We start from the raw sequence: 69516 nt of genomic DNA on the forward strand, positions 1-69516 counted from the left end.
AATGCAAATTAAAACCACAATGAGATACTACTACAAACACGCCCACGTGGCAAAAACGAAAAAGCCCCGCAAATTAAATGTTCACCAGGATGTGGAGCAGTGGGGACTCTCATACATTGTTGGTACAAGTATGAAATGACACGTTTTGGAGAAAGATCTAGCAGTTTCTTGTAAAATTAAACATATACCTATTCTTTGACCACTCCTAAATATTTACCTAAAAGAAATGTAAGCATATGCCTACAAATAAACTTGTATAGCAGCCTAGCTCATAAGAACTAAAAAGTTGAAAGAGCTCAGGTGTACATGGACAGGAGAGCAGATAAACTATGGTATATTCAGACAATGTATGAATACTACACAGAAATGAAAAGACACACACTGCTGATACATGCAAGAACATGAATGATTCTCCAAAACATTCTTCCCATGAAAGAAGCCTTTTACAAAAAAAGTACACATACTATATGATGATTTCATTTATACGAAGCTCTAGAACAGATTAATCCATTTTCTGGAGAAAAATCAGAACAGTGGTTGCATCTGGAAGGCAGGGGTCACAGACATTGACTGGCAAGGGGCATTAGCCAACTTTCAGGGATTTTCCAAACATATCTTGACAAGAGTTACACAGGTGTATCCATTTGTTGAACTCAATGAATGTGCACTTCAGAGTTGAGCATTTCATTGTTTGTAAATTTTACACCAAAAGAAAAATGTAAACAACTATGGAACTCTAGTTAATGGTATGCATGCTGAACTATTTAAGGGGAAGTGTCCTTATGTCTGAAATTTCTTTGAAATGCATCAAAACATAAGATGAATTGGGGGAGATAGAGGCTGATATGTGATAAAACAAGTGCAGTAACATGTTGATAGTGGAATCTAGGTGATGGGGATACAGATGTTCATTGTAACAGGTATTCATCCTTTCAACTTTGTTGTATGTTTGAAATTTTTCGTAATAAAAGGGTGAGTTATTTGAGGGTTTTGCAGTAAAGTTCTTGGCTAGGCTTAGGACAGGGCCAATAGAGACACGAAGCTCAGGGAGACAGGAGCCCGGCAGTGTGACCTTGCAAAAGTAATAACATTTTTCAGTCTGTTTCTTCAACTATCACGGAGGCACAATGGCGGTCGGTATTATTAAGAACTTTGTCGTGCGGAAGGGGGTCCTCAATCCAGGTCCCAGCCACGCCACGTACCCACTGCCCTTTGTGCCCTATCAGCGCCCCTTTACACCCAGCAGCCCTTCAAAGGCCTATCCTGGCAGTCGCTGTGGTAGCCGCACCCCGGCTTCCGGGACGGCACCGGAAGTCGCTTCTCAGACGCTCTTCCTATTGGAGGCCGGCCTTTAGCGGGGGCGGGGCCATTGGGAGGCGGAAACAGCGGCAGCTATGGCGGCGGCAGCGCCGCTTTCTCTGCTGGTGCTGCTGCTTCTCGGGCCGGGCGTCTGGGGCCAGACGGAGCCACCACGCGACAGCCTGCGGGAGGAGCTCGTCATCACCCCGCTGCCTTCTGGGGACGTAGCCGCCACATTCCAGTTCCGCACGCGCTGGGATTCGGAGCTGCAGCGGGAAGAAGGTGAGAAGAGGACACTGACTGGAGAAAGATATCTGTGGCACCTGCTGGGAGTGGGGTGGAGGCTAGCCTTGGGGGCGAGGACTGATCCCTGGGTGAGGTTCTGGTCCCTGGGCTTGGGGCCTGACAAAGATGGTCCTTGCAGAAGGATTGGATAGTTTTTGAAGAATCCCGTTATACCAGTGAAGAAACTGAGCCCCGGAGAGGGGCAGTGACTCTTCCTGACTTCTAGTCCAGTGCTCTCTCCGCAGCTCCAGGCTGCCACTCTAAACATTTAGTTAAAACCCTCTGTTGACAGCACTGATGTTGATGCTATTGACGGTTACGGTTTATCGTGGGTGCTGGGCACGGTGATAAGTTTTGTGAATGGTTACAAGGAAGAAATTGGAGGTATAGAGAGGTAAGGCACCTGTCCAAGATCACATCGCTTGTAAGTGACTGAGTCTGGTCAGGAATCTGGATTCCTCTGACCCCAGAACTGGGGTGTATTGTCTCTGGGGTGGCTGAGAACCCTCGCTCCAGGATCATCACTCACCTGCACCTCCTTCTCCAGTATCTCATTATAGGCTCTTCCCCAAAGCACTGGGGCAGTTGATCTCCAAGTATTCTCTACGGGAGCTGCACCTGTCCTTAACCCAAGGCTTCTGGAGGACTCGATACTGGGGGACACCCTTCTTGCAGGCCCCATCAGGTGCAGAGCTGTGGGCCTGGTTCCAAGACACCGTCACTGAGTGAGTGCCCACCTTGAGGCCTGTGGCAGGCTGTGGTGGGAACATGGCAGGGCAGGTGTTGTCCTCCTGCTACTGCCCTTGGGGGCAGCAGTTCCATGGGGGTAAATATGGCGTTGGAAGTAAGAAATATTATGACGTAGTGGCATTCTTTACTTGGCCGAATATACTTCCTTCCCCTAATACTTCCAGACCTGAGGTAGTGTATGTGTATATCTACAGAGGCAGATAACAAATATGTGAAGCTTACTTAGATGTAAGGCAGTAGGAAGCTGTGGCAAACTGGATAGCCTTTTAAAAGACATTCATTCACATAATAATAACAAAATGCCACAAGGGCCAAACAAAATATATGTGGGCTAGAATTGGCCTACAAGACACCAGATCTCTGTAATAGAAAAATTGCTTTTATTTGCGGGGCGGAGGGAGGTGGTTAGGTACTGCGGTTGGACCACAGCATCCTCTTAATCCGACTATGGGAAATCAGTAGCACGTGTATGATTAAAAAAAAAACTGGAGTCAGAATAGGGAGTGATGAGAGCTGTGGCAGAGCTCGGGAGGACAGCTGCCACTCAGCTTCTATGGATTGTTGCCACGTGGGAATAGGGGCCTAGGGTCGTCAGATACTCTCATTTTTAAAGAGTTACCAGCAATCTGGATTTTAATGTGAAAATTGGCAAGTCTAAGTATCAGCAAGTAATTAAAAAAATTTAAGAAATGCCACATGGGTTAATGTTGTGCACGTCAAATGAAACATGGCTATGGTTTGGGTAGAGCTCTCAGGCTTCCAGTTTGCAATCTTTATTTGAGGCCTAAGGATTGGAGCAATTGGAAAGCTCTGAACAGAGGACTATTGAAAACCCCCAGGACGGCTCTAAGGTGATGTCAAATGAGGAGCAAACCCCACAGTAGCCAAGGCTTCCTCTCTTGTCTGAACCCTGGCTTCTTTGCCTTTTGTCCCAACTGCTCTGCTGTCACTGTCTCCCCTCATAATTACCTATAATATGGAGGTGATGTTCAGAATTCTAGTTTTATTCTGTTATTAGTATAAAGAGCAAATCTGTTTTGGTATTTCTCTAAGAAAAAAGTCTAATTTAATTTGATGTTTCTGTGGGGTCCTAGAATGCTTGTTTTCCCTTGCTCAGTGAGCCTCTGTAGATGGAAGACTTCCCACCCCTGAGCGTAGAACCAGGACTCACCCAGGGTATTCACAGGGAAGTATGTCGTTTTGCCCAGCTGAGCACACCTCAGGTTGGATCAGTGAGCTGATCTCAGCCTCTGGCGTGTGGGGCGTTTTGCATAGCATTGTGGGAGGTACGTGGGTGACCCAGACTTGCTCCCTGTCCTCAGGTTGCTCACAGCCTAGTTGAGGAGAAAAGATGCTTAGGACGAGATACTGTTGCCACCCAGCCATTTCCCAGGAGGACCCTGGTGAGAGGCTCGGATGGTCAGAACTGCAGCAGCCCAGGAGGAGGCTGTGGTTGAGGAGGGCGGCAAGGCTTCCTGGAGGAGGGAACCTCTTCGAAGGGAAGCAGGGAGGAGTTAGGAGGGCATTACTAGGTGGGAGGAGGAACCACCCAAGCAGAGGCCTCTGGGGATGCAGGGGTGTCCAGAGGGGAGTGAGGAAGAAGGGGCTGATTGGGGAGACCCAGGAAGCAGGCTGAACGGGGCAGTTCCGGCTCCAGCAGCTGGCTGGCCTCATGGCTTGGCAGCCAGCTGCAGGCTTTGAGGGAGGAAGCAGACGCAGCCCCGGGACAGTGAGTGGGTTTGTGTCTCCGTTTAGTGTGGATAAGTCCTGGAAGGAGCTCAGTAACGTCCTCTCGGGGATCTTCTGCGCCTCTCTCAACTTCATTGACTCCACCAACACAGTCACGCCCAGCGCCTCCTTCAAACCCCTGGGGCTGGCCAATGGTGAGACAGCCTCCGCGGCCCCTTCCTTCTTCCTGTTCCTCCTACCCAAGCCTTTGCCTCCTTTCCCCTCTGCTTCCTTCTTCCTCAGCGGGGCCAGGTCATAAATCCCCTGGGTGTGCAGGCCCCAGAGGAAGGTTTCCCGAGACTCTGCTGTCTCCGCATTGCCTTCTCCCAAAGGGAGGAGGGTGTCCTCCCTGCTTCCCCCTGAGCTGACACTGTTAGGGCGGTGGTGCTAGAGAGTATGTGTGGGTCCTGAGGAGGGGCGCCCCGAGAACCTCCCCAGACAGGCTTCCATCTCTCAGGCACAGATCACTCCTTCCTGCGCTATGCGGTGCTGCCTCGGGAGGTCGTCTGCACTGAGAACCTCACCCCGTGGAAGAAGCTCTTGCCCTGCAGTTCCAAGGTGAGGCCAGAGGGGCCTCAATGTAGGTGGGAGCCCCAGAGAGTGGATGCAGTCGGCAGATGCCCCCTCACTGCCTGACAGATAACCTCGGCCCCATGCCCGGGTGCCCTGCCGTGTGGGGCACTGACGTTTTCTCTCTTGCCACCTCCTCCAGGCAGGCCTCTCTGTGCTGCTGAAGGCCGATCGCCTGTTTCACACGAGCTACCACTCCCAGGCAGTGCATATCCGCCCTGTTTGCAGAGTAAGTCACGGGGAACAGGCGATGGGGGCCATCCAGGGGCTCTGAGAGAAGGTGCAGGTAAAGCACATGGCCCAGTGTCTACCGAGGGCTGAGCCAGTAGTCAGTGGGAGATGTGATGACGATGAGTCAGGGCACTGGCCATGCACCACGGAAACCGAGTGGTTGCCTGGCAAGCATTCACTCAGTCTTCGTCGTGGTTAAGAGTGATAGCCGTGTGGGTGCAGCTGCTAGCCCAGCCACTCACCAGCTGACTTGACCTTGAGTGAGTCATTTTATTTCCCTGGTTTTCTCATCTGTCAAATGAGAATAATAGTAGTATCAGTTCCTCTGGTTGTCGGCGATGGTTCATCCCAGTGATGCGCGTAAAGCTGCCGGCACGAGGGCAAGTGCTCGGTAGTGGATGGTAGCAAATTGATGGATGGGGAGGTACAGAATGGACAAGGGACTGAGTCCGGGTAGTAGTCCCTGGGGCTGTGCGGCTCGGGGAGTGGCAGGTCCTCACTGCTGCCTTCTGGCCCTCGTGGTAGGATGCACGCTGTGCCAGCATCTCCTGGGAGCTGAGGCAGACCCTTTCCGTTGTATTTGATGCCTTCGTCACGGGGCAGGGGAAGCAAGGTAAGCTACCTTGGCAGCGCATCTCTACCCACCCACTGCCAGCCCCACCCCATCTACGTGGAGCAGGCCTAGTCCCGCCCCTGCTCAACCCCTCTTTCTGCTCCTCAGACTGGTCCCTTTTTCGGATGTTCTCCCGAACCCTCACAGAACCCTGCCCCCTGGCTTCGGAGAGCCGAGTCTATGTGGACGTCACCAACTATAGCCAGGTACTAAGACTAAGGCCTCCAGCCACACACATCGCCCCCCCCCCCCGCAGCCCCCAAGGCCAGCCTGCCCCTCCGCTCGCTTCTCAGCCCTGCCGTTGTGTCCCCAGGACAATGAGACATTGGAGGTGTACCCGCCCCCGCTCACCACGTACCAGGACGTCGTCCTGGGCACCCGGAAGACCTATGCCGTCTACGACCTGCTGGACACGGCCGTGATCAACAACTCGCGCAGCCTCAACCTCCAGCTCAAGTGGAAGAGACCCCCAGGGAATGGTGGGTGGGAGGTGGGCGGCCGCAGCCCCCATAGGCTACAGAGGGTTCAGCTCGTGGGGGAGACTCACAGTCCTGCCTCTTCACCGCGAGGTAACAGGCTTGTGTTTAGACCCAGAACTCTTGAGTCAGACGTCCTGATTCTAACTCCACCTCTTCTAAGCTCTGTGCCCTTGGCAAGTTCCTAACCTTACTGCCTCGTCTTGAAAGCGGGGACAGTAATACCTAGCGGATCAGGTGAGGTAATTAATGGAAAACATGGAGGTCAATCATGCATTCATTCATTCAGTCAACAAAATTTTCTTTGAAGACAGAAGTGCCCTGCTTTCGAGCAACGTTAACATCTGATAGTTGAAGCAGGCGTCAAACAATTGTGATCATGTTCAGTGTTACCAAGGAAAAGTGTGAAATATCGTGAGGAGCACTTGGTTTGGGTTGGAAGGGGCACAGAGCTCGGCCTGTATAAGTACTTAGTAAATATTAGTAATTCTGTGATCCTTGCTGTGGGTTGGTGAAGCCAGGGATGGTTCCAGAATGCAGGTTTCCCAGTTCTGATGGCAAAGCATTACCCCCTCCCCTCCCTGGCTTTGAGACCCTGAACCTGGCCCAGGGAGTGAAGGTGGGGAGTGATGCTTTTTATTTTTTTGATTTTTTTATTTTTTTAAAGGAGTGGTTAACTGTTGACTTTTCTCTGATCAGAGGCCCCACCCACGCCCTTCCTGTACGCCCAGCGGTACGTGAGCGGCTACGGGCTGCACAACGGGGAGCTGAGCACGCTGCTGTATAACACCCACCCGTACCGGGCCTTCCCTGTGCTGTTGCTGGACACTGTGCCCTGGTACCTGCGGCTGTACGTGCACACCCTCACCATCACCTCCAAGGGCAAGGAGAACAAACCAAGTAAGTGCCAAGTCCCGACCCAGCCCCCCACCTCCCCTCCAGGTCCCCCAAAGCCTCAGTTCTCAGCGTCATTCCGGAAGTGCCTCGGCAGTCTACACAGGCATCACGAGTTAGGAATAGTTTGAGAAATGGAAAGGGTAACCTCACCAATGCCAGATCTGGAAGTATTTATAAAGCCAAAAGAGTTAAACCACATAGTTCTGGTGACTCTTAATAGGACTTGTTAAGGGCAGGAGTTTCCATGTCTTTTTCGCTTGCTTCCTGGTGCTCTGGGCACATGTTTTTGTTTTCTGATGATTCATAGGCTCTTTCAGGTGGAGAATGGATTAGCAAGAAAAACAGAGTACTGGAAACAAAGAAGATAACAGCTGGAATAGATGGTTTTGCTTCCTCGGGTGGGGTAAAGAGGTGTGATTTTTAAAATTTGTTTTTATTTTCTATTATTTTTCTAAGGAGGAGTTAATATTTACTGAGTGCTTTCTAAGAGATGCCAGGCATAGCACAAAAGCACTTGTTTTCATTTGGAGTGGAGGGAGACTAGTAATACAGAAGACGACTTCCTAGGAAGAGGTTACAGCACATCCCAAACAGCTAGACTTACAATCTTCTCTGAACCCCTCTGTTGTTTCCCATATTTTCAAGCCTGTGGTTAATAGTTTTACTTATTTTCAGCCCCACTATCTGTACCACCTTCAAAATCTCTACTTCGAATATCCTACCAATGTATTTTGTAGGGTTTTCGATTTTTTTGTTTGTTTCTTTTGTTTTTCTAACCGTTCGCTCTGGAAAATTTCAAACGCATACCCAAATGGAATAGTGTAATGAACCCCCCATGTACCCATTATCCAGCCTCAGCAGTCTCCAGCTTCATATACTGTTTTTTGTTTGTTGTTGTTGTTGATGTCTTTCTTCCAGTTTTATTGAGATATAATTGACATATAGCACATTATAAGTTCAAGGTATTCAGCATACTCATTTAACTTACATCTCTCATGAAATGATGACCACAGTAAGTTTAGTGAACACCCACCATCTTGTACAGATACAGAATTAAAGAAATAGAAAAAAAATTGTTTTTTCCTTGTGATGAGGACTCTTAGGATTTACTCATAACAGCTTTCATACATAATGTACAACAGTGCCTGTTATATTTACCACGTGGTACATGACATCCCTAATTCTTATCTTAGAACTCGAAGATTGTGCCTTTTGACTGCCTTCATCCAATTCCCCTTCCCCCTACCCCTCACCTCTAGTAACCACAAATCTGATCTCTTTTTCTATGAGTTCGTTTATTTCTTTATTTTTAAAATTTATTTATTTATTTATTTGGCTGCAGTGGGTCTTAGTTGCGGCACGCGGGATCTTTGTTGCCGTGTGCGGGATCTTCATTGCGGCATGCAGGACCTTTAGTTGCGGCATGTGGGGTCTAGTTCCCTGACCAGGGATGGAACCCGGGCCCCCTGCATTGGGAGCGTGGAGCCTTAGCCACTGGACCACCAGGGAAGTCCCCTTTTTTGTTTATTTTTGAAGTATAATTGACCTATAACACTATGTTAGTTCCTGGTGCATAACATAGTGATTCAGTGTTTCTGTACATTTCAAAATGGCCGTCATGATAAGTCTAGTTACCATCTGTCACCATACAAATATTATACGTAGTTATTGACTATATTCCCCACACTGTGCATTTCATACCTGTGATTCATTTATTTTGCAACTGAAAATTTGTACCTCTTACTCTCCCTCACTTATTTCTCTCCTCGCCCCCCACCCACCCCCCCCCGCCTCTGGCAACCACCTGTTTGTTCTCTGTATCTCTGACTGTTTCTGTTTGGTTATGTTCGTTCATTTGTTTTTATTTTTTAGAGTCCACATATAAGTGATATCATACAGTATTTGTCTTTGTCTGATTTATCTCACTTAGCATAAGATCCTCTAGGTCCTTCCATGTTGTTGCAAATGTCGAGATTTCCTTCTTTTTTATGGCTAATATTCCATTGTTTATATGTACCACATCTTCTTTATCCATTTGTCTATCGATGGGCACGTATGTTGTTTCCATATCTTGGCTATTGTGAATAATGTTTCAGTAAACGTTGGGGTGCATATATCTTTTTGAATTAATGTTTTCATTTTCTTCAGATAAATACCCATGAGTGGAATTGCTGGATTGTATGGTAGTTCTATTTTTAATTTTTTGAGGACTCTTCCTGCTGCTTTCCATAGTGGCTACACCAATTTACGTTCCCAACGCAGTGCACCGGGGTTCCCTTTTCTCCACATACTCACCAACACTTGTCATTTGTTGTCGTTTTTTTTTTTGTCTGCGTTGGGTCTTTGTGGCTGCACACGGGCTTTTCTCTAGTTGTGGTAAGTGGGGGCTACTCTTCGTTGCAGTGCGCGGGCTTCTCATTGCGGTGGCTTCTCTTGTTGAGCATGGGCTCTAGGCACATGGGCTTCAGTAGCTGTGGCTCACGGGCTCAGTAGTTGTGGCTTGCGGTCTCAGTTGTTGTGGGTCACAGGCTTCAGTAGTTGTGGCACCTGGGCTCAGTAGTTGTGGCTCGTGGGCTCTAGAGCACAGGCTCAGTAGTTGTGGTGCACGGGCTTAGTCGTTCCACAGCACGTGGGATCTTCCCAGACCAGGGCTCGAACCCATGTCTCCTGCATTGGCAGGTGGATTCTTAACGACTGTGCCACCAGGGAAGTCCCTGTTTGCTGTCTTTTTGATGACAGCCATTCTGACAGGTGTGAGGTGATAATCTCATTGTGGTTTTGATTTGCATTTCCCTGATGATCAGTGATGTTGAACATTTTTTTGTGTGCCTGTTGGCCATCTGTATGTCTTCTTTGGAAAAGTGTCTGTTCAGGTCCTCTGCCCAGTTTGTAATTTTTGGGTTTTTTTTTACGTTGAGTTGTATGTGTTCTTTGTATAGTTTGCATATTAACCCTGTATCGGATATATCGTTTGCAAATACCTTTCCCATTCAGTAGGCTGTCTTTTCATTTTGTTGATAGTTTCCTTTGCTGTGCAAAAGCTTTTTAATTTAATGTAACCTCATTTGTTTATTTTTGCTTTTGTTTTCCTTGCCCGAGGAGACATACCCCCCAAAATATTGCCAGGTTAAAGAGCATACTGCCTATGTTTTCTTCTAGAAGTTTTATCATTTCAGGTTTTACATTTAAGTCTTTAATCCATTTTGAGGTTTTTTTTGTATATGGTGTGAGGAAGTAGTCCAGTTTGATTCTTTTGCATGTAGCTATCTAGTTTTACCAATACCATTTATTGAAGGGGCTGTCTTTTCCTCATTGTATATCCTTGCCTCCTTTGTCATAGATTAATTGCCCATGTAAGTGTGGGTTCATTTCTGAGCTCTCTATTCTGTTCCACAGCTTCCCATCTTTTTTGTTTCATCTCTCCCTTTATTTATTTATTTTTTGGTTTGGTTATGTTTCTGCTGGAGTATCTTAAATTCTAGACATTGTATCAATTCACCTTTAAATACTAAAGTACACAAATATATAATCTATCATTGTCACTCCTGTTTCCCCAGTGTTCTTGAAAATAATTTTATAGTTGGTTTGTTTGAATTGGACCAAAGTAACCTCGTCACATTACATTTGCTTGATATGCTCTTAAGTTTCTCTCCCTCTCTTTTTTAAGGTAATAGACTTTTAGGTTTTAGGTTTATAGAGAAGTTGAGCAGAAAGTACAGGGCTCCCGTATACACTCCCCCTCACCCCCATTTCCCTTGTTATTCACGTCTTGATTAGTGTGGTACTCTTAAATCTCCTTTCACCTATAAAACAGTTCCCAGGCTTTTTTTTTTTTTTTTTAATTTATTTGTTGGCAAAACTGGGTCATTTGTTGTATAGGATGTTCTACATTCTGGATTTGCCCGTGTTTAACATGTTCCTGTCCCTTGTGTATTCTTGAGTATCAGTGGTTAGATTTAGAAATTTGATTAGATTCAGGTCTTATATTTTTGGCAAGAAAACTTCCCAGGTGGCTCTGTGGACTGCCTTTCGCATCACGTGAGGCACCTGATGTCTGGTGGCCCAGTTTTCATGATGTGAAGATGGATTAGGTTGAACACGTCCTGGGATGGCGGCTGCCCTGGAAACACCTTTTCCCTTTTCTGCGATCCTCCTCCCTCCTGTGAGCCTGCCTGGCTTCTGTGATCCAAAGCCCTCCTTCTGGGCACCCCGATCCAGGCCCCAAGGCCTTGATAGGTAGGGATGAGAGGTGCAGGTAGTCTGAGCCCAGGAAAGAGCCATGGGTGGGATTTCCCTGGTGGCGCAGTGGTTAAGAATCCACCTGCCAATGCAGGGGACACGGGTTCGAGCCCTGGTCCGGGAAGATCCCACATGCCGCGGAGCAGCTAAGCCCGTGCGCCACAACTACTGAGCCTGCGCTGTAGAGCCCACGAGCCACAACTACTGAAGCCCACGCGCCTAGAGCCCGTGCTCCGCAATAAGAGAAGCCACCTCAATGAGAAGGCCACGCACCACAATGAAGAGTAGCCCCCGCTCGCTACAACTAGAGAAAGCCTGTGCACAGCAACACAGACCCAATGCAGCCATAACTAACTAACTAACTAACTAACTAACAAAAAAAGAGCTATGGGTGGCCCCTACCTCTCCCCCAGGTTACATCCACTACCAGCCTGCCCAGGACCGGATGCAGCCCCACCTCCTGGAGATGCTGATTCAGCTACCGGCCAGCTCGGTCACGAAGGTCTCCATCCAGTTTGAGCGGGCGCTGCTTAAGTGGACTGAGTACACCCCGGACCCCAACCACGGCTTCTACGTCAGGTGGGCTCCCCCGACCTGCTGCCCCCACCCTCCTGACCCACCCTCTCTGCCACTTACCCTTGATGGAGGAGCCGTGAGGAACACGGCTCACAGAATACCTGTCTGCTTCTCTGCAGCCCATCTGTCCTCAGTGCCCTCGTGCCCAGCGAGGTGGCCGCCCAACCCGTGGACTGGGAAGAGAGTCCCCTCTTCAACACCCTGTAAGTGTGACCTCAGCCGTGACACCAGCACAGAGGATCAGGTTCCTGCGGGCTGGGCTGGGGCTAGATGCTGCCTCTTCCAAAGTAATGAGTAGGTTCCCTCAGTCCTAATTAAAGCCCTAGTGGTCTCTAATATTTGTACAGCCTTTATGGAATGATCCTAAAGAGCTTCTAGGAGAATCAATAGGTGAGAAGCGCAGTACGTATAGCCCAAGTTTACTCATTAGTTCCCTTAACAAATATTTAATTGAGCGCTTATCAGATGCCAGGTACTTCAGAGAGCACCATGTGTACCACAGTAAACAAAACAGACTTGCCCCTGCCCTTCTTGTGCTCAGTCTAGAGGGGAGCTGCTAGGGTCACTGGGGAGTAGTCTGGTGGGTCATTCAGGAAGGCTGCTTTGAGGAGATGGCCTTTAGGCTGAGACCAGAAGGCTAAGGAAAAGGCAGCCAAGTGAAGGCAGGGCCCCTTCCCTCTCCCTCAGCACCGGAGCTGCTCTCCTGTGATCAGATTTCTGTGTTGAGCTTTAAAAGGCTTTGAGGCTAAGAAGGCTTTGAAAACCCTTACTGCCAAGACTGGCCCAGTGCGGTCCGAGGAGGGGGTGGCAAGACGGCGCGGGGTAGCAGCCGGTCCAGCCTCACCTCTCCCTCCCAACCCCCAGCTTCCCAGCCTCCGACAGCTCCAGCTACTTCGTGCGGCTCTACACGGAGCCACTGCTGGTGAGCCTGCCCACGCCGGACTTCAGCATGCCCTACAACGTCATCTGCCTCACGTGCACAGTGGTGGCCGTGTGCTACGGCTCCTTCTACAACCTCCTCACCCGAACCTTCCAGATTGAGGAACCCAGCAAGGGCGGCCTGGCCAGGCGGCTGGCCAACCTCATCCGGCGCGCCCGAGGCGTCCCCCCGCTCTGAGGCGTGCCCTCCTCACAGCTGGGCTGCTGCTTCTCTCCGAGGCGGGTGGTGACTGACCCCCAGGGCTGCTTCTGCCGCGTGCCCTCCCACGAGGCAGTTTTTGAACCAAGCTGACCCCTGGATTGGGCCAGGGCCTCAAGTGGCGCTATCAGGACAGTAGCCACTAGCCAGATGTGTGTTTGAATTGAAATTAATTGAGATTGAAAGTGTACTTCCTCAGCCGTACTAGCCCCGTTTCAAGTGCTCAGTAACCAAAAGTGATCAGCAGCTGCAGTACCGGGCAGCGAGGACAGATGTTCCCCCCACTGCAGGAAGTTCTGTTATACGGTGGCCTGGATGATAGGATGTGCTGAGGAGTTCGTGTTGTGCGGTAGGTGGAGTTCACTGGGTGTGGAATAAAAAGTGCCTATTTCCTTGGTTCTTTGCCTCCTGTCCCTGAGGCCTGGGAAGAGCTGGGGACTAGGGCGTGTTTGCTGGGTGCCTGAACAGGACCTCCTACCCCATCCCCTCCTCCCCACCAAAGAAACAACCAACCAAATAAAATTCCCCTACCTCCTCCCACCCCTGCCAGAAATTCCTTCTCGTCTCCTGCTTCCCTCCCCGCCCACCATGTCTGACTGTAATTCCCAGAACTCCCTGGGTTTGGCTGGGAGTGTTTTGCATCACCATTTCCATGACGGTGAAAATGAATCATCCTGCGCCTTTTAGGAGCCCTGAGAACCAGTCCCCTGTCACCAAGGGTAGGGCCGGAGTGACGGAAGAACTCTGTGTGGTGGCTTTCCAACCAGACTGTGTATTAGAATCATCTGGGGCTCCTGTGAAATAGTGCAGATTCCTGGGTCCAGACCCTGTGAATTCAGTCGTTCTGGGTGTAGCCTAGACTTCGAGTTTTTATGTTTTTATCAGGCTCCTCTGGAGCTTCTGTTGCAGGTGGTCCTTAGACTACCCACAGGCTTTGAAGCCCACCCCTGCTTACCTCTCCTGGTCATATAACCCTGGATTCCTGTAAAACAAGTCCTTAGGCAGATGTCTGCCCTGCCCCCATCGTCTGTCTCTTCTTCTGACACACTTGGCATCAACTGTATAAGCTACTTGTGGTCTGCCCCTCCCTCCCCCAGCTCTCCCATCATAGTGGTTTGGTGGATTGCCCATCAAACAGAACGCCCTGCTCCACCAACCACATGCCCCCCTCAACTGCTAGGTTCACTCTGACATACAAAACCAGGTGAGATGTTGCTTCCTCCAGGAAGTCTTCCCTGATACACCGAGCTGCTGTGTGCCCCTCCCCTCCTTGGACTTAGCTTTCATGTTCCTTATCACCCTGGCTGTTACTGTCCTTTAACTTCCATTAGACTAGGAGCTTCCTGGAGGCACAGGGGCTGTCCTCCATCTGGACCTGACTGCACTCAGGACAAGTTGTAAGTGCTCAGTCAACAGACATAAATGTATGAATGGGTGTGGGCTATTCTGGCTTGGGGTCTGGGGTCTAGAGGTAGGGATGGGTAGGGTGAGGGGCTTTCTAGAAACCCCACAAGTATGAGTGCAGTCTTTAACACAGTAGGATTGGTCATGTCTGTACAGCTAACATAGATGGGGCTGTTCAGGTTACCTCTAAAGGTTTTCCAAGAGCCTCTAGAACATACAAACGACGTGTGTGTGTGTGTGTGTGTGTGTGTGTGTCTAGGAAGGGAGGTGATGTGAGTGAGCTAGTCCATACCATGGGCAAAAGCAACTGGGTCAAGATGCTTTTACTCAAGTTTACTTCCAAGCAGTAAATACGCAGGGTGTAAGTGAGATAAGAATGCAGGCGGGCAGATAAGGGAAGTGGTCTTGGCTACCTGCATGGAGCAGGGTATCTGCCAGTCAGAAGAGCACAGAGTTGTGGCCTAGCTGTCTTTTATACCCCAGCCAAGTCAGCACCTAGAAATGCCCTCCACTACCATGTCTTATGTAATCTGCGTACAGACAGCACCCCATATCTGTAGTCTAGACCGCCTCCCTGAATTCCGGATTCATTTACCCAGCTGCCTACTTGCCATCTCCACTTGGATGTCTAAAGGCATCTCAAATTCAATATCCCCAAAACCAAACTTCTGATAATCTCCACCCCCACCCGAAACATGCTCACCCATCGTCAGCTCATCTTTGCTAATGGCAGCTCTCATCATTCCAGTTGTCCAGGCCAGAAACCTTGACTCATCCTTGATCCTTCTTTTCATTCCCCATTGTGCTCTGTCAACAAATCTGTTTGCTCTCCCTTCAAAACAAATGCAGAATCCAACTCCTCTCCACCACCTCCACCATCAAGTTATTCATGAGGCCTTCCTGGCCAACCCGATTTTAAATTGCTGCTCCAGCTACCAGCTCACCACTTGCCTATCTTGTTTTCCTCTGTAGCCCTCACCACCATCTAACGTGCTGTGTGTCTTACTTATCTTGCTTATTAACGATTACTCTCTATAAGGGCCAGGATTTGTCTTTCGTACTGCAGTGTCTGGAACAATGCCTGGCATGTCGTTAAGGCTACCCTCACTCTTATCTTCCAGAGCTCAGTCTCTGGTAACAGTTCAGAACACGAAAGAGAGTGGGGAAATAAAGAGAAAAACATGCCCTTTGTCTCAAATATATATGTACTTATGTCTATTTAATTTAAGTATTTCAGGCCTTTGATAAAGCCCAAGGGTCCATTCAACTTTTTTTTTTTAAGATTTTTTTTTTTGATGTGGACCTTTTTTTTTTTTTTTTAGTCTTTTTGAATTTGTTACAGTACTGCTTCTGTTTTATGTTTTGGTTTTTTGGCCGTGAGACATGTGGGATATCAGCTCCCAGACCAGGGATCAAACCCTCACCCCCTGCATTGGAAGGCGAAGTCTTAACCACTGGACCACCAGGGAAGTCCCGGTCCATTCAACTTTGGGTTCCCACTTTGAGCCTGGGGCAAGGCTGGCTACTCAGCATGTCCTTCCTGATGTGATTTCACATGATCTAGATTGGCTCCTGGGCAATAGGATATCTGAAGGGGATGGAGGTGGGAAGGGCACACCAAGGGTACCAGTGACATCACCAGGACAGGGATCTAGCCTAGGGATTCCAGGTTCTGGCTCCTAGTATTGCTCTTTGACTTTGGGCAACAGTTTCCCTTTCAACAAGAGGAAGTGGTTAGATTAGATGCAGGACAGGAGGAGACAGTTACAGGGGGTGGTGGGCATGGTGGTCAGGCAGACCTGTCTGGTTTTCAAAAATGTATATAAGAGTGGAAGATTATTTAGTCTTTAAAAGGAAGGAACTTTTGGGAATTCCCTGGCGGTCCAGTGGTTAGGGCTCCGTGCTTCCACTGCAGGGGGCACAGGTTCATTCCCTGGTTGGGGACTAAGATCCCTCATGCTGTGCGGAGCAGCGAAAACAAAACAAAAACAAACAAAAAGAACAAAAACCAAAAAAGGAAGGAAATTTTGATACAGGCTACAACATGGATGATGCTAGGTGAAACGAGCCAGTCACGAAAGGACAAGTACTGTGTGATTCCACTTCGATGAGGTTCCTAGAGCAAACTCACAGAGACGGAAATTAGAGCGGTGGTGTCCAAGGATTGCAGGGAGGGGGAAAGAGGAGTTAATTTTTAATGGGTACAAGTTTCAGTTTGGGAAGATGAAAAAGTTCTGGAGGTGGGTGGTGGTCATGTTAGCCCAAGAGCGTGAGTATACATAATGTCACTAAGTTGTACACTTAGAAATGGTTAAAATGGTAAATTTCATGTTGTATGTATTTTACCACAATTTTAAAAATATGTATAAATTTCATTTTTCCAGTATCCCTCTGGGTGGAGAGCGGAGTGCCACCCTAGCTGGCCAAGATTCCCTGAATTTCCACCCCTCTCCACACTCCTCCAGGCCATGGTTCCTGCTGGACAGGAAGAACCTTCTGGCTCACCCTGCAGCCCCGGGCAGGAAAGAGCAGTAGGCCAGGATCTAGGGACAGACACTCACGGTCCCCAAATTTCCATTCAGTCTGGCTTGCATGAGGACCCCTGGCGACAGGGGAACTTGTGTCCTCTGTCCTCATCTTCATTCTGGGGACACAGGGTAATGCGGGTCTGAAGGAGGTTAGGGGTGGGGGTGATGCAGGTTTGATTGCCCCTGTGGCTGTGAGCAGTTTTGGAGGACAGGCCCAGGGCCCTTGTAGGAAGGCTTCAGGTCACATCAACTTTGAACACTTTATTGACTCAGTCCCGGAGGGTTACAGGATGGGCTCAGAGCAGGGCCTCTGCGCAGGAATGGCAGCCGAGCCAGCTTTCGGTCAAGGCCTGGGAACGTGCAGGTATCACCTTCAGCTGCTCTTGACCTTGGTCTCTGTAATGGAGATGACAGCCAGCTCCCTATTTGACTGGCCTGTTGGCGGCCTAGAGCCAGAGCCATCAAGCTGGACTCCTTACCCAACCCCTTCAACACCCACCAACCTGGGGGCCTCCTCATTTCTGTCACCTCCCACTGTGATCAGTGCTACAATCACGTTCATCACCTCTGTCAACAGGATGCCCCCTGTGAAAGTTACATTGCCGTCTTCACCTTTACCAGCCCCACCATGTATTTTAAAAGGGCTTACTGCAATAACCAAGCTTCCTTTCATCTTTACTATCCATGCCACCATCCACCGCAGCCTTACTGTCTACACCTCATTACCACCATCACCAGCCCACGGTGACCCGTCTCTTATTCCCATTATTCTCATCACCACCAACTTCCATATTTACATGATCATCTGAATCACTGCCAGCACCCTCGCCAACACCACCTCCCTTCACATGCCCAGCATGCTGTCACCTCCGTTACTCCTCCTGTTTCCATCAGAGGACTCGCCAGGGGGTTTGCAGACCCTCACACAGACCTCTGTGGTCTCAAAATTGTTGGCATTGCCCTGACGACCACCATAGGTAAAGGGCTCCCAGTCAATGGACGTAGAGTTGTAGAAGTATCGGTGCAAAGAGGCTTTGCAAGGGCCCCTCACTGCGGGGAGCTGGCAGAGGGCAGGGGGAGTTTGGAGCAACTCCTGGGAAGCCTCTTGCTGAAGATTGGCTGCCAGGTAAAGGAAGAACAGGATTGTCACTCATGTGTCCTCTTAAAGCACTGATGAGTATTTTCCCCCAGCGTTTATTCTACACCAAGTGCCCTCCTAGGTGTTTGCTATACTTGCCATTATTTAACCTAATGGAGAGGATATTACTGTCCCCACTTCACAAATGAAGAAACTGAGGCTCGGAGAGGTTTGGTAATTTCCCCAAAATCATAAGACCTGTAAATTGAGAGAGGCTTGGGATTTAAACCCAGATCCAATTTCAAATCCCAAGTGCTGTGTCCTATAGCCTCTCATAACTTGACATCAAGATGTTTGTTGTAGCTTTGTTTATAATTGCAAAGAATTATACTTTGGAAAGTATGTAAATGTTCACCAACAGGGGATCCATGGGCCATTATGCAGTCACTAAAAAGCATAGTGTTGGGACTTCCTTGGCGGTCCAGTGGTTAAGACTCTGACTTCCACTGCAGGGGCGCTGGGGAAGTTAAATCCCGCATGCTGCACGGTGTGGCCAGAAAACAAAAGCACAGTGTTGGTCTATACGCATCAGCATGGGGAGAGGTCCATAACTTTGGTTGAATAAAAAAACCAAATTACAAAATAGGAGATCTGGTATGATCTGCGGATGTAAAATATATGTATAAACCGGTAGAATGATGACATGAAAGTTGTTCACCAATATATTTAGAGTAGTTATCTCTGGGTGGTAGAATTTGAAGGGATTTTTATCTTCTAAAAAAAATTTTTTTTTTGGCTGCGCCATGTGGCTTGTGGATCTTACTTCCCTGATCAGGGACGGAACCCGGGCCCATGGCAGTGAAAGTGCCAAGTCCTAACCACTGGACTACCAGGGAATTCCCTAAAAATTCTTTTTAGTATCATTTGAATGCCAGTGAACAAGTATCATTTTTTATAACTAGGAAAAAGATATTTACATTAAATAATCTTAAATATCCATGAGTAATCAGCAAATAAGGAAACTGGCCTCTTTTACTGAATCACTTGTTATTTTAACTCCTAACTACATCTAGGTCCTGTTATCACACAAAGGAATTTATCACACACACCCTCCCTCAACCGTTAGCCTTGGACACTCAGGACTTTTTATGGGATGCAACAAACTCCACTTTGATAATTACACTTTCCCTAATAAGGACAGCATCCCTCAAACAAATAAGCACATGGGTCAACTCACCTCTACCGAAATATTTTGTGAATCTTCACTGTGTATGACACTGACCATGCTGAATATACTGGGAGAAACTCAACCCAGAATAGGGAAGAGGCCATTCTAGGAAGGGAATTCGAGACCTTCTGTTAGGCAGCAGTTCTCAATCTTGGTTAGAATATTAGGATCTCCTGGGGAACTTTAAAAAAATGTCCCAATGCCCAGGCTTCATCCCAGACCAATCAAATCAGAATTTCTGAGTGTGGGACCCAGAGACTCCTCAGGGGACTTCAGTGTGCAGCCAAGTCTGAGAATCTGGCCTCATTTTCAAAGCAGTATGAACATTTATTTTCTTGCTTAAGAATTCTAGGGAGTAGGATTCTGGAGAGCAAGACTGTTGGCGCTATGTAAAACAGGGGACCCACTTTTTAAACTTCATACATTTACATATGGTTTGTCTTTAACACAAACATGTGTATTGCTTTTTAAGAAAAATTAGAATTTGGTGAAGATGTCACATAGACACCGGGGAGGTCTGGTCCCACATTTTCCTGAGACCAGATGGTGACCCCATGGGAGCCCCTTCCCATACCTAGGCCCTGGTTTCCTCCTGAGGGGGAAGTGACCAGGTGGCCTCTTGGATCCAGCATCCTCACACCCCATAGGCTATGATCTCAGGGATCCTTTTCCCAACCCCTCAGCTCACCTGAGGTCTTTCCTGAGCTGGCCAAGCCCACCAGGCAGAGGGTGAGGCAAAGGGCAAGGAGGCGGCTGAGCTTCATGGTGTGAGTAGCTCCTTGTTCTGGGCTGAGGCTAGGAGGCGGGAACTTATATCAGCAGGAGAAGGGGTCCTCTTCCCCAGGGCTGAGGGAAGTGCTCGCTTTTCATTACTTGGAATAGGAAGCACCCTGGGCAAGGGGTGTGGGCTGGAAGAACTGGACTTCTTACCTGGAGGCCGTGCCACTGGCCTTGGATGGGCTCTTCATGGCTATTGAGCAAGTCCCCTAAGACGGTGCTTCTGTAGCATCCGGAACGCAGTCCCCGGCCTCATGTACTGCAGACTCGAGTCTCTGTGACCTTGGACTGAAAAGGGACCTTTGGGGGCCTCGGTTTCCCTATCTGTAAAACAGGTGGGCTAGACCACATGGTCCCTAAGGGCTCAGCACATCTATTCTCCATTCTGTTATTATTGGTTCCTATCCAGAGCCTCCCAGCTAGTGTCTCAACATCCCAGGAGAGAGAACATAGCTCTTTGTTCATTGGCTTATTTATTTAATTTTGGGATAATGAGTGTATTGTTTCATAGAAATCATCATATTTATTTTTTAAAGATCAAGCTATACTGAATAGCATAAACAAAAGGCAAAATCACTCCCCACAGATTCTACCATAGTGCTGTGCAGCAGAAATATAATGCAGGCCACAAAGAGAATTTTAAATTTTCTAGTAGCAGCATTTTTTTCCCCACACTGCATAGCCTGTGGGATCTTTGTTGTTGTTGTTATAAGTTTCACTTATTCATTTATTTTTGGCTGCGATGTGTCTTCGTTGCTGCGCGCAGGCTTTCTCTAGTTGTGGTGAGCGGGGGCTGCTCTTCGTTACAGTGCGCGGGCTTCTCATTGCGATAACTTCTCTTGTTGCGGAGCACGGGCTCTAGGCACACAGGCTTCAGTAGTTGTCACACACGGGCTCAGTAGTTGTGGCTCGCGGGCTCTAGAGCACAGGCTCAGTAGTTGTGGCGTACGAGCATAGTTGCTCCACAGCATGTGGGATCCTCCTGGACCAGGGCTCAAACCCATGTCCCCTGCATTGGCAGGCGGATCCTTAACCACTGCGCCACCAGGGAAGTCCCAGCTTGTGGGTTCTTAATTCCCCAACCAGGGATTGAACCCGGGCCCACGGCAGTGAAAGCACTGAGTCTTAACCACTGGACCGCCAAGGAATTAGCAGCTTTTTTTTTTTTAGCAGCAGCATTTTAAAGATTAAAAAGAAAGAAGTAAAACTAGTTTTAATAATAGTTTATTTAACTCAATAGATCCAAAATAGTATAATTTCAACATATAATCAACATGTAATAAAGACTAATATGATATTTTACTTTTCTTCGTACTAAGTCTTTGGAATCTGAGTATATTTTGCACTTGAGGCGCATCCTGATTCATACTATTCATATTTCCTGTGCTCAGTAGCCACGTGTGGCTAGTGGCTACCATAGTGGACAGTGAAATTCCACCACGTGAAATAAGTATCTTTACTTCAAGTTATCCTCATAAACATTTTGTTAGGTAGATAAAAAAATAGTAATTCTAAAAAACAAAGGGTTTACAGGTATTTTTTTCTCTGAATTTTTGCATTTTGCCTTTATATTTCAAGGACAATTTGATGGGATAAAAAATCCTGGATGAGACTTTCTTTTCCCAGAACCATTGTGGACATGGTTCCACTGAATTCTGCCATGGAGTGTCGCTATGAAGTGGCCTGAATGTTTTTCTCCCTTAGGGGTGACTTTTTTCCTACCTGAAAGCTTGAAGACCTCTTTGCTTATCCTTGAGATAACATATTTTGGTATCATTCTGCATCATTTTTTTTTGTACTGGAACACGGAATGCTTTTTCCAATCCACAGATTTTTGTAAGGGAAATTGCCTTGTATTACATCTTGAAATAAAGTGTCTTTTCCAATTATTGAGTTTTCTATATGAGACATCAGTTATGTTAGATTATCTTCACTTGTGCTTCAGTAGTTATTAAAAACCTCACCATTGGAGACAGAGGAATTCAAATTCCAACTTTGCTATTCACTATCTGTGTGACCTCAGGCAAGTTATTTACCTTCTATGGATATAGTTTCTACTTGGAGATAACAACGGAAACTGCTGCGGAAAACCCAGGCTCTCTTCACCAGTACAGAATAGAAGCCCGGAGACAGAGCTTTGGAGGAGTAGAAAGGAGTAGCTTCATTACTTTGCCAGGCAAAGGGGGCCACAGCAGGCTAACACACTCAAGGCTGTGCCCCGCTTCCTGGGAAGTAGAAAAGGGTCTTACAGTTTCAGGGTGGAAAATAGGACTGTAGATAAGGATCAGGGCTGATGTAGTTTGCATCCTTCTTTCCTCCTGGAGACATTGAGATCATTAGGGCTGGCGTCACGTGGTTCCAGAATAGGTTCTGGTGGTCCTCGAGATTATCGTTCCGTGACCTTTTTGGAATGAAGAATGCTCACAAGGGAGAGGAGTGTTCGGGAGTGTTGTCACGGAGAAGTAAACATCAGGCGCACAGTGCAACCTTAGCTAGAGGGCAATCGTTTTCAGAGTGCAATTAAGCAAGAAAGAGAGGGGGAGAAAACATCTGTAGGAGACAGGTGGAATGGGTGGAAAGAATAAGGGCTGAATAAGGTCTAACATAATGGGGCGCCTCAAGTATTTTCTGCTACAGCAAGACTACCTGTGTTTGGAGTTCACAAGACCACACTCAGGTTTAATTCATAAAAGGACTCACAGGACACAAAGGTGTTATACTTGAGTTTATATCAAATGGATGCAGAGTAGAATCACCAAAGGGGGAAAGTGCGTGGGGTGAAGCTAGAGGAACATAGGCACAAGCTTCTGCTTGATTCCCTCAGCCCAACACATCCGAGGTGTTGCCAACCAGGGGACCTCACTCCTGTCTGGGAGTCTTGGGTTTTTACTGTGGTCAGGCATGCAGGTATATACTGCCTGCACAGCTGACCTCAGGGAAGCCCCAGACCCCAAAGGGAAAGCAGGCATTTCCCTTGTCTAAAATGATTAAAGAAGACAGTTCAGGTGACACAAACTTAACACTTCATGAAGTGAGCAGTCTCCATCCCCAAGGGTCCAAAGAACTGTAGATCATTTACAAGAACACAGAATTAAGTTTCAACGTGCTGACATGGCACCCCAGACATCTTGGGTCTAGATATTTATTTCAACACAGGCCTGAGATCAGATCCAGATGTTCCTACTGGGAGTTGGGTGTCATGTTGATGATCACAAGAGGAGCCCTGAATCTTTGAGCATTTACCGCCCAGGGGCACAGAGCTGAGCATTCTCTATTCATTAGTCTCAAATGCGTTCACAGCATCCCAAAGAAATGGGGTCGATTTTATAAACAATCCCGTTTTACAGATGAGGGCACCAAGGCCCAGGAACACTAAGTAATTTGCCAAACCCAGGTCCTCCTACTGTTGGGGAGGAAACCTTTCCCTGTTTCCCTTCTAGGTTCCTTGGCTGGTTTGGTAAGACAAACTAGACATAAGACAGATGAACAGGAGAAAACCAAATTTCATAGGTAGAGCATCCCCAGAGACACGGGACCCAAAGACAGGCAGTTGAGGCTTATATGCCATCCTGAGTGAAGGAGAAGGGGATGGGGATCTAATCAATCATCTCATCCTCGGGGAATGGAAGGAGACTCACGTTTGTCTTTACAAAAGAAGTCCAGTGACTTGTACTTGTCACAGGCCACCAGTGTGTGATCATTGCAATGAATTAAGGTGAAGGCAGAGAATTAGGAAGAGGTGCAGGTTAGTGGGAGAGAATGTGGGGCTTCCTGAGATTCAGCTCTTCCCAACCTTGGCTTCTCTGCTCTACTTCCTAAGGTGTGTGGGAAAGGCAGCTTTTCTCTGCACCTGCTACCCTTCTCCTCCACCCCGGTGAGTCTCCTCCAGGCCTGCTATCAAATTGTGGTCCTGTGGACCATCTTATAGGAGGGGAAACTGGGGCTGGGGACACACCTGTGACGGTGAGCCTGTTAGGAATGAAGCTTCTCAGGCGTCACCCAGACCTGGGGAATCAGAATGTGTATTTACTTCCACAAGACCTACAGGCAGAGTCAAGTCTGAGAAGCGCTGTTACTGGGCATTTGGCCTCAGCAGGCAGAGGCAGGAAGCCTGATTACGTGGGAGGTGAAGCATGAACAGCACTTACCCCAGCTCCACCCCTTCCTCACTCCCCTCCTCATTACCTGATCCCCCCCCCCCCCAGCTGGGATATGAAAAGCTCTGTCAGCCCCCTGCAAGGCCACGAACATGAGCCGGCTCTGCCTCTCTGACCCGCTTCTCGTCCTCCTGGTTACCCTGGTGGCTGGCACCCCGGGCGGTAAACACAAGAGCCGTGCCAGAGGTAAGTCCCGGCTCACCTCTCCTCCACAGGCTGGGGGAGAAATGAGGCTAGTCCATTGTCGACTGAAAAAAAGTGTGCAACCTAAAAGTTGAGAGTTGTTTTACTCGGAGGAAATTTTTAGAACTTCAAGCCCGGGAGGCAGTATCTCAAGTAACCGTGAGAGAACTGCTCTGAGGAGGTGAGCGGGGAGCCAGGATATATAGAGGAAGTTTTCCAACAAAGGGCAGGTAGTCTGAATGTCAAAAGATTATTGTATATGAAAGAAAACCAGATATCCCAAGTTAAGGAATTTAGCACTTTTCTTTTTAAATTAAAACAATTTTTAAAACAATTTTTGTTTTTTTACGTTTTTTCCCCTGTAATTTATTTCTAATGTCATAGCGTTGCAGTTGGAAAAGATGCTTGATATGATTTCAATTTTCTTAAATTCACCGAGGCTTCACTTGTGACCCAAGGTGTGATGTATCCTGGAGAATGTTCTGTGTCCACTTGAGAAGAAAGTGTCATCTGCTGTTTTCGGATGGAATGTCCTATAAATATCAATTAAATCTATCTGGTCTATTGTGTCATTTAAAGCTTCTGTTTCATTATTTATTTTCATTTTGGATGATCTGTCCATTGGTGTAAGTGAGGTGTTAAAGTCCCCTACTATTGTGTTACTGTCGATTTCCTCTTTTATAGCTGTTAGCATTTGCCGTATGTATTGAGGTGCTCGTATGTTGGGTGCATATATATTTATAACTGGTATATCTTCTTGGATTGATCCCTTGATCATTATGTAGTGTACTTCCTTGTCTCTTGTAACATTCTTTATTTTAAAGTCTATTTTATGTTCTGAAGAACCTAGGGTCAGGACAGGAATAAAGACGCAGGCATAGAGAATGGACTTGAGGACACGGGGAGGGGGAAGGGTAAGCTGGGACGAAGTGAGAGAGTGGCATGGACATATATACACTACCAAATGTAAAATAGATAGCTAGTGGGAAGCAGGCACATAGCACAGGGAGATCGGCTCAGTGCTTTGTGACCACCTAGAGGAGTGGGATAGGGAGGGTGGGAGGGAGATGCAAGAGGGAGGAGATATGGGGATATATATATATGTATAGCGGATTCACTTTGTTATACAGCAGAAACTAACACAACATTGTAAAGCAATTATAGTCCAATAAAGATGTTAAAAAAAAAAAGCTAGAACAATATTATCCAAAAAATAAATAAATAAATAAAGTCTATTTTACCTGATATGAGTATTGCTACTCCAGCTTTCTCTTGATTTCCATTTGCATGGAATATCTTTTTCCATCCCCTCACTTTCAGTCTGTATGTGTCCCTAGGCCTGAAGTGGGTCTCTTGTAGACAGCATATATATGGGTCTTGTTTTTGTATCCACTCAGCGAGCCTGTGTCTTTTGGTTGGAGCATTTAATCCATTCACATTTAAGGTAATTATCGATATGTATGTTCCTATGACCATTTTCTTAATCATTTTGGGTTTGTTTTTGTAGGTCCTTTTCTTCTTTTGTGTTTCCCACTTAGAAAAGTTCCTTTAGCATTTGTTGTAGAGCTGGTTTGGTGGTGCTGAATTCTCTTAGCTTTTTTTTTTTTTTTTTGAATTCTCTTAGCTTTTGCTTGTCTGTAAAGCTTTTGAGTTCTCCATCGAATCTGAATGAGATCCTTGCCAGGTAGAGTAATCTTGGTTGTAGGTTCTTCCCTTTCATCACTTTAAATATGTCATGCCACTCCCTTCTGGCTTGTAGAATTTCTGCTGAGAAATCAGCTGTTAACCTTATGGGAGTTCCCCTGTATGTTGTCATTTTTCCCTTGTTGCTTTTAATAATTTTTCTTTGTCTTTAATTTTTGTCAGTTTGATTACTGTGTGCCTTGGCATGTTTCTCCTTGGGTTTATCCTGCCTGGGACTCTCTGTGCTTCCTGGACTTGGGTGGCTATTTCCTTTCCCATGTTAGGGAAGTTTTCAACTATAATCTCTTCAAATATTTTCTCAGGTCCTTTCTCTCTCTCTTCTCCTCCTGGCACCCCTGTAACGTTAATGTTGGTGTGTTTAATGTTGTCCCAGAGGTCTCTTAGGCTGTCTTCATTTTTTTTCATTCTTTTTTCTTTATTCTATTCCATGGCAGTGAATTCCACCATTCTGTCTTCCAGGTCACTTATCCGTTCTTCTGCCTCAGTTATTCTGCTATTGATTCCTTCTAGTGTAGTTTTCATTTCAGTTATTGTATTGTTCATTTTGTTTGAACTTCTAGGTCTTTGTTAAACATTTCTTGCATCTTCTTGATCTTTGCCTCCATTCTTTTTCCAAGATCCTGGGTCATCTTCACTATCATTATTCTGAATTCTTTTTCTGGAAGGTTGCCTATGTCCACTTCCTTTAGTTGTTTTTCTGGGATTTTACCTTGTTCCTTCATCTGGTACATAGTCCTCTGCCTTTTCATTTTGTCTATCTTTCTGTGAATGTGGTTTTTGTTCCACAGGCTGTAGAACTGTTCATCTTGCTTCTGCTGTCTGCCCTCTCTATTTTTTATTTTTTAATTAATTAATTTATTTTTGGCTGCATTGCTGCATGTGGGCTTTCTCTAGTTGCGGCGAGTGGGGGTTATTCTTTGTTACGGTGCGCAGGCTTCTCATTGCGGTGGCTTCTTGTTGCAGAGCACAGGTTCGAGGCATGCGGGCTTCAGTAGTTGTGGCATGTGGGCTCAGTAGTTGTGGCTCGTGGGCTCTAGAGCAGAGGCTCAGTAGTTGTGGCGCACGGGCTTAGTTGCTCCGCGGCATGTGGGATCTTCCCAGACCAGGACTCAAACCTATGTTGCCTGCATTGGCAGGCAGATTCTTTTTTTTTTTCGTTTAAACATAATTTAAAAATAGAACAGCATAGAGATAGAAACTATTTATGTATTTTCCAATGCCTATTGTACCTCAGCAAGGTTCATGCAAGGGCTGTCCTCCCAACAGTTTCCTGAATTCTGTATTTTCACCATTAAATTCCACAATAAAGTTGGAAATCCATTCACTGTTTTTAAATACATACTGATGTATTTAATAGAACGGCACGGACTATATCTTTTTCATTCCTGAATCCCAGCGTTAAGTACAGTGCCTACCATGGGCCAGGTTCTCACTACTTGAATGACACATAAATAGCCGAGACCAGCAAGTGTTTTCTGGGTGGGCTTGACAGAATTTCCGTACTTGCTGGGGTCACCATGAACTCCATGGTCATCAGCTTTGCATTTTCAGCAATGTAGTTTTATCAAGTTATCCTCAGGTGAGTAGTGAGACCCTTGGGAGCTGATTCATGGCAGGGTGGCTTTGTAACGTGTCACCTTGACTAGGCTACGTTTCCCAGTACTCCCTTCCTCGTACGCTTCCGGTTAGGATGGGCCACAAGAGACATTTTGCGTGATAACTGGAGGGCAGAAGTGAAGAAGCAGTGTACTCGGAAGGTTGGTGCAGGGGCACCGGGCACTGTTGCAGTTCATACATGTCATTTATCTGCTGGCTCACCTCGTTGGTGTGGGGCAGCAGTCAGGCCTGCAGCTGCTCCACCTTCCCCAGGATCTTCCTTCGGCTTCTCTAATTCCTGGCCCAGATGCGTATTTAACTCTGTGATGAAGGGCACCAGCTTCTTCTGCAGGAAACCCACATCATCGAAGTTAGGGGTGGTGAGAGGCTGACATGGGTTCTGGGCCATCCGCGTGGTTTCCAGCTTGTACTCATGGGTGCCAGTGTGTCCTCGGTCTCCCACTCTTTACATCCGTCTTCCCTTTCCAATTGCCTGTCCTTGGCAACCATACTGCTGTGTCCCGGAGGCGGGTTCCACCCAGGCTGAAAATCTCCATGATCACGGGCGTGCCAGCCCCTCCTACCTCCTCGTCTGGGGCCAAGTCAGAGGTGCAGTCATCCTTGTCTTCCTCCGGGTCAGGTGGCTCTTGTTTCACAGGTGGCAGGCCAAGGGTGGCTTCAGGGTGTGACCCAGACAGGGCCTTCGGGTAGAGCCAGGCCTGTTTCGGTGCGGGTAAGGTGTGGGTGGCCCTGTGCCATCCTTGGACCCTGGCAGGCAGATTCATAACCACTGTGCCACCAGTGAACTCCCTAGACTAAGACATCATGCTGGAAATGGATAGCATCGGCCGTGGAATATGAAAAAACTCTTTATGTGACGATGGGTAATCCCTTCCTAGAACCTGCGTGGCAGGTGTCACCTGTCTACATGGGGAAACTGCAGATACGTGAGTGGCCTCTTGTCACTTCGTGGTGAGTGGTAAGTTCAAGTCAAAATACTATTCTGTCAAAATCCAGTCAGTGAAGCACCTGACATCTGCAGGGAATTGTTCAAATGCAGATAATGGGTAATAGTTTCTGGATGCACTGCCCCACACTCATTACTCCCCTGTCCCGAAGCCGCATCTCAGCCACCAAAGCCCAGCGACGAGTGGGTCTGGGTTTTTTTCCCCCAGACACCAAATCCATGGTATCCCTACCAACACCAACCAACTCTCCGACACCCACTGGGCATCCCCCAAGTCGATTCCCTTCTGACATTAAATCCCCAGAGTTAGACTAGAGCTCACAGGCGGAAGACTCTGTGCCACAAAACTGCCCCACTTCAAGGGCCAGCCACAAACCCGTCCCGCCCTCTGCAGCTCATTACCCAGCTGTGTGCCCGTTTGACACTTGGCTGGGCTTGCTTCTGGGGCTTCTGGGCATTGAGCCCAGCTCCCTTCTCCTTGACTCTGGAAGTGGAGCACAGGGGGTGTGTGTGTGTGTGTGTGCGCGCGTGTGCGTGTGTGTGTGTGTGTGTGTGTGTGTGCGTGTGTGTGTGTGTGTGTGATTGCTGGGCTGTGGTCTTGTTTTTACTGCTGATCAGCAGTTTGGTGATGGGTGATGCCTTCACCTCTCTGTGCTGCATTTTTTCTCCTCTGTGATAGGTGGTAAGGTAGAAATATACCCTAGAGAGGAGAGATTGATGTGATCATTAAAGGAGATAAAAGATTTACACAGAGGGGATTGTAATCAGCACATCTCGGCAGTGTTAGCTGTTAGTGTGTGTGTGTGTGTGTCAGTGGGAGGATGCTTGTCTGTGTGTGGATGAGTGAGTGTGTACGGGGGGGCCTTGCTGTACATGGCTGTAATTGGGAGTGAATAGATGGGACAAGTGAAGAGGGGAGGGTATGTAAGCCTTCACACGTGCCTGCACTTTATACCTTACAAAGCAGCCGAGTGCATGGTCCGCGGACTCTGAAGCTGGTTTCCTGGGTTCAGGTCCTGTTCCTACCCAGCATGACCTTGGGCAAATTACAGATTTCCTGTTGCCTCAATTTTCTCCTCTGTATTGTTAGGAAATATTAAGATTTCCTCACCCTCTTTTAGGATTATCGTGAGGATTAGATGAGTTAAATGCTTAGGGTAATGCCTGGCACATGGAAGGAGCTAAGTGTTTACTGCTGTCATTACTCATTTTTTTTTTTTTAAATAATTAATTAATTTTCAGCTGTGTTGGGTCTTCGTTGCTGCACGCAGGCTTCTCATTGCGGTGGCTTCTCTTGTTACAGAGCATGGGCTCTAGGCGTGCAGGCTTCAGTAGTTGCAGCACGCAGGCTCAATAGTTGTGGTGTACGAGCTTAGTTGCTCCGTGGCATGTTCAAGTCCAGACCAGGGCTCGTATCCGTGTCCTCTGCATTGGCAGGCGGATTCTTAACCACTGCGCCCAGGGAAATCCCTATTATTCTTATTACAAGGACTGACTTTGCAGGGAGAAGGAATATATGTCTGTTGACTCCACTGCTTCCATAGCAACCCCACGACGTGGGCAGCATGGTTCTCAGATGACACCTGACGACACAGGGCTGTGGGAGATTTCTGGCCACAGGTCACAAAGTTAGGGAAAGGGAGAGCTGGGATGCAAATTGACATCCTCTGACCCCAAAACCACAGGTGGAGAGACCCGAGAACGGGAGATGTTGCAGGCGATCTTTCCAGCCTCCCGCAGATCACTCCAGCCCCTGAGGTCTGCTCAAGCAGGCAGCTCTCCTGTTGGTGTAACCAGGTGAGGGGTGGTAAGTGGTCATGCTGTGGAGACGTGTTCAGTTCCCTTCTTCCCCTCTGCCCACGCCCCTTACTCTTTTTTCTACCCAGAAAATCAGGGTTTGTCTCCCAGGAGAACATTGCCTCCCCGCCCCCGACCCCCCCACCCCCCCATCCCCCGCTCAGCTTCTGCTTGGACCAGTGCCAGGTAGAGAGCAAGTTCCATCCCGCTGAGAAGCTGTGGCAATGGTTGCAGGAAGGTGTTCTGTACCACACCTGTCTTCTGAGGTTAGTGAATTTGGGGTGGGGGGTGAAAGGCATTGATGCCCAGATGCGATGACATCAGCAGGAGGCTGAAAAGGAGGACCTGAGCTAACACACTCCCATTCACTTATCTGTCCTTTGATTTGCTCTCATCCACCCACTGACCGGCCATCACCTGCCATGCACTGCTCTAGGTGCTGGGACGCTCCCTGAGTCAACATATTGGACAAAATTCCATGTGTGGAATCACAGTCTGTGTTTCCATGAGACCCACAGGCAGAGTCAAGTCTGAGAAGCGCTGTTACTGGGCATTTGGCCCCAGCAGGCAGAAGCAGGTTAGGTGGGGAGATTACGCAATAAACAGGACCCAGCCCAGCTCCACCCCTTCCTCACTGCCTGTCCCACCCCTCAGCTGGGATATGAAAAGCTCTGTCAGCCCCCAGCTTTCCTCAGAAGCCGTCCTGCAAGGCCACAAGCATGAGCCGGCTCTGCCTCTCCATCTCCCTTCTCGTCCTCCTGGTGGTCTGCACCCCAGGGTGTGAACAGAAGAGCCATGCCAGAGGTAAGTCCCGGCTTACCTCTCCTCCACAGGCTGGGCTGGGGGGTGGGGTGGAGTGGGAATGAGGCGAGTCCATGGGAGGGGCTGGGGAGCAGGGGTGGGGTGGGTGCTGACAGCCTCTCTGGATTTCTCCTGGGAAGTTGGGCAGTTTTAACTCCAGGGACATTTCATGACTCTCAATAGGAATCATTATGTTTCAGCTTTTTAAAAAAGGAACCCACCAAACCGTACCAGACCAGGGACTCTATCTCTGAGACTCTCTGTTCCTGGTCACTGCCTGTCCCTGAACCTCACTGTAGTGTAATGAAAAGATCCATATTTGATCCTTGTCCTGGTTCCTGGCCCAGATGTCCTGCAACCCTTGGAATTTACTGTCTTCTGTATGGTAATGCGATGAGTCAAGGAAGGGGACCCAGGATAACTTAAGGATGGGGCCGGTCTCCAAGAAGTCTCATCACGTGATTAGAGAATTAGAACTTTCAACCTGTAGTACTTCTGGGGAGAGGAGAGGGTAAGTACTGAGGCTGAGTTCAATCATGAGTGACCAATGATCAATCAATTTGCTGACCTATTGAAACCTCAATAAAAACCCCTAAACTTTGGGGTTTTGGAGAACGTCCAGAGTGGTGAACATTCAAGGTGATGTGAGGGGAGAGTGTCCTGAGAGGGCATGGAGGCTTTGCACCCCTCAACCCCCCTTTGCCCTATGCGTCTCCTCCATTCAACCTGAGCTTCAACCTTTGTAATAAACTGGGAGCAGTAAGTAAGGGGCTTCCCTGAGTCCTGTGGGTGGTTCTAATGAATTACTGAAAATGGGAAGTGGGGTCATGGAACCTCCGAATTTATAGCAAGTTTGTCACACGTATGGGTGACCCCGGGACTTGTGACTAGCATTTGAAATGTGGGACTGAGCCCTCATATTGTTGAATCTGCACTGGCTCTGAGGTTTTAGTGTCAGAAGTGAACTGACTCGTGGGACGCCCAGTTGGCGTTGCAGAATTGGTTGGTGTCAGTAGGGACACCACATATTTGCTCTCAGGGACAAAACCCGGAGTCACTCTCCCCTTTAATTTGGTGACTGTGGCTCGGGGGCAGGGTTGTGTTTAGTATGCGTCAGTGCTCCCAGAAACTCTTACCAGTTATCTGTATTTTCAGAATTCCTGGCAGAATCAGGTAGTTTATCAAATGGGTTGTGACATGATAGTATCGTGGTGACCTAAATACTTACGTGCTGTGTGTGCTGGGGCAAGTCGTCTGTGGTTTCCTCACCTGACTGGGGACACCTGTTGCACAGGTTCTCTGAAGGGATAACCAACCAATCATGAATTTCATAACCAATGATGTCCATTTTCCCCCAAGATGTATTTATCTGGAAGACTTAGTCTACTTTTCTTTCCCGTCCCAGCCCAAAATATTTAGGTGTCAAATAATGATTATTTCTCTATTATTAAAATTCATCAGAAAAGTGTGGGGCAGCTGAGCTTCTGCTCTGCCTGAGGCAACTACAGGGAGGGCAAGAAATCTAGCACTGCTGTGAGTTTGTTCGTGGGCCCAAGGCTGTTTTTTTTTCCAGGCTGGAACAATATTACTCAAAACTCAACGCCCTTCCCCTTGCCCCCCTGTCTATCACTTTACTATCCTCTCAAAATATAGAATGTTAGAGCTCGATTCATAGTTATATAGACTTGCCTCATCATTAAACAGACTTTTCACTAACAGCAATTCAGTGATATCCATTCTATTCAATGAACATACACTTAGCATGAGCATGAAATGGGAGGTCAATTCCATTAACAATATTTCTCAAGTCCTTACAAGCATAGTTCTTGATGTGGGGAAACAGCTGTACACAAAATAGCAAACTAACTTGCCTCCTAAGAGGGAGACAGATCACAGAGAAAGGGGAACCTAATATGCCAGGTCGTGATGAATATTTTGAAGAAAGAGAGTGATGGGGATAAAGGAGGCTGTGCTCTTTCCACAGACTGGTCGGCAAACCTTCTATGATAAGCAGGTGCTGGAGCAGAGGCTTCAGTAAAACGTGCCTGGTGTGTTTGAGCAGCAGCCGGGACCAGGGTGGCTGGAGCTGAGTGGGGGGCAGGTGGGGAGCGGAAGGGGATGAGGCAGAGGGGCCATGGGGCAGGTCGTGTAAGATAAGAGTCAGAATTTGACTGAGAGAGATGAGGGCTTGGTCATGGGAGCAATGGGATAGGATTCAAGTTGTAACAGGGTCCCTGCGGCTGCAGTGTGGAGAGTGGCCTCTAGGGGGCAAAGGGCAGAGACAGAAGCCCATGGGCAGGCTGCTGCAGGGGTGCAGGTGAGCCACGATGGAGTGTGTACCTATGTTGTTCCCTGGGTCGATGCCAATTCTTCTGAATAACATGAATGCCTTGGTCTGTTGAGGGTTTTATGCAGGTTTTACTACCTAGTCATGATTCATTAAATCATTGGCCTCTGGTGATTGTTCAACCTCCAGCCCCTTTCCCCTCCCTGAGCGGGGCTGGGGGAGGCCATAGCGGAGGGTGGGAATGTAAGTTCCAACCCTCTGGTCAGGCAGTTAGCTCCTGTGGCAACCAGCGCCCATCCTCGGGTTACTAGGGGCTTCCCAATAGTCAGTCACCTCCGTCCCACAACAAAAGACAACTTATAGCTCTCTTCACTTTGGCAATTCCAGGGGTTTTAGGAGTCTGTTACCAGAAATGGGATGAAGGACAAATATATATTTATTATAAGTCACAATATCAATATTCCCTCAATATGCCATTATTCCAGTCCCTATGAGGTAACCAAAGCCAACACACCGTTGTGTTTTCTTTCATGCCTTTCTCTGTTACATCGTGATTCCTTCACACTTTTTTTTTTTTTTTTTTTGGCTGCACCACTCAGCTTGTGGGATCTTAGTTCCCTGACCGGGGATTGAACCTGGGCCCCCTGCAGTGGAAAAACGGAGTCCTAACCACTGGACCACCAGGGGATTCTCTTCACACTTATTTTTTTTTTAATAGTGGAAACTTTCAACCATTCCATTAAGTACAGAGAATAGTATTATAAACCCCATTTACCCATCATCCAGCTTCAACAATTATCAACATGTGGAGAATATTATTGATGTGGGTCCTCTTTTCTTTGTAGACTCTTTCAAAACTAATCTAAGGTATTATGGCAATTAATCCATAAATACTTCATGAGGAAGATAAAATTTTTTATTTTTTTTTTGCTGTACGCGGGCCTCTCACTGCCGTGGCCTCTCCCATTGCGGAGCACAGGCTCCGGACGCTCAGGCTCAGCGGCCATGTGGGATCTTCCCGGACTGGGGCACGAACCCGTGTCCCCTGCATCGGCAGGCGGACTCTCAACAACTGCGCCACCAGGGAAGCCCAGAAGATATAATTTTTTAAGATGATTACCATATCGTGGTCACACCACCACATTAATAGTAACGTGTTGGAGCACAGGCCCTCGACTGGCCTTTTCACATTTCACACCCCTGCACCCCAACATTCGCTATTGCAAACAAGCTGGGTGTTGCTGTTGTTGACCTTATAGACCAAGCTTTGATGACCATCCTCATAACTGACCTAGAGTCCCTCCCATCCTTGCAGACCCACCGCCTGCCTTCTGCCTGGAGCCTCCCTACAAGGGTCTCTGCGAGGCCATCTTTATCAGGTACTTCTACAACGCCAGCTCCAGGCTCTGCAAGACCTTCATATATGGCGGCTGTGGTGCCATGCAAAACAACTTCTTGACATCAGAGGACTGCATGAGGACCTGTGGTGGTGCTGGAAGGCCCTAGAGTAAGACAGGGGCAGGCAGGGTGGGAGGGGAAGGGCTGGGGAAAGAGGAGGGGCTCAGGGGGCCACCCACCATTCACAGCTGCACAGTGTCTTTCCTCCTCGCTGCCTCCCAGGACAAGTGGCTCAGTGTCCTGTGAAACCACACACTGAGCACATCCTCCACGGGCCAGCTTGGCAGAAGGTCACCCTAGAAGCCCCATCATGAGAATCTGAGCCTCCTCACATGCTCCCCTTTTTCAGATGGGAACACTGAGTCAGCCACCCTACAGAGCAGGTCTGCAGAGCTCCTGAGCTCCCCACCTAGGCTTGGAAAACTCACTTCCTTCTTGTTGGTCATCCTGGTCCTGGGAGGACTGTGGTTGCTCATTTCTGGGATGGTCTAGGACCCAACAGAGTGTACCGTGTCCAAGTCTGGGGCTTCAGAGATGTCATTCAGCCAGCCCCTTTCTTTTTGCAGAGGACCTGTGAACCGTGCTCCCCCAACACGCTGAAGTCCAAGGAGGACCCACGCAGGGCTGGGCTGTGGCTGCTTCTGAAACAGTTCAGCCTCCCCGGCTTCCTTCTCAACCCTACCCTCCTCAGCAGAACCCTGCCTCTTTCCTTCCCCCCATGGGTCTACTTGCTTTAGCTCTGTCTCATCCAGTCGGCTCTAAGCGCCATGAGAGAAAGTCTTCCCTTTATCCCTAGCGCTTAGCATGGTTCCTGGCACAAAGGAGACGGTCCATAAATATTTGAGGAAGGAAGGAAGGAATGCAGGAGCACATTCCTCATGACTGGAGTGACTGCAAGGCCTGGGATTTGAAGCAAGTATTCTAACCCTAACCCTCATCCTCACTGCGTCCTCACCTTCATCCCCCACCCCGCCATCACTGCTCTCCTTGTGGGTATCGTTGGTAGAATTTCTGGAATCTAGCTCTGAGAATCAGTGATGGCAGAGGTCTTTTCATTAAAGAAGTCCCTTTCCCCCACCGCGATGTTGAACATTTTCCTATCTGTCATTTAAAATTCTACATCCTTATAATCAATAAATTAATTTCCTAATTGAGCTAACTTGCGTGGAATCTGATTTTTGCACCTAAGAACCTTATCCAACACTGTCCACGGAGATGGTGGCCCTTCTCATTATTCTGCAGAGCAGTGGACTCCTCCCCTTTTTCTGCCCTTAGACTGGGCCCTACCAAGTATTGGAAGAAAACCTATTGCAATGCCATCTACCTCTTAATGGACACCCCAAGCTACAAAAATATCTGGGAGACACCTCAACATGAAAGCTTTCTTTCTTTACTTCTTGGGCCAGGTCAAATTTGGGGGCAAGTTGTTCTCCTGGACTCTTAGAAGGACAAAAGAAGAAGCATGAGGTTCAATTGTCCATTTTTCCAAGGAACACCCTTCCGCAAGGTCATCTGTATGGAGAGGGGGCTTCTTACTTCTGTTAAAGAAGGACAACTACCCTTTTTTGTGAGACTGGCCATGTGCCAGGCTCTGCGCTTGTCATTTTCCCCAAATTATTTGTTTGTATTTTCCTAATGATACTGAGAGGGAGGAAATGGGAGCATGGAGATGTCAGTTAGCTGGAAGATTAGTTTCCTGGGGCTACTGTGGGAGCCAAGGTGGAGGCTCTGGCTGTCACCTGAAGAGGTCAAGGCCAGCCTCCGAGAAGAGGTCAAGGCCAGCCTCTCTGAAGAGGTCAAGGCCAGCTTCCCTGAAGAGACGATGTCTGAGCTGAGTTTGGAAGGGTGAGTTGGATTCTGTCAGGTAGAGAGAAGAGGGCAAACAGGAGCTTTGGGGCAAGACAAAGAGGCAGAGATGAGAACAGAGATTCTACATCCGTCCATGTCCCAGGTCGGAGTCTGTGTTGGTTTCCAAGTAGCCTTTGAGCATCACGAGGAGACCCCAACTTGTTCCTCGAAGTCCACCCAACCCTGAACACGATGAACCTGGGAGTCCCCCTGTACAGAGTAGGGGAACAGAAGTTCCCTAGGAGGGGTGGGGGAACCACTGTATTTGCATGAGAGCCCTGGTTCCACAGCTTGAGTTTTCCGCTCCCTCCTGCTAGTCCCAGCTTCTGAGGGGAGTGAGGCAGCCGCTTTTGTCATCTCTAAGAAACAGACCCATTAGAGCTGAGCCATGTGGGTGTGTAGAGGTACCAGTGGAAGAGAAATTAGGTTTTGGAAAAACACTGGAGAAGGCTTCTGAATAATTAAATGTTAAATTTTCATAGAAGGTAGCTAGTCAACCAGCCTCAGTGTTTTTTACCTCCTGCTAGGGGGAGCTCACGTTCTCTTGGGCAGCAGGTACCAGCTGGTAGTATTGGTGAATAGAACACTCTTCTGTCCTATTGAGCCTATAAGAGTCCCCCTCCTCTCTGGCCCTGTGTTTCCGCATTGGTCCTGACTCTGCTCCTAAGAACCCTACAGACAAATTCTGCTGTCTTTGTTAGTTCTACAGACATTGGGAGATGGCCGTCAGGGAAGTACCCCTCCACCACCACCCAAGTCTCTTTTAGTTTCTTAACATTTGCTAAGTCCCTTTCACCATCTTTCAGATTCTCAGGACTCAGAGTTAAGGGAATGACTCTTTAGAGCTCCCTACAATTTATGCTGCTAGGATGGTTGGCACCTTCCTGAGGTGCCCCCTCACTGGGCTGGAGATGAGGTTAGTGGAAGAATAAGAGGATGGTCAGTAGGATCACAGCTCCCGGGTCACCCTCCAGTCTTTTTTTTGTAATTTATTTAATTAATTTATTTTTGTCCGCGTTGGGTCTCTGTTGCTGCGCGCGGGCTTTCTCTAGTTGCGGTGAGCGGGGGCTATACTCTTCGTTGCGGTGCGCGGGGGCTACTCATTGCGGTGGCTTCTCTTGTTGCAGAGCACGGGCTCTAGAGCGCAGGCTCAGTAGTTGTGGTGCACGGGCTTAGTCGCTCCGCGGCATGTGGGATCTTCCCGGACCAGGGCGCGGACACGCGTCCCCTGCATTGACAGGCGGGTTCTTAACCACTGCGCCACCAGGGAAGCCCCACCCTCCAGTCTTGCTTTTCCCAGTAGGTCAAGAGCTGTGGCAATCAGATACTGTAGAAATATGAACACCTAAGTGAGGTTGGCTGAGAGGAGCGGGTAGGATGTAGGTGGGGCAGGAATCCAAGGCTTATGGAGGTATCTCCCAGGATGCACCCCACTTCAAGTTCATTATTAGACCTTCCCCGCTGCAAGGCGTTGTGGGAATGACTTGTTTAGAATCCACTGGGTTCTCAGTCAAAAGGAGGTCCCAGCTCTCCCAAGCCAAGCCACTTTGACAATGTTTTCATGCCCCTGCCTCTAGGAAGACGTGAGCTGGAGAGACCTTTGGAGAACAGTGTCTAACTGCATCACTACAGATGCATAGAGACTCACACAGCAGGGTCTTTAAATATGAGAAAATAGAAAGAGCTGGTTCTGTCACTTACTACCTTATATAGTCTTGGGAATATCTCTCCAAACCTCTGAGTTTCTTTTTCCTTTTTTACAAAATAAGGCTAATGATTCTACCTGTCAACGTCTCTAGCCACACACCTCCAGAAACACTCCTGTTCCTGGTTGAACCAGTTGGGTTTATTACTCACTACAGCAAGGAGAACACACACCTTGGGGAACCACCTAGCATCTCATTAAGAGGATGTTAGAAAAGACCTAAAGAAATGTGCTATGGTTGGGTGATTTGGGGAAGGTTTCAGGAAGCTGGCTCTGCTCTGGATGGATGCTGTCAGGAAGTGGGGCAGTTCTCTGACTATGTATCTTAATCTTAGCTCTAAGAAGAGAGGACAAGATAGAGTTTAGAGCTGTATTTGGTAAAGCAGCATCAGTCACTCATATGAGGCAGAATAGGGAGATGCTTGGTCATTTTGGTGGCTTGTTAACTTAGCTTGTTTTGTCTGTGTTCAACCATGATTACAGGGTGTCCATTTATTTATTTATTTAGTTAGTTAGTTAGTTATAGCTGTGTTGGGTCTTCACTGCGGCATGCGGGCTTTCTCTAGTTGAGGTGAGCAGGGGCTACTCTTCGTTGTGGTGCACGGGCTTCTCATTGCGGTGGCTTCTCTTGCTGCAGAGCACGGCCTCTAGGCGCGCGGGTTCAGTAGCTGTGGCTCATGGGCTCTAGAGTGCAGGCTCAGTAGTTGTGGAGCACAGACTTAGTTGCTGCACGGCATGTGGGATCTTCCCAGACCAGGGCTCGAACCCGTGTCCCCTGCATTGGCAGGCAGATTCTTAACCACTGTGCCACCAGGCAAGTCCCACTTTTTGTCTTAACCCATCATGGGCACAGAATGACTTTGTCTGATACTGACATCCTATAAAATAGTTAATGTTCAGCAGAGACATAAGGCCAACTGTGGTGCCCGGTCAGCTCCTGGAAATCAGGGCTCAGTAGTTGTAGCTCGCAGGGTTTAGAGCGCAGGCTCAGTAGTCATGGCGCACGAGCTTAGTGGCTCTGTGGCATGTGCGATCTTCCCGGACCAGGGTTCAAACCCGTGTCCCCTGCATTGGCAGGCAGATTCTTAATCACTGCGCCACCAGGGAAGTCCCATGGGTTTGTATATTTGTGAGGACCATGTTGGTTATGGTGCTAAAGTGTTTTGAATACCATAGACCAAAGCACTTGCCTAAAAGCACATAGACTTTTAGTTTTCTTGATTCCTGACTCCTTTTTAAATGTGCCGCCTACTGCATTAAAGAAAGGAATAAATAGTCTTTGGTTTGTAGTGTCACCCACCTTTCATAAGTCCCTCAGGGAGTCCCTCAGTGTCCAAGGGGCATCACTGTCTGTTTCCTGAAATGGTCCCTTTCTTCCTCAGAGGTAACCTAAAGCCCTCTTGCTTCAGTGATAGGTCTCATCCAGGTCAAGTCCCTTGCCCACCCCATCCTGCCCTTTATTTGACCCTCTGGTTCCTCAAAAATGTAGGTGGGGTTGGGGACTTCTGCTGGTTCTCTTTGGGCTCAAGTCACCAGTACCTCAACCATTAGGAACCACATTTTAAGGAAGGCCCTTCCTGCCCCCTGGTGGCAGCAGTGGGGCCTGGTGGGATTCTCTGAAGGCTGTAGGGAGGCCCCCAGGGCCAGAGACGGAGATATCCAGGGAGACTGAGATTTGTGGTCCTAGGACAGGAGATGGGCATCCTCTGAGACTAGGACTCTGGTCCCTCACTGCCCAACCGCCTCCCAGGCACAGGAGCAGAGAAATCAGGCGTGTGCCCCGCGCTAGAGGTGGACCTGAACTGCACGCAGGAGTGCCTCTCGGGTGGGGAATGCGCGGCCGACCTCAAGTGCTGCCAGGCCGGCTGTGCCACCGTCTGCCAGATGCCCAGTGGTAACCCCAGGGGCCTCCACCAGGCAGGACGGGAGACGGTACTGGTAGGAGGTAGGAGCATCTGGTTCGGGGAAGTGGGGTGCTCCCAACTCTGGGACATCTGGCTGGGTGGAAGGAGACGGAAGCAGTTCAGCTGAGGCACTCCCTCCAGGGACCTTGGGGAGACAAGGCATCTGAAGTGCAGCGGGGGGAAGGGAGACCCCTGCACCTGGCTGGATTCAGTGCTCTAGTGCATGTCTTTGCTTCTGGGACACAATGTGGGGACTTTGTTGCCTGAGGTCTGGGGACCTGGTCTGAAGACTCCTCCCTGTGGGCCAGAGTCACAGGGCAGCCAGAGGCTGCAGAGGGGACTGACTCCCAAGGCCTAGGACACTCGTCCCACTCCGAGTCCCCCTCCCGGGCCTCCCCCACTCCCAGCACCTGACCTGGCACCCCGAATTCCTCCATTCAGGCAGAAAGAGACTTTACAGATTTCGGAAACCACCCAGGCCATCTTAAAGATGTGGAGTAAGCATCTGAGAGAGACGGGTTCTTGCCCAAGGTCACACCGCCATCCCTGGCTGGGCAGCAGTCCCAGCAAGAGGGTTCAGCTTTTGCCTGCGTGGTTTGAAGAAAGTCGGGATGCCTCCCTGAGCACCCCTCCCCCTTCCTCCTCTTTAACACCCTCTCTTCCACTCTAAGTTTTGAGTGAGAGAAAGCATGTGAAGCTTGCCTGTCATAAAAAGCACTTGCTGGAGTTTAAGACTGGCCAGCAGGCCATGGGAGCTCCCATCAGGGAAGGAAGCGTGGAATCCAAGCTTTTCATTTTTCAGAGGCAAAAACTGAGGACCAGAAGCAGGGATATGACCTGGGTCCCAAAGTGCTGGGGTCACTGGTCTTTACCCAGAATCTAGCCCCTGTGATGCTCCCTGCTTGTTATTTGTCTGAAGATGCCCCCCAGGGGATGGGAAGGTTTGTAATTAGATAGTCACTTGAGCAGGGAGATGGGAGGTGGAGGGAGGACAGGCCCGTCGGGGACCCCTGTGTCTGGGGGCCTCTAACCTGGACCAGAGGGAGGAGGACATTGGGAGAGAAAGACAGACACGTGAGAGAGGAGGGGGGAGAAAAGAGGAGTCTCTGCTGTTAGGGGGAGTCTCTGCTGTTCCCTGGTCTCAGATGGACAGACTGAGGCAGGAAGAGAGGCAGGACCAGAGGGCCTCCTGAGCTAGAATTCTAGTTGTGCCATCTGCTGGTTGTGGGTCCTGAGCAAGTCGCTTCACCTCTCCGAGCCTCTGCTTCCTGGTTGGCAAAATGGGATGAGAATCCCAGATGCTGTAGGGTTGACATGAGGCTAAATGAAATCATACATGTGAAATGTCTCAGGAGAGAGTAGACCCTCCACACACACTGGCTTGTTTTGCGAGTACCCCCCTCCCTCTGAGGGATTCTCCATCTCTGGCCCTGGCGCCCCCTATGGGCCTTCAGAGAGCCCCACCTCCAGGCATAGGGTCCCTGCACCCCACACAGGAGTGACCTAGCCCTTGGCCTCAGAGCCCTCAATCCTTAGGTGACCCCGCACAGCTGAGTGTCTAGGAGCTTCTGATCTTTAAGCAGGAGGTCCCCTCTCTGGCCACTGAGTCTCAACCCTTAGCACAGAGCCTGCTCTCAAATGTCAGCCTTCAGTGTCTCCCCACCTCCAGCACATTGAACCCTACACCTGAAGCTCCAAGGGTCACCAATTTTAGGCACCAGAGACCCCCAAATTTTATTCACCATGGGTCTCCCCACTCTGGCCCTGGGGATGCTCGGTTCTCTGTTCCCAGAACTAAGCCTTTGCCAGACTGTGCCAGGCCTCTGCCCACCCCACCCACCTGGGAGCTGGGGGCAGGCTCAGCAGCAGGCCAAGGAGGAGGGCGGCAGCGAGGGGACCAGGGCTGCACGTAGGCATGGTGCTTGCTTGCGGCGGGCGCAGGAGCAAGGGGCTGCCCAGGTGGAGGTTTTAACGGTGTGCCTCGGGGGTAGGTGGTGGGGGAGTAGCCTTGGGGGGGTAGATCTGAGTCAGCTGGAGCAGAGGGCTCAGCAGACAAGGCAGGTGGGCCGGCTGCCACCTTTGCCATTTCCCAGTCCCCGGGGATCAGGTGTCACCCTGGCCCCAGTGGGAACCAGAAACCTAAGCTGCTTCCAGGCCGGGTGCAGCTCGACCAGCTGCAGCTGGACCCTTGTCCATTCCTGCTTCCCCACCTCCTTCCTGGGGCCCGTGGGCAGGGCAGCAGGAGGCCAAGAGCTAGACTCAGGGGTTCCCATTCTGAGACTGAGAGGTCCCATGGGAAGGTCCTACCCAAGTCCCATTTGAAGCTGTAGAGAAAAAGTTTGATCCCAGGTCTCTATCCCACCAAGCCCTTGTTTTTTCCCTTCCATCATATATATTGCCCAGGTGTCTCCTTCGTGACACATCTAGGGTGCACAGTTGGTGTAGAGAAAGTAACGAAAGGAGCCCTCGACACTAGCCTTGGGGTGAAGGGTCTGGGTTTGTCTCCCACCTCCACCACCTCCCAGCTGAGGGACCCTGAATGAATCACTTCCTTGTTCTGAGCTGTCACGTTGTCATCTCCAAAGATTGGTGAGTGGTGGATTTCCCTGGGTGGTGCAGCGGTTAAGACTCTGAGCTCCCAATGCAGGGGGCCTAGGTTCAATCCTTGGTCAGGGAACTGGATCCCACACTCACGCCACAACTAAGAATTCATATGCTGTAACTAAGGGGCTGGCGAGCCACAACTAAGAAGCCCGCCTGCTCCAACTAAGACCCTGCTCAACCAAATAAATAAATAAATAAAATATTTTTTAAAAAAAGATGTGTGAGTGGTCCAGAAGTGGTGTCTCCTGTTAGTAAGGAGACTGCTGAGTATACAGCTTTAACGTGCAGGCTGGTAAATGCCAAAACACAGTTACCCACCAAGAAGTGCCTTCAAACTTCCTTTCTGACCCGAAAATCTGAGGTCTGGGGACTTCTCTGGTGGTCCAGTGGGTAAGACTCCGCACTCCCAATGCAGGGGGCTCGGGCCTGATCCCTGGTCAGGACACTAAATCCCGCATGCCGCAACTAAGAGTTTGAATGCTGCAACTAAGACCCGGCTCAGCCTAAATAAATAAAAAAAGATTACAAACAAACAGACAAAAACCAAAATCCAAGGTCCTTAAGCCCCAGGAGGTCTTTGCTGCTGGAGGGCAGAAGGGGGGCAGTGACCATCGGGATGACAGGTGAGTCGGAGCTGGTGACAGAAGCACATCCAGCCACTGTCCCCACAGATGGGTCCTGAGGGAAAGAGGTGAGAATGCCTCCCCAGTTCCCATGTTCAGCCTGGGGACTGGAGACAGGTGCTGGTTGGGAGGGGCCAGGGCTGTTTACTCTGAGCACAGGGAACAGTCCACAGCCATGACGCAGGAGCCAGGTAGGGGCACAGCCCAGGGCGGCTCCTGGAACTCGGTCTAGGGCAGCAGAAGACACTTTGATGAGCAAATGGTCTTAGCCTGTGGACCCAGCTGCCTACTGGACCTTCAGCTTTGGACACTGCTGCCCACGGATTTCTTCTGGCACCTAGCCAGCTCCCCAGGCCAGGAAACTGCTTGACCTTACCCCTCCCCAGCACTCTTGGGCCACCCTGCTGACTTGATCTCTTTCACAAGAATGTGGATTTTCTGAAGCCAAGGGGATGGGGCGGGGCACACGGATGGAGGAGAAAGTTTTTGCCTAAATGTTTTACCGGCGCTGTGGACTCAGCGATGACCAAACTGAACTCTTTGCCCTTCCCGCAAGGACTTGCTTCGCCTCCCTTCTCCCAGGAAGCTCCCTGCTGTCCGTGCTTCTTCCCTTTCCTCGCCCCCGGGAGCAATCTCGTAGCAAAGCCTGTTGGTCGTTCCTCCTCACTGCCTCCTCTGCAGCCTCTGCCCTCTGCTGAGTCCAGGCCCCTCCCGTGTGCCCTCTGGACACTTGTCACTGAAACAGGAGGAAAGGGGGCAGTGTACATAGTCATAGGACATGACAAAAACTTGTTAGGTCCAAGATGGCAGAAGAGTCGACTCCGAGTAGGCCTTGAGCCTCATTATACGCTCATTGTAATACATTAGCATATGCCAAATGACACACCCACCAGCGCCATGACAGTTCCAAGGCCGACCATCAAAGGTCAAAAAGTGGGCTGTGGCCCAATTCCTGGAAATCTCTGTCCCTTCCCCAAAATAGTTGGAATAATCCTCCCACTTTGAAACTACCCAGCCCATAAAAACTAACCACACCATATTTCGGGGCCTTTTGCCTCCTGAGATGACCCACACTCTGTCTGTAGACCGTGCTTCTCCCAAGGCCGTTCTCGCATTTTGGGATAGACCGAATTCTGTCTATGGAATGTGTGTCTCTCTAAATAAATCCATTTCTTATCTATCACTTTGTCTCTCACTGAATTCTTTCTGTGATGAGACTTAAAGAAACTGAGCTTCATTAAGCCCTGAGACCAGGTGTGTGATTTCAATTAAAAGACCATGGGTTCAAGTCCCAATCTGGGTCACACGGTTTCATCACGACCCCACTGCCTCGGCCCCGCCCCTCATCTCCATCCTCCACCAGGGCCTCCTAAGATGTCCAGGTCCTTCCTGTGGCCTCGGGTAAAGCCCCAAACTCTTAGCTCATCTCACAGGGCTCCTCAGGCCTGGTCCTTCAAGTCTACACCCAGTGCCATGTCGTCCCGTCCTCCCACACATTCTCACACACCTTCTCCTCCTCGTTCCTCTCTTGCTTTTCCATGTGCTGAGAACTTTCCCCACCTTCCTCTCAGGACTCTTGCTCATCCCTCAGGTCTCAGCTGAAAGTTCACTTCCTCAGGGCATCCCTCCATGCAACTCCCACCACCTCCACACTTGTCCAGCCCCCTGCTAACCCTCCCTTCACACCCTGTGCTTCCTTCTCAATAAAGTGATCACATTTCTTTCTTTTCTAAAAATTAATTAATTTATTTATTTTTGGCTGTGTTGGGTCTTCGTTGCTGCATGCGGGCTTTCTCTAGTTGCGGCGAGCGGGGGCTACTCTTCGTTGCGGTGCACGGGTTTCTCATTGCGGTGGCTTCTCTTGCTGTGGAGCACGGGCTCTAGGCACGCGGGCTTCAGTAGTTGTGGCTCGCGGGCTCTGGAGTGCAGGCTCAGTAGTTGTGGTGCACGGGCTTAGTTGCTCCGCGGCATGTGGGATCTTAGTTCCCAGACCAGGGCTCGAATCCAAGTTTTTTTTTTTTAATTTTTAAATTTAACTTTATTTATTTTTTATACAACAGGTTCTTATTAGTTATCTATTTTATACATATTAGTGTATATATGTCAATCCCAATTCATCCCACCACCACCCCCACCCCGCCGCTTTCCCCCCTTGTTGTCTGTACGTTTGTTCTCTACATCTGTGTCTCTATTTCTGCCCTGAAAACCGCTTCATCTGTACCATTTTTCTAGTGGCAGGCGGATTCTTAACCACTGCGCCACCAGGGAAGTCCTATGACCACATTTCTTATTTGTACATTATCTCAGAATTTCTTGCTGGAAAATGGACTACAGGAGAGAAGAGACTGAGTCAGCTTTGTGTACTTCAGTAGCTGAATAAATATTTTAAATTAATTATTCATGTTAACCTATGATTTATAAACCTACATTGTGTACAACAACAGCTTTTAAAGGCAGCTACCAAAAGACTTCAATATTCCTGCCTCACAGGGAAGGGGGTGTGTGCAGCTTCAGGTGGAGGGCGCACTTCCTCATGCTGCCTCCAGGGGGCAGGCTGTGCCTTCCTTAAAGTGTGGTTCCTAATGGCTGAGGAACAAGTGACCTGATCCCAAAGAGAATCAGCAGAAGCCCCCAATCCCACCTACATTTCTGAGACACCAGAGCGTCAAATAAAGGGTGGGATGGGGTGGGCAAGGAACTGGAAGTGGGTGAGACCTATCACTGAAGCAAAAGGGCTTTAGGTGACCTCTGAGGAAGAAAGGGACCATTTCAGGAAACCGTGACACTCCTTGGGCACTGAGGAATTTCCTGAGGGAGCTTATGAAAGGTGACATCCCCCCCAAATTCTATTTGTTCTTTTTTTTAAAATGCAGTGGGTGGCACACTTTAAAAGCAGCCAGGGGGGCTTCCCTGGTGGTCCAGTGGTTAAGACTTTGCCTTCCAATGCAGGGGGTGTGGGTTTGACCCCTGGTTGGGAAGCTAACATCCCACATGCCTCGGGGCCAAAAAACCAAAACATAAAACAGAAGCAATACTGTAACAAATTAAATAAAGACTTTAAAAAGTCTGCATAAAAAAAAAGAAAAAAGAAATCTAAAAGCAGCCGGAAACAAAGGAAACTAATACCTCATGTGCTTTTAAAAATGGGGTGGTCACAAAGCACTGAGCTGATCTCCCTGTGCTATGCAGCTGCTTCCCACTAGCTATCTATTTTACATTTGGTAGTGTATATATGTCCATGCCACTCTCTCACTTCGTCCCAGAGGGGTGGGATAGGGAGGGTGGGAGGGAGACGCAAGAGGGAAGGGATATGGGGGTATATGTATACATATAGCTGATTCACTTTGTTATACAGCAGAAAGTAACACAGCATTGTAAAGCAATTATACTCCAATGAAGATGTTAAAAAAAAAAAAGTGGGTTGGTCTGCACACACAAAAATAAACTCAAAATGGCTTAAAGACTTAAACGTAAGACATGATACCATAAAACTCCTAGAAGAGAGCATAGGCAAAACATTCTGACATAAATCGTACAAATGTTTTCTTAGGTCAGTCTCCCAAGGCAATAGAAATAAAAACAAAAATAAACAAATGGGACCTGATCAAACTTACACGTTTTTGCACAGCAAAAGAAACCATAAAAAAAAAAAAAAAATGAAAAGACAACCTACGGAGTGGGAGAAAATATTTGCTAATGATGCAACAAACAAAGGCTTGCATCTTTGTAAATGCAAATCAAAACTACAATGAGGTACCACCTCACACTGGTCAGAATGGCCTTCATTAAAAAGTCTACGGGCTTCCCTGGTGGCACAGTGGTTGAGAGTCCGCCTGCCGATACAGGGGACACGGGTTCGTGCCCCGGTCTCGGAAGATCCCAAATGCCGCGGAGTGGCTGGGCCTGTGAGCCATGGCCGCTGAGCCTGCGCGTCTGGAGCCTGTGCTCCGCAACGGGAGAGGCCACAACAGTGAGAGGCCCGCGTACCGCAAAAAAAAAAAAAAAAAAAAAAAAAGTCTACAAATAACAACAAATGCTGGAGAGGGTGTGGAGAAAAGGGAACCCTCCTATGTTGTTGGTGGGAATGTAAGTCCATGCAGCCAATACGGAAAAAAGTATGGAGGTTCCTTAAAAAACTAAAAATAGAAGTACCATACAACCCAGTGATCCCACTCCTGGGAATATACCCAGATAAAACTATAATTCAAAGAGATACATGCAGGGACTTCCCTGGTGGCACAGCGGTTAAGAATCCGTCTGCCAATGCAGGGGACATGGGTTCGATCCCTGGTCTGGGAAGATCCCACATGCCATGGAGCAACTAAGCCCGTGAGCCACAACTACTGAGCCTGAGCTCTAGAGCCCGTGAGCCACAACTACTGAAGCCCGCGCGCCTAGAGCCCGTGCTCCACAACAAGAGAAGCCACTGCAATGAGAAGCCTGCACGTCACAACGAAGAGTAGCCTCTGCTCCCTGCAACCAGAGAAAGCCCACGTGCAGCAATGAAGATCCAACACAGCCAAAAATAAATAAATTTATCAAAAAAAAGACTATAGCCAAAAAGACTTAAAAAAAAATGCACACCTATGTTCATAGCAGCACTGTTCACAATAGCCAAAACATGGAAACGGGCTTCCCTGGTGGCGCAGTGGTTGAGAATCTGCCTGCTAATGCAGGGGACACGGGTTCAAGCCCTGGTCTGGGAGGATCCCACATGCCGCAGAGCAAGTAGGCCCGTGAGCCACAACTACTGAGCCTGCGCATCTGGAGCCTGTGCTCCGCAACAGGAGAGGCCGCGATAGTTAGAGGCTCGCGCACTGTGATGAAGAGTGGCCCCCGCTTGCCACAAATAGAGAAAGCCCTCGCACAGAAACGAAGACCCAACACAGCAAAAATGAATAAATAAATAAACTCCTACCCCCAACATCTTCTTTAAAAAAAAAACAAAAAGCATGGAAACAACCTAAATGTCCATTGACAAATGAATGGATAAAAAAATGTGATACATATATACAATGGAATATTACTCAGCCATAAAAAGAATGAAATAATGGCATTTGCAACAGCATGGATGGACCTAGAGATTATCATACTAAGTGAAGTAAGTCAGAAAAAGAAAGACAAATACCATATGATATCACTTATATGTGGAATCTAAAATATGACACAAATGAACTTATCTACAAAACAGAAACAGACTCATAGAACAGACTTGTAGCTGCCAAGGGGTTGGCAGGGAAGGAGAGGGATAGACTGGGAGTTTGGGGTTGGTAGATGCAAACTATTACATTTAGAATGGATAAACAACAAGGTCCTACTGTATAACACAGGGAACTATATTATATCCTGTGATACACCATAATGGAAAAGAATATAAAAAAAACAACGTCTATGTGTGTATAACTGAGTCACTTTGCTGCACAGCAGAGACTGGCACAGCACTGTAAATCAATTATACATAAATTTTTTTAAAAAGTGGGTTGGTCAGAAGTATTCAAAGAACTTCAGCACCATAATCCATGTAGTTCCCAAAGTACCCGTGTTTTTCTTAAGGCAGATACCAGAATCCTATTTTGCAAAGAAAGAAACTGTGGCTCAGAGAGGTGAAGGGACTTGCCCAAGATCACACAGCAATATCCATACCTACTGAAGTCAAATTCTTCTAATTAGTAATAAGTCCTCTTCCATTACACTGTTATAAAATAATAATTATTAATATATTAAATTATTTTTTACAATTTGCAACTTAGTTACTACCATTATTGTAATCAGAACAGTCATTCATTGAGGGCTTAGTCTCAACACTTGTGCAAAGCATTTTACAAATATCACATCCTCTTAATTCTCACCATAATTCTCTGAGATTGATAGAGAAGGAGAAAAGCAACCTCTGATTCGGGGGCTGACCTGGCACCATCACTGGCCTTAAGTTCTCCTGATGAATGTAAACATTTCACAAGACATCAACATCAAACAAGGCCATCCTGGGACCATGATATATCATGACAAAAATAGGACACTCTGTAATCATGTTTAAACACAGACAAAAGCAGCTAAATTATACAAGCCACCCAAGTGACCAAGCATCCCCCTATTCTGCCTCATATAAGTGACTGGTGCTGCTTTACCAAATACAGCTCTAACTGCTATCTGGCCTTCCCTTCTTAGAGTTAAGATAAAGATACCCATTCGGAGAACTGCCCCACTTCCTGACAGCATTCATCCAGAGGAAAGCCAGCTTCCTGAAATCCTCCCCAAAATCACCCAGCACAAGCCCACGTCCTGTAAGTTCTTTCTAACATTCTCTTAATAAGATACCATATTGTTTTCCAAGGTGATTCCTATTCCTTGCTGCAGTGAGTAATAAACCCAACTAGTTCAACTAGGAACGGGAGTGATTTTAGTGGTCTCTGGCTAGAGACATTAGCAAGTACAAGCATTATCCTTATTTTATAATTAAAGAATGTAAAGCTCAGAGATGTTGAGAAATTTGCCCAAGACTACAAAGAAGTAACAGAACCAGCACCAATCTGTATCCTTTTTTATTTAAATACTACACTTGCTGTGGTCCCCGTGACTCACTTTCCTCGTCTGTAGTGAAGCAGATACTCTCTGTTCTCCAAAGGTGCCTTCATCCCACATCTTCCCAGAGTCAGGAATAGGAAAACATTGTCAAAGTCACTCTACTTGGGAGAGCTGGGACCTCCTGTGTTAGGAAACTCATAGGGCAGCTAAGTGACATCACTATGTCGCATTTCCTCCCTTGAAGGATTCTTAGGATGATTAAGCGAAGAATGCAGGCAAAATGCGAGCACAGAGCCTGGCGCACAGAAAGGGTAGTTGCCCTTCCTTAACTGTAGTAAGAAGCCCCCTCCCCACATGTGACCTCAGGCCAGGGGATGCCTCGGAAAAATGGACAATTAAGCCCCATGTTTCTTCTTTTCTCCTTCTGAGAGTCCAGGAGAGCAACGTGCACCCAAATTTGACCTGGCCCAAGAAGTAAGGAACGAAAGCTTTCATGTTGAGGTGTCTGTCCCACGGGTTTTTGTGTAGCTTGGGGTGGCCATTAAGAGGTAGATGGTGCTGTAATGGGTGTGCTTCCTATACCTGGTAGGGCCCAGTCTGAGGACAGGAAAAAGGGAGGTGACAACTGCTCTGCAGAATAATGAGAAGGACCACCATTTCCATGGACACTATCGGTTAAGGTTCTTAGTTGCAAACAACAGAATCCACTCCAGTTAGTTTAATTTGAACATGAATTTATTGGAATATAAGACAGACAGCTTGAAGCCACAGATAGGAAAATGAGCAACATCACTGTGAGGGAAAGGGGCTTCTTTATTGAAAAGACCTCAGCCACTGTGAGGAATGTGCACCTGCATTCATTCTTTCCTTCCTCAAGTAATTATGGACCATCTCCTTCGTGCCAGGAACTGTGCTAAGTGCTAAGGATAAAGGGAAGACTTGTTCTCATGGTGCTTAGAGCCGACTGGATGAGACAGAGCTAAAGCAAGTAGACCCATGGGGGAAGGAGAGAGCCAGGGTTCTGCTGAGGTGGGTGGGGTTGAGACAGACTCAGAGGAGATCACACTGTTTCAGAAGCAGCCACAGCCCAGCCCTGTGTGTGTCCTCCTTGACTTCAGAGTTTCGGGAGAGCACAGTTCGCAGGTCCTCTGCAAAAAGAAAGGAACTTGCTGATTGACATCTCTGAAGCCCCAGACCTGGACACCGCTCATCTCGACAGATCCTAGACTTTCCCAGAAATATGCAGCCAAAGTCCACTCCAGAACCGGAATGACCAACAAGAAGGAAGTGAGTTTCCAAGCCTAGGTGGGGAGCTCAGGAGCTGGGCAGACCTGCTCTGTAGGGTGGCTGACTCAGTGTTCCCATCTGAGAAAAGGGGAGCATGTGAGGAGGCTCAGATTATCATGACAGGGCTTCTAGGTGTGACCTTCTGCCAAGCTGGCCCATGGAGGATGTGCTCAGTGTGTGGTTTCACAGGACACTGCAGTCCTGGGAGGCAGCGAGGAGGAAAGACACTGTGCAGGTGTGAATGGTGGGTGGCCCCCTGAGCGCCATCTCTTTCCCCAGCCCTTCCCCTCCCACCGTGTCCTGCCCCCTTTCTTACCCGTGGGTCCCCACATGACCACCGCAGGTCTTCATGCAGTCTTGTGCTGTTGGGAAGTTGTTCTTCTTTGCAAAGCAGCCGCCATATACAAAGATGTCGCAGTGCCCGGACTTGGCATTGTAGAAGTACCTGATCTTCCGGGCCCTGCAGGGACCCGTGTGATGAGGTTCCAGGCAGAAGGCAGGCCGGGAATCTGTTGGAATGGGAGGGGCTCTGGGTCATTTATGAGGGTGGCCATCACAGGTTGGTCTACAAAGTCAACAACTGACACTACCAGTTTGCGATAGAGAATGTTAGCGTTTGGGGATCTGGTCAAATTGAAAAGGCCATTTGACAACCTGCTTTCTGGGACATTAGTATTAATGTTGCTAGGCGTGACCATGATATGGTAATCATGGAAAAGTTTATATCTCCTTCATGAAGTATTTAAGATTAACTGGTATGATGCCCTTGATTAGCTTCAAAAAACTACCCATGTTGGGGCTTCCCTGGTGGTGCAGTGGTTAAGAGCCAGCCTGCCAATGCAGGGGGCACGGGTTCGAGCCCTGGTCTGGGAAGATCCCACATGGGGCGGAGCAGCTAAGCCCGTGCGCCAAAACTACTGAGCCTGAGACCTAGAGTCCGCCAGTCACAGCTACTGAAGCCCGTGCGCCTAGAGCCCGTGCTCCACAACAAGAGAAGCCACTGCAATGAGAAGCCCGCGTACCACAACGAACAGTAGCCCCGCTCACCACAACTAGAGAAAGCCCACGCGCAGCAATGCAGACCCAACACAGCCAAAAACAAACAAACAAAAAACTCTACCCATGTCAATTATAGCTCAATAAAGTTGGGAAAAAGAAAACTCTACCAAAGGAAAGGAGGACACAGGTAAAAAATATTCTCCATATATCAATAATTATATAATTGGATTATTATATAATATAATATTATATAATATTATAATATTATATTATATATTATATTATTATTATATATTATATATTATAATATAATATTATATAATATTATTATATAATAATAATTGGAGCTGGTACCTGGGTTTTATAATACTATTCTCTGCATTACTTGTATGGTAAAAGGTTTCCACCATTAATAAAAAAGTGTGAAGGAATCAGGCTGTAATGGAGAAAGGCATGAAGAAAACATACCAGTGTGTTCACTTTGTTACCTCATGGGAACTGTAAAAATTGAATATTGACACTATATTGATATTGTGATTTATAATAAGAAATATATACATTTGTTCTTTGTCATTTTCCTGGCACGGAGTTCCTAAAAACCTTGGTATTTCTTTTTCTTTTTAAGGAATTTTTTTGTTTGTTTGTTTTGTTTTATATTTATTTATTTTGGCTGCACCGGGTCTTAGTTGCAGCATGCAGGATCTTTTAGTTGCAGCATGCGGACTTCTTAGCTGTGGTATGCGAACTCTTAGGTGCGGCATGCATGCGGGATCTAGTTCCCCAACAAGGGATCGAACCTGGGCCCCCTGCATTGGGAGCAAGCTGTCTTACGAACTGGACCACCAGGGAAGTTCCTAAAAACCTTGGTATTTCTTAAATGCTGAGAGCAATAACGGCGTCTTTTGTTATGTGAAGTAGGTGACTTTTGGGAAGAACCTAGTAACCCCAGAATAGGCTCTGGCTGCCAGGGGAAACCACTGCCTGACAGGAAAGTTGCAACTTTCATTCCTACTCTCCTCCAAGGCCTTCCATCCACAGTTCCCCAACCCCAAACCTCAGAGACTGGAGAGGAGCTGGAGGTTGAATAGTCACCAATGGCTAATGATTTAATGCATCATGACTAGGTAATGAAGCCTCCATAGAAACCTAAACACAGCAAGACATTCATGTTATTCAAAAGGACTGGCATCGACCCAGGGAACAACATAGGTGCACGTTCCATCATTGCTCACCTGGACCCCTGCAGCAGCCTGCTCCCTGGGCCTCTCTGTCTCTGCCCTTCGCCCCCCAGAGGCCATTCTGCACACTGCAGCCGCAGGGATCCTGTTACAACTTGAGTCCTACCCCTTTGCTCCCACGACCAATCAGTGACTCCCCATCTCTCTGAGTCAAATTCTGATTCTTATAAAGTCCTACTTGCCTCCATGGCCTCTCTGCCTCATCTCCTTCCACGTCCCGCCCCCCCCGCACCCACTCAGCTCCAGCCACCCTGGTAATTGTTGCTGCTCAAACACACCAGGCACGTTCTTTCTGCAGCCTCTGCTCCAACGCCCCCTTATCACAGAGGGTTTCGCTGATCAGTCTACGGAAAGAGCACAGCCACCTTTATCCCCATCACTCTCTACCCTCAAAACACTCATAACCGAGCAGAGTATTCCCCCCTTTTGCTATTGTCTGTCTCCCTCCTAGAAGGCAAGGTATTTTGCCATATTTTGTCTACAGTTCTTTCCCCACACCAAGAACCATGCTTCGTAGGGACTTAATAAATATATGGCAAGGGAATAAATCTTCCATTTCATGCTCACGCCAAGTGCACAATCACTGAATAGAATGGATATAACTGAATTCCTGTTAGTGCAAAGTCTACTTGATGATGGGGAAGGTCTACATAATTATCAATCTACCTCTAACATTCTGTATCTTAAAAGGATAATAAAATAATAGTCAAAAGGGGACAAAGGAGGGGCTTCCTTGGTGGTCCAGTGGTTAAGACTCTGTGCTCCCAATGCCGGGGTCCGGGTTCAATCCCTGGTCAGGGAACTAGATCCCACATGCTGCAACTAAGAGTTTGAATGCCGCAACTAAAGATTCTGCATGCTCGCATGCTGCAACTAAAAGATCCTGCATGCTGCCACTAAGACCTGGTACAGCCAAATAAATAAATATTTTTTTTAAAGGTTGGCAGGACAAGGGAAAGGGACTTGAGCCTTTACTAAGATTATATCAGCCTTGGTCCCAGGAGCAACTCACACAAGCGTTGTTTTTCTTGCTTTCCCCGCAGTTGCTCAGCTCAGTGGTCCCACGTCTTTCTGATTAATTTTAATACTAAAGGAATAATCATTATTTGACACCTAAATATTTTTTCTTGCCCAAAGGACGTGGGTAGAGAAACTTTTTCAGATTAACACATCTTGGTGGAAAACGGATAAAATTGGCCGTGAAATGTGATTAAACTCTTTAAATTCATGACTGGTAAGCTGTTCAAAGAACCCATGTAACATGGTTCCCCTGTTCAGTGAAGAAACTGCAGAAGACTTGCCCCAGGACACACAGCATGTGGGTTGTAGGGTCAGGACAAGATACTATCTTGTCACAACCCATTTGATAAACTATGTGATTCTGCCAGGAATTCTGAAAATACAGATAACTGGTAAGAGTTTCTGGGTGCAGTGTCCCATGTTCATTACTCCCCTATCGCTGAGTCTCACCTAAGCCCCCGAATCACAGGGAAGAGTGAGTCTGGGTTTTTCCCTGACACAAAATATGTGGTGACTCTACCAACATTAACCAATTCCCCAAACATCCACTGGGCATCCCACAAGCCAATTCACTTCTGACACTAAATCTGTGGAGTTAGTGCAGATCCCACAGGTTGAGGGATCAAGACTGTCCTTACTTCAAACGCCAGCCACGTGATCCCGAGTTACACTTGTAACCCACTGGCTAAAAATCAGAGGTTCCATGACCCCACCTCCATGTTCAATAACCAATAGACGTGGTGACCGAAATCAGGAAAACCCTTTACTTACTGTTCTCAAGTTATTATAAAGGGTAAAGCCCAGGGACAGCAAAATGGAGGAGATGCGCAGGGCAAAGGGGGAGTAGAGGTGTTTGGAGGCCCCGTGCCCTAGTGGAGTGCACCCCCTCATAGCACCTCTCTGTGCTCACCACCCCGAAAGCTCTCTGAACCCCAATATTTATGGATTTTTATTGAGGTGTCAATAATAGGCATATTGATTGAATCATTGGCCATTGGTGATTGATCTCCATCTCAATACCCTCCCCTCTCCCCAGAGGTGCTGGGATGTGGGGTGATGAAAATTCTAGCCTCTAAACACATGATTGGGTTTTTCTGGAGATAAGCCCCACCCTGAAGGTCTCTCAGGTCCCATTCCTTTACTCACCTCATTGCCATAAAAAAGACAGTAAATTCCAGGAGTTTCAGGAGGTCTGTTCCAGGAACCAGGGCAAGGATCAAATATTGATCCTTTTATTACACTACAGTGAAGTTCAGGGACACGGCACTGACCAGGAATAGAGAGTGTCAGAGATGGCATTCCTGATCTGGTAGAGGTAGGCGGGATATATATTTAAAATTTTTGACTTTTAATTTTTTTCCTGTTGAGAGTCATGAAATGTCCCTGGAGTTAAAACTGCCCAACTTCCCAGGAGAAATCCAGAGAGACTGTCAGCACCCACCCCAACCCTGCTCCCCAGCCCCTCCATGGACTCCCCTCATCCCTCCCCAGCCTGTGGAGGAGAGGTGAGCCGGGACTTACCTCTGGTATGGCTCTTGTGTTTACCCCCTGGGGTGCAGGCCACCAGGGTGCCCAGGAGGACGAGGAGGGCGATGGAGAGGCAGAGCCGGCTCATGCTCGTGGCCTTGCAGGAAGCCTTCTGAGGAAAGCTGGGGGCTGACAGAGCTTTTCATATCCCAGCTGAGGGGTGGGACAGGCAGTGAGGAGGGGAGTGAGGAAGGGGTGGAGCTGGGCTGGGTCCTGTTTATTGCGTAATCTCCCCACCTAACCTGCTTCTGCCTGCTGGGGCCAAATGCCCAGTAACAGCGCTTCTCAGACTTGACTCTGCCTGTGGGTCTCGTGGAAACACAGATTGTGATTCCACAGGTGGAATTTTGTCCAATATGTTGACTCAGGGAGCATCCCAGCACCTAGAGCAGTGCATGGCAGGTGATAGATGGTCAGTGAGTGGATGAGAGCAAATCAAAGGACAGATAAGTGATCAGAAGTATGTTCGCTCAGGTCCTTCTTTTCAGCTCCTGCAGGTGTCATCCCATCTCAGCATCAGTACCAGTCACCCGCACCCCTACCACTACCTAACTCAGAAGAAAGGTGTGACACAGGACACCATCCTGTAGCCGCTGCCACAGCTTCTCAACTGGATGGACCCGTGCTGTTTACTTGGCACTGCGTTGCAGGCTGAAGCTGAACTGGAAGAAGGCGTGTCCTCTGGGGAAGCAACCCTCTTTTCTGGGTAGAAAAAGTAGTAAGGGGTGTGGGCAGAGGGGAAGCAGGGAGCTGAACACGTCTCCACAGCATGACCTCCCACCGCCCCTCACCTGGTTTCAGAAACAGGAGAGCTGCCTGCCTGAGTGGACCTCAGGGGAGCTTGGAAGATCGCCTGCAAGAGCCCCCCTCCTGCTGTCTCTCTGCCAGTGGTTTTGGCATTCTTGGACCTCAGTTTTGGTACCAGCTCTGTCTTTTCCTAACTTTGTGCCAGGGGACTTAAACCTCCCAGAGCCCCAGGGTCATCAGGTGTCACCTGAGGTCCGTGCTGCCCACGTCACAGGGTTGCTGTGGAAGCAGTGGAGGCAACAGACATAAATTCCTTCTCCCTGCAAAGTCAAAGTCCTTGTAATGAAGATAATAGTGAGTAATGACAGCAGAAAAAACTTAGCTTCTTCTATGTGTCAGGCATTACCCTAGGCACTTGACACATATTAACTCATCAAATCCTCAAAAATCCTGAAAGAGGGCAGAGCAACTGTTGGTATTTCCTCATGTTACAGAGGAGGAACCTGAGGTAAAAAGAAAGAATTTGCCTAAAGTCATACCTTGTAGAGAGAGTATCTGAACCCAGGGATCCGGCTTCAGAGTCTGTGCACATGCACTCTGCTGCTTTGTAAGCTGAAACTATAGTGCACGTGTCAGGGCTTACACACCCCAATCTCTTCACTCACTCCCATACATTCACTCCCAGTTACACACATGTAGCACCAAGCCGCACACCCCCTCACTCATCTACAGACATGCATTCTTCCACAAACACACACACACAGACACACACAGACACACACACACACACACCCTGTGCTCCACTTCCAGGGTCAAGGAGAAGGGAGCTGGCTCAATGCCCAGAAGCCCCAGGAGCAAGCCCAGCCAAGTGTCAAACGGGCACACAGCTGGGTGATGAGCTGCAGAGGACAGGAGGGGCTGTCTTCCTCGCACAAAGTCACCCTTTCCCTTGAGAAGGGCAGGAGCTCTCAATACCGAGCTGCCCCCAGACAGAAGGGCTTCAGGAGCGGGGTACTCACAAAACAAGCCACTGTGTGTGGAGGGTCTACTCTCTCCTGAGACATTTCACATGTATGATTTCATTTAGCCTCATGTCGACCCTACAACATCTGGGATTCTCATCCCATTTTGCCAGCGAGAAAGCAGAGGCTCAGAGAGGTGAAGCGACTTGCTCAGGACTCACAGCCAGCTGATGGCACAACTAGGATTCTAGCTCAGGAGGCCCTCTGGTACTGCCCCTCTTCCTGCCTCAGTTTGTCCATCTGAGACCAGGGAACAGCAGAGACCCCGCCTAACAGCAGAGACTCCTCTTTTCTGCCCCCTCCTCTCTCATGTGTCTGTCTTTCTCTCCCAATGTCCTCCTCCCTCTGGTCCAGGTTAGAGGCCCCAGACCCAGGGGTCCCCGATGGGCCTGTCCTCCCTCCACCTCCCACCTCCCTGCTCATGAGTGACTGAGGTCTCTAGTTTCAAACCTTCCCGGCCCCTGGGGGCATCTTCAGAGAAATAACAAGGCGGGAACATCACAGGGGTTGTATTCTGGATAAAGATGTATGATCCCAGCACTGTGGGACACCAGGTCATATCTCCGCTTCTAATCCTCAGTTTTTCCCTCTGAAAAATGAGAATCTTGGACTCCATGCTATCTAGGGCCCCTTTGTGAAATGGATGGAATGCACCCAGGGCAGGCAGAAGATGTTTATCTGTTTGTGATGCTGTGCCCTGTGAGACGTACGTTCATATCCAAGACATAGGTGGCCACTTTCTGGCTATGCGATATAACAGCACCTCACTTTTTGGAGGTACGTAGTCTTCCTCCTTCCTTATTTTAAATTTTATATATTTATTTGGCCTGGTCGCGCAGCACGTGGGATATAGTTCCCCAATCAGGGATCTAACCTGCACCCCCTGCATTGGAAGCACAGAGACTTAACTGCCAGGGGAGTCCCTTAGTCTTCCTCTTTAAAAGAGGTGCCATGAGTACTGGGTTTTTTTAGGATTATTTTAAAGATTGAAAGGAAAAGCATAAACCAGAGCTTGCAATCTGGCTAGAATATATAAATATTTTTAGCCAAACAGTACATTTTATAATTTTGAAACATTTGCCAAATTTAACAGTGGGGGGTTTCATATAAAAGAGAATTTCTAGCATTGTTGGGAAGGTAAATGATTCGGCAACACAGTCCTGCAATTTAACAAGAGCCGTGAGTCTCAAACTTGAGTGAAAATCAGAATCACTTAGCCAGGCCTTCAGACACAGATTTGAGATCTCCACCCGCAGAGTTTTGCTTCAGTAGGACAGGGGCGGGACCTGAGTTTCTGCATCAAACAGGTTTCTGGGGCTGCTGATGGTACCGCTCAAGGGACCACACTTTGAAAACCATGAACTAAGCTAAGTAGAGCTGCTCTCTTCTCATGAGGGGAGCGTTCTCTCCAGTTTCCATAATCCTCACCATGCCTTATTGTTCCCTCTTCCTCACCCCCATTTCACCTACTTCCATCCACATCACTCACCTGACGTGGAAGGAACTCAAAATTGTGACCCCTGGGGTGGGCTCACAGTAAGTGTTCAGTAAAAGGTAGCTTGTTCTTATTTAACAATCTTCCGAACTAAGTATTATTATTCCTATTTTACAGTTGAAGCAACTGAAATTCAGCTAAGGGAAAGTGACTTGCTGGAGTTTAAAACAGCAGAAAATCAGAAAGAAGACACTTGCCAAAAACTATAAGTCATGTGGCCCCGGTTATTTCAATGTTACAAATACACAAACACACAAACGACACACAGGCAAATGTATCTGATATTAACATAGATGATGCAGCAAAGATTGTGGACATGACTTCATGAGAGTAAAATTATATTTATCAAAAAAGGAAGAAAAGAAATAGAAAGGGAAAAGGAAAGGTTAAAATAGGAGGAGACATGAGTCAGCTGTAGACATGCCCACTCTAAGATGACTGTAAACAAGTGAACATTGAAGATATGAGAAATTCCCAGGAACAAGGATTATGCCTTTCAACATACAATGGAGCATTTCCCTCTTGGACTGTTGGACCCATTCGAACTCCCTTCTCTCCATGGAAACTTCTCTCTCTGAGGATAGGAGCTATTTTGTTGTTTTGTCACCTAGCGTCTCTTTGTCCTTTTCCTGATACAGTAGCCTGATTTTGCTTGAGGAATGACTCTTCCTCCACCCAGGACTGGTGGGATTGGGCCGCCTGTCAATCAAAGTGCCTGCCCTACCCCCAGACCAAGAGTGGCCAATCAGATGCTCTCCCTGGAATTTAACCTTGATCAATGAATCCCAAAAGACCTAAAAATGGAGGTCATTCAGAGGTGGCCTGGGAAGACCTTAGTTCTTCCTTGCTTACCATCCTTTCCAAGTTGGGACCTTTTAGCACTCCCTTAAGTCCTTGAGCTGAACTAAATCAATTAGTGCTTTGGGTGCCAACAGAAGAGTCCAAAAGGATCTCACTTACGGGTAAAATCAGGAAGGGAGAATGGATGCCCACTACATCCCCACACCGTTGTCACAAATTCCTTCTCTGCTTCCAATAGCCAGAGTCAGTTTCTGTTGCTCATAACCAGCGAGATCTGCTGCCTTTACCAGGGTCACCACCAAGTTCCGCATTTTTCTATCCAGCGGCCTTTCCTCAGCCATCCTCCTCCTCTAACTCACAGGTCAGGCCCTCATGGCATAAATGCGAACAAAATTCTTTACCAAAATTGGTTTCCACTTGGTCGCAGCATAAAATAATGATGAAAAGCAGAGCTTCCTATTTGAAGAACTTTGAGTCTCCCCTGGTGAACCTCCGGGGCTTTGGAACGCACAGATCCAACGTCTTTCAAGGAAAATCATGGGAGACAGAGAGTGATAAGCTTGAATCCCAGCACCTGCCAGTATTGGTTATGTGACCTTGGAGAAGGGCTGAAACCTCTGAGCTTCAGCTTGAATGTCTTTAAAATGGAAAAAAAAAGTATTAAGATTGTTTTGATGTTTTTAGATGAAGATGTATGCACAGGGCTTGGTACCTAGTAGGTTGTCAATAGTGGTGATGGGTGTTTTACATTATTAATTTACCTCTCTCAGTTACTTAGACATTCTCATCGACTCAGTGACTTTTACCAGCACATCAGGACAGGGAACTCACGTTGCTACTTTCACCCTCTGAGGTACTAGCAACCCCACTTTCTCTGAACCTCAGGTTCCTCCTATGTAAATGGAAGGATGACTCCATCTCTGTGGATACCGTTCAAAATTTATCTGCACTCACAGATGTAAAGCACTAGCAAATTGATTAGGCCACACTGCTAGTAAATTGGCAGAGCCAGAGTTTGAAGCCATGGACTCTGATCAAAGGTTTCAGTCGTCACATATTTTATACCTAATAAACATTTCGTGAACAAGTGAATGAACGAATCAACGTCTACTCAACATATTTGCCTATGTGTTCTGCCAGCACCATAGACTCAACGTTGACCAAAGTGAATTTATTGTCCTTCCTTCTAGAGACTTGCTTCCCCTACCTTCCCCCAGAAGGCTGAGTATTGTCCTTCATTCTACCTTTTTCTCACCTGCTGTGAGCAGTCTCATAGCAAAGTCCGTTGGTTGTACCTCCTCAGTTCTCAGCTGAAAGTTCACTTCAGAATAAGATGAAGACACCTGATCATAGAACTGCCCCACTTCCTGACAGCATCCATCCTGAGCAAAGCCAGCTTCCTGAAACTCTCCTGCAAGTAACCTCATGGAAACCCACATCCTGTAAGTCCTTCAACATCCTCTTAATGAGATGCCATATCATTCATTGTCCCTTGCTGCAGTGAGTAATAAACCCAACTTGCTCAGCTTGGAAGGGGACAGTTTCTAGTGGGCTGTGGTTGGAAACATCGACAGGTATAAGCCTTTTTCCTTATTGTATAATCAAGGAATGTAAAAGTCAGAGACATTGAGATATTTGCCCAAGACTACAAGGTATTGGGCAACAGAACCAGCTCTATCTGTGTTCTGGTTTATTACACTACCTCTGTTTTTTGAGTTTTCTCTGCCTCAATTTCCTCATCTGTATTGAGGCAGTTAGGCTCTGCCGTCCTAAGGTTCCTCCAGCTCACTTCTTCCCAGAGCCAGGAGCATGAAAACAGCGTTAAAGTTGCTCTAATGAGGAAGTTGTGACATCCCTTTGGCTCAGGACCACTAGATTATGCATAAGTCATTCCCACAATGCCTTGCAGCTGGGACGGTCTAATAATGACCTGTGGTACATCTTGGGAAATACCTCAGAGAGTCTTGGATTCCTGCCCACCACCTACGCCCTCCCCCCTCCTTTCGGCCACCCTCATTCAGTTGTTTAAATGTCCACACTATCTGATTGCCACAGCTCTTGCCCAACTGGGGGAAGCAAGTTGGGAGGGTGACCTGGGAGCCCTGATCCTAGTGACCATCCTCCTCTTTTTAAGCTAAACTCTTTCCTCCAACCATATTAGAGGGCACCTTGTGAGGGTGCCAACAATTCCAGCAGCCTCAGCATAAAATGTAGTGAGCTGCAAATAAGGGCTTCCCCCAACATTCAGTTTTGAGTATCTGAAGCTGGTGGTGGAAACTTAGCAAATGTTTTCCAAGAACCTAAAAGACACTTGGTGGGAGAGAGGGGTCCTTCCTTGATTCCCATCTCCCAGTGTCTGTAGGACTGTTTTAGGACAAAGGCAGCAGAATTGGCCAACAGGTTTCTTGGGAGCGGAGACTAGACCAGTTTTGAATGGCAGAGCCAGAGGGGAGAGGGAATCCTTCTGGTTCAGTGGAACAAACCAGTGCTCGAGGTGGTATGAAAACTGAGGCTATGCGCGTCCGGAGCCTGTGCTCCGCAACGGGAGAGGCCGCAGCAGTGAGAGGCCCACATACCACAAAAAAAAAAAAAAAAAACTGAGGCTAAAAGAATCTATAGGAAAGGGAAAATCACAATAAAAATGACAAATATATCGAAGAATTAAAGATCATTTAGATAAACCTGTACATAGATTAAAAAACAAAAAATTGTAAAAGCAATGATAAGAAATAAACGGTAAAAGGATCAGCATGAAAATGTAAAGTAGGGCATCACAATCACAAAATGTGGAGAATGGGAGTGTAAAAATGTAGATGTTTTACAATGTGTTTGAACTTGAATGACTTTCAGTTTAAAGCAAGGAGGTATTGTTATGGTTCAACCTACTTGAACTCCATGGTTACCACAAATCAAACACATACAGTAGAGTCACAAAAACTAAAAACAAAGGAACTCAAGCATACTGAAAGAAAATCATCAAACCACAAACAGATAAACCAAAAGAAGAAATGAACAGAGAAGAACTACAAAAACAACTGGAAAACAAGGATTAAAAGGACAAATCCTATCAAAATACTCAAGACAGTTTTCACAGATCTAGCACAAATAACCCTAAAATTTATATAGAACGCACAAAAGACCCAGAATTGCCAAACTACTCTTGAGGGAAAAAGACAAAGCTTGAGTCATCACCCATGCAGACCATAGAGTATACTACAAAGCTATAGTAATCAAAACAGTGTGATATTGCCAGAAAACAGATATATAGACCAATGGAACAGAATAGAGAGCCCTGACATAAACACATGCCCTAAGGTCAATTTATGTACAACAAAGGAGGCAAGAATATACAATGGAGAAGAGACAGTGTCTTCAGGAAATGGTGTTGGGAAAGCTGAACAGCTACATGTAAATCAATGAAATTAGAACACTCCCTCACACCATGTACAAAAATAAACTCAAAATGGATTAAAGACCTAAATATAAGACATGACACCATAAAACTCCTAGAAAAGAACAAGGGCAAAACATTTTTGGACATAAATCACAGCAATATTTTTATGGATCAGTCTCCCATGCCAAAAGAAATAAAAGCAAATATAAATAAATGGAACCTCATCAAACTTAAAAGCTCTTGCCCAACAAAGGAAACCATCAACGGAACAGCAAGACAACCTACTGAATGAGAGAAAATATTTGCAAAACATGCAAGGAACAAGGGCTTAATATCAAAGTATACAAATAATTCATGCAACTCAATATTGAAAAAACAGAAAATCCAATCAAAAAATGGGCAGAAGACCTAAATAGACAATTCTCCAAAGAAGACCTACAGATGGCCAGAGGCACAAAAAGAGATGTCAACATCGTTAAATATTAGAGTACAGCAGTGAAAATCAAAACCACAATGAGGTATCATATCACACCTGTCAAAAAGGCTATCATTGAGAAGTCTACAAATAATAAATGCTGGAGAGAGTGTGGACAAAAGGGAACCCTTGTACACTGATGGTGTGAATGTAAATTAGTGCGCTGTCCATTGAAAACAGTATGGAGGTTGCTTACAAAACTAAAAACAGAACTACAGCATGATCCAGCAAGCCCACTCGTGGGTATATATCTGGAGAAAAGATAACTTTAGTTTGAAAAGATACCTCCACCTCAATGTTCACAGAAGCCCTGTTCACTAGAGCCAAGACGCGGGCACTATAAGTGCCCATTAACAGACGACTGGCTTGAGAAATGTGGTATGAAAATAGAAATGGACTCACAGTCATAGAAAACAAACTTATGGTTATCAAAGAGGAAAGGAGGGGGGAGGATTTGGGAAAATGACAAGCACAGAGCCTGACAAATGGCATGTGCTCATTAAAGGTGAGCTTGTTCCTCATTAGCTGGATTAGGAAGCCACCTTCCCACACAAGACGACAGAGAAGGGGTTTCCTTGGACTAGTGGACAATTGAGCCTCATGCTCCTTCCTTTCTTTTCTGAGAATCCAGGAAAATAACCTGCCCCAAAGTCTCTCATGGCCCAAGAAGTAAAGGACAAAAGCAATCTTGTTGAGGTGTCTGTAACCATTTTTTGGTGTATATTGGGGTGGCCATTAAGAGACAGATGCCACTATAAGGGGCTGGCTTCTTATTCCTTGTGTGTCTGAGGGCAGAAAACGGGGAGGCACCGGCTGCTCTGCAGAAGAATGAGAAGGACCACCATTTCCATGGAACCTATGGGTTAAGGTTCTTTGTTGCAACAACAGAACCCACTCCAGTTAGTTGAATTAGAATATGAAGTTTTAAAAATATAAGGCCAGACTGTTTGAAGCCACAGATGTTCAACATCAATGTGGCAGAGGGGCTTCCTTAGAGGAAAGACCTCTCCCACCACCAATGCTGAGAACAGGATGCCACAAATTTTACTTTTGCTAGCATAAGGAGAGCAGAGATGGTGGGGTGGAGGATGAAGGTGAGGATGCAGTGAGGAAGAAAATTAGGACAAGAATCATGAATTCAAATCCCAGGCTCTACAGTCACTCCAGTCATGAGGAGCTTTGCTCCTGCATTCATTCCTTCCTTCCTCAAATATTTATGGACTGTCTCTTTTGTGTCAGGCTGTGTGCGATGTGCGAGGGATAAAGAGAAGACTTGCTCTCATGGTGCTTAGAGCCAACTTGATGAGACAGAGCTAAAGCAAGTTGACCCATGGGGGAAGGAAAGAGGCAGATTTCTGCTGAGGAGGGTGGGGATGAGACGGAAGAGGAGGAGGTGAACTGCTTCAGAAGCAGCCACAGTCCAGCCCTGGGTGGGTCCTCCTCAGAATTCAGCAGCAGTTTACAGGTCCTCTGCAAAAGGAAATAAACTTGCTGCTTGACCTCTCTGAAGCCCCAGATCTGGACACTGTACACCCTGATAGGTCCTAGACCATCCTAGAAATGAGCAACCACAGTCCTCCCAGGACCGGAATGAACAACAAGAAGGAGGTGAGTTTTCCAAGCCTAGCTGGGATGCGCAGGAACACTGCAGACCTGCTCTGTAGAGTGGCTGACTCAGTGTTCCCTTCTGAGAAAAGGGAAGGAGGCTCAGATTATGAAGACGGGGCTTCTAGGGGTGACCTTCTGCCAAGCTGGGCCATGGAGGACTTGCTCAGTCCATGGTTTCAAAGGACATTGCTGCCACTTCTCCTGGGAGGCAGAGAGGAAAAAAGTCACTGTGGGGGTGTGAGGGATGTGGGACCCCCTGAGCTCCACCTCTCTCCCCAGCCCTTCCCCTCCCACGTGCCCTGTCCCCTGTCTTACCCCAGGGCCCGATGGTCCCACCGCAGGTCCTCACGCAGTCCTCTCCCATCTTGAAGTTGTTTTTCTTAGCATTGCGGCCACCACATACAAAGGTCTCGCAGAACCAGGACTTGGTGTCGTGGAAGTACCTGAAGTACAGGAAGTACCTGATTATTTTGACCTTGCAGGGATCTGTGTATGGAGGCTCTAGGCAGAAGACAGGCTGCAGGGATGGGAGGGCCTCTGGGTCAGAGAGGAGGATGGTCATCACCGCTTGCTCTACAAGGTCAACAACTGAACCCACCCGTTTGTTTGCCGTAGAGAGTAGTAAGGGTGCCAGGATGTGAAATGTGAAAAGGCTATTTGATGCCCTGCTTTCCAGGACATTATCTTTAATGTTTTTAGGCATGACAATGACAGGGTAATATTGTAAATAATTCCATACCCTTAATGAATATTATAGATTAGTTGGTATGAGGCCACTGATGAGGTTCAAAGAACAACAAAAATGGAGGATGTATATTAAGAAAATTCTCCATGTGTGGTCAGTTATTGGAGCTGGGCAATGGGCCCATGGGTTTTATAATACTATTCTCATACTTGTGTGTGTGGTTGAAAGTTGCCACCATTAAAAAGAAAGTGTTGAGGACTTCCCTGGTGGCACAGTAGTTAAGAATCTGCATGACACTGCAGGGGATATGGGTTCGATCCCTGGTCCAGGAAGTTCCCACATGCCGTGGAGCAGCTAAGCCCGTGCACCACCTACTGAGCCTGCGTTCTAGAACCCGCGAGCCACAACTACTGAGCCCGCATGCCACAACTACTGAGCCCGTGTGCCACAAGTACTGAAACCCACGTGCCTAGAGCCCATGCTCCACAAAGAGAGAAGCCACCGCAATGAGAAGCCCGCACACCACAAAGAAGAGTAGCCCCCACTCACCGCAACTAGAGAAAGCCCATGCACAGCAACAAAGACCCAACGCAGCCAAAAATAAATAAATAAATTTATTTAAGAAAAAGGTGTGAAGGAATCATGCTCTAATGGAGAAAGGCATGGAAGAAAACACACCAGTGTGTTTACATTGATTAACTCATGCGGGCTGGAATAATGGAATATTGAGGGAAGATTGTGACATATAAAAATTTGAACTTTGTCTTCATCCTATTCCTGGCACAGAGCTCCTAAAACTGTTGGAATTTCCTAAGAGATGAGAATGAAAAAGGAGTCTTTTATCATGTGAGGGGGTTGACTTTCGTAAAGCCCCAACCTAAACCAAAAATGGGGACTGGTTGCCAGGGGAACCAACTGTCTCATTAGGGAATGGGAATTTTCATACCCACCCTTCCACCTTTTTCTGTCCCCACACCTCAGGTGCAGGAGAGGGGTTGAAGGTTGAATCAATCACAAACGGGTAAAGATTTAATGAATCATGATTTGTGATGAAGCCTCCATAGAAATCTCAAGAGAGCAAGTCATTCATATTATTCAAGAGAACTGGGGTGGACCCAGGGAACAACGTAGGTACACACTCCATCATGGCTCACCTGGACCACAGCAGCAGCCTGCCCATGAGCCTCTGTCTCTGCCCTTCGCCCCCTAGAGGCCACTCTCTGCACTGCAGCCACAGAGACCCTGATAGAACCCTGAGTCCTATCCCATTGCTCCCAACACCAATCCCTCAGTGACTCCCCAGCTGTCTCACAATCAAAGTTGGATCCTTATAAAGTCCTACAAGGCTCCTCACGACTTACCCCCATGGCCTGCCTCATCCCCTTCCTCTCCTCTCCCCTTCACCCACTCAGCTCCAGCCACCCTGGTCCTGGCTGCTTCTCAAACACAGGAGGCACGTTTTTTTTTTTGCAGCCTCTTCTCAACACCTCCTTATCACAGAGGGTTTCACTGACCAGTCTACAGAAGGAGCACAGCCTCCTTTATCCCCATCACTCTCTTCAAAACACTCATCTCAACCTGGCATAGGACTTTTCCCCTTTCTTTATTGTCTGTCTCCCTCTTAGAAGTCAGATTATTTTACTATATTTTGTTTACAGCTGTTTCCCTACACTAAGAATGATGCGTTTTAGGAACAAAAAGCATAAATATTTGATAAATATTTGTCTAAGAAATGAATTTCCCATTTCATACTCATGCCAAGTGCAGTCATTGAAGAAACTGGAAATAGTAACATTCTTGTTAGTGAAATGTCTATTTGGTGATGGGGCATGTCTATATAATTATGAGACAACCTCTAACATTGTATATCCTAAAAGGAAAATAAAATAGTAGTCTGTTGGGGGGCAAGGGGAAGGGTCTAGAGTTTTGACTAATACGGTACCAGCCTGGAAAAAAGTCTGGGCCCCACCTGCAAAAACACAAAAGTACTGCATTTCTTGCTCTCCCTGTAGTTGCCTCAGAAAGGGAAGAAGTTAGGTGTCACTCAACTTTCTGATTAATTTCATAATAAAGAAATGATAATTATTTGACATAAGTTTCTTTTGGGGAGGGTGGTGAAGAAATGCAGGCAGACAAGTCTTTCCAACTAAGATATTTAGGTGGAAAATGGCCATCACTGACCATGAAATGGGGAGACTCTTTATACTCATGATTGGTAATCGTTTCAAAAAACTCATGTAACATATGGTCCCGCTGTTCAGGTAAGGAAACTGCAGAAGACTTGTCCCAGGACACATGACATGTGGGTGGTAGGATCAGGAAAAGATACTATCATATCACAACCCAATTAATAAAGTACCTGATTCTGCCAGGAATTCTGAAAAGCAGATAACCAGTAAGGACTCCTGAGTACGCTTTCCCACCCACATACAATAGTCCCCTGTCCCCAGACCTCACCCCAGCCACACATTAGAGAGAAGAGTGTGTCCAGGGTTTTTCCCTGACTGCAAATATGTGGTGTCCCTACCAACACCCACTGGCGGCCCACAAGTCAATTCACTTCTGACACTAAATCTGCGGAGGGAGCCCACACCCCAAAGGTTGAGGGCTCAGTCCCTGAGGACGGCCCCTACTTCAAGTGCCGATCACAAGTCCCGGGGTCACCCATACACGTGACCAACTGGCTATAAATTATAAATTCAGGGGTTCCATGACCCCACCTCCCATATTCAATAATTTATTAGAACCACTCACAAAACTAAGGAAAGCCTTTTACTCAATGTCCCAAGTTATTATAAAAGATAAGACTCAGGGACAGCTCTATGGAGGAGATGTGTAGGGTAAAGGGGGAGCTGGGGGTGCCGAGCCTCCCTGCCCTCTCAGAACACGACCCCCTCACAATCCCTTGATGTGTTCACCTCCCCTGAAGCGCTCTGAACCCAGTGTTTATGGGTTTTAATTGAGGGTTTGAGGTAGGCAATTTGATTGAATCGTTGGCCATTGGTGACTGAACTCTACCTCAGTACACTCTCCTCTCCCCAGAGGGGTTGGGGGTTGAAGGTTCTAACCCTCTAATCACCAGGTGGGATCTTCCGGAGTCCAGTCCCATCCAGAGGCTATCTAGGGTCCCATCCCTGACTCCTCTCATGACCTACGAAGACAGTAAATTCCAAGACTTTCAGGAGGCCTGTTTTAGGAACCAGGACAAGGATCAAATGTGAATCTTTTCTTTACATTAAAGTGAGGTTCGGGGACAGGCAGTGACCAGGAACAGAGAGTCTCAGAGATGGGGTCCCTGGTTT

The 69516-nt window shown here is 47.7% G+C and overlaps 4 protein-coding genes across 5 annotated transcripts; 2 read left to right on the plus strand and 2 right to left on the minus strand.

The window, feature by feature from the left end:
- Positions 1 to 767: 767 nt before the first annotated feature.
- On the plus strand, positions 768 to 13199 carry PIGT (phosphatidylinositol glycan anchor biosynthesis class T). Of its 2 annotated transcripts, none has more exons than XM_089896970.1 (12): positions 768 to 1581; positions 2132 to 2309; positions 4090 to 4217; positions 4520 to 4620; positions 4775 to 4861; positions 5389 to 5476; positions 5585 to 5682; positions 5790 to 5955; positions 6652 to 6852; positions 11472 to 11667; positions 11784 to 11867; positions 12529 to 13199. In XM_089896970.1, the coding sequence occupies exons 1-12, from the start codon at positions 1395 to 1397 to the stop codon at positions 12779 to 12781; spliced, it is 1767 nt and encodes a 588-aa protein (XP_089753096.1). In that variant the 5' UTR covers positions 768 to 1394; the 3' UTR covers positions 12782 to 13199. The 2 variants fall into 2 exon arrangements, with proteins under 2 accessions (XP_089753096.1, XP_022448013.1); XM_022592305.3 differs by having other exon boundaries at positions 773 to 1581; positions 11502 to 11667.
- Positions 13200 to 16747: 3548 nt separating this feature from the next.
- On the minus strand, positions 16748 to 30753 carry LOC111184413 (colostrum trypsin inhibitor-like). The gene is made up of 2 exons (XM_089896988.1): positions 19729 to 30753; positions 16748 to 17853 (listed from the first exon to the last, which is right to left on the minus strand). The coding sequence occupies exons 1-2, from the start codon at positions 19802 to 19804 to the stop codon at positions 17579 to 17581; spliced, it is 351 nt and encodes a 116-aa protein (XP_089753114.1). The 5' UTR covers positions 19805 to 30753; the 3' UTR covers positions 16748 to 17578.
- A 71-nt stretch (positions 30754 to 30824) lies between these two features.
- Positions 30825 to 35861, plus strand: LOC115803389 (serum basic protease inhibitor-like). Its single transcript, XM_089896985.1, has 3 exons — positions 30825 to 31025; positions 34625 to 34816; positions 35274 to 35861. Exons 1-2 carry the CDS (start codon positions 30941 to 30943, stop codon positions 34813 to 34815), a joined length of 276 nt encoding a protein of 91 aa, XP_089753111.1. The 5' UTR covers positions 30825 to 30940; the 3' UTR covers position 34816; positions 35274 to 35861.
- Positions 35862 to 50633: 14772 nt separating this feature from the next.
- On the minus strand, positions 50634 to 56641 carry LOC115803388 (serum basic protease inhibitor-like). Its single transcript, XM_089896983.1, has 3 exons — positions 55982 to 56641; positions 51520 to 51712; positions 50634 to 51064 (listed from the first exon to the last, which is right to left on the minus strand). Exons 1-3 carry the CDS (start codon positions 56073 to 56075, stop codon positions 51031 to 51033), a joined length of 321 nt encoding a protein of 106 aa, XP_089753109.1. The 5' UTR covers positions 56076 to 56641; the 3' UTR covers positions 50634 to 51030.
- Positions 56642 to 69516: the final 12875 nt, after the last annotated feature.

Source organism: Delphinapterus leucas, chromosome 15 (genome assembly GCF_059928025.1).
Source record: "Delphinapterus leucas isolate spDelLeu-1000000601 "Yukka" chromosome 15, BTC_Dleu_Yukka2, whole genome shotgun sequence".
NCBI lineage: Eukaryota > Metazoa > Chordata > Mammalia > Artiodactyla > Monodontidae > Delphinapterus > Delphinapterus leucas.

Excerpts from the sequence above, each read along its gene's own strand:
- PIGT (XM_089896970.1), top strand. The coding sequence starts at position 1,395 with ATGGCGGCGGCAGCGCCGCTTTCTCTGCTGGTGCTGCTGCTTCTCGGG. Across the intron at positions 1,582-2,131 it reads GGAGCTGCAGCGGGAAGAAG|TATCTCATTATAGGCTCTTC; the intron begins GTGAGAAGAGGA and ends CTCCTTCTCCAG. Across the intron at positions 5,683-5,789 it reads ACGTCACCAACTATAGCCAG|GACAATGAGACATTGGAGGT; the intron begins GTACTAAGACTA and ends TTGTGTCCCCAG.
- LOC115803388 (XM_089896983.1), bottom strand. The coding sequence starts at position 56,075 with ATGAGCCGGCTCTGCCTCTCCATCGCCCTCCTCGTCCTCCTGGGCACC. Across the intron at positions 51,713-55,981 it reads ACACAAGAGCCATACCAGAG|ATTCCCGGCCTGCCTTCTGC; the intron begins GTAAGTCCCGGC and ends CCATTCCAACAG. Across the intron at positions 51,065-51,519 it reads GGTCATGTGGGGACCCACGG|AGGACCTGCGAACTGTGCTC; the intron begins GTAAGAAAGGGG and ends TTCTTTTTGCAG.
- LOC115803389 (XM_089896985.1), top strand. The coding sequence starts at position 30,941 with ATGAGCCGGCTCTGCCTCTCCATCTCCCTTCTCGTCCTCCTGGTGGTC. Across the intron at positions 31,026-34,624 it reads ACAGAAGAGCCATGCCAGAG|ACCCACCGCCTGCCTTCTGC; the intron begins GTAAGTCCCGGC and ends CCATCCTTGCAG.
- LOC111184413 (XM_089896988.1), bottom strand. The coding sequence starts at position 19,804 with ATGAAGCTCAGCCGCCTCCTTGCCCTTTGCCTCACCCTCTGCCTGGTG. Across the intron at positions 17,854-19,728 it reads CAGCTCAGGAAAGACCTCAG|CCAATCTTCAGCAAGAGGCT; the intron begins GTGAGCTGAGGG and ends TTTACCTGGCAG.